The 72089-nt window shown below is 50.2% G+C and overlaps 1 long non-coding RNA gene across 3 annotated transcripts; it reads right to left on the bottom strand.

The window, feature by feature from the left end:
- Positions 1–13754: 13754 nt before the first annotated feature.
- On the bottom strand, positions 13755–32245 carry LOC147976184 (uncharacterized). Of its 3 annotated transcripts, none has more exons than XR_015601365.1 (3): positions 31733–32220; positions 22271–30290; positions 13755–22054 (listed from the first exon to the last, which is right to left on the bottom strand). It is a non-coding gene; the product is annotated as an uncharacterized LOC147976184 (long non-coding RNA). The 3 variants fall into 3 exon arrangements; XR_015601366.1 differs by lacking the exon at positions 13755–22054 and having other exon boundaries at positions 22092–22373; positions 30218–30290; positions 31733–32131; XR_015601364.1 differs by lacking the exon at positions 13755–22054 and having other exon boundaries at positions 22092–30290; positions 31733–32245.
- Between the last annotated feature and the right edge of the window lie 39844 nt (positions 32246–72089).

Here is a 72089-nt window from a genome sequence, read left to right on the forward strand (position 1 = left end):
CTCTTGGTCACTGTGGGCCTCCGTTTGCATTGATTCCAAGTCCCAAAACCACATTATTCCAAAATAATTCTCCGTAATTTTTTATCGTGTTTGGACTCCGTTTGATATGGATTTTCTGCGAAACAGAAAACATGCAAAAAACAGGAACTAGCACTGGGCACTGGATCAATAGGTTAGTCCAAATAAATCATATGAAATGTTGCGAAAAGTATGTGAAAGTTTTATAATATTAGCATGGAACAATCAAAAATTATAGATACGACGGAAACGTATCAGTCAACAAGGAGCCAACCCTTGGCATTTCCCTTGAGAGGTCCAAGGTGTACACACGCGGGGGGTGGCAGTTTCGGATCTGCTGCCTCACCTCTCCCTCGTCGGCGTAGCGCGGATGCCAGAGTTGGCCCCTCCCACACAACACGGACACTGGAGTTAGCCCTTCCCGGCTCGCCCTCCGCTCTCACGTCATCTTGTGTCCCTGCCGGTCGCTGCTCCGCAAGAGGAACGGTGGGTGCTAGTGCCCGCCACACCGGCCCGGCCGCGCATGCCGGCATCGAGGCGCGTGCCGCCTGCCGCGAGAGGCTACAAGCAAGGGAGAGGGAAGAGGCGGAGGAATTTGTGCGCCGCCTCCACGGGCTGCCAGTGGAGCCCTGTGAGGACGACCGGCTCCTCGCTTGGGTCTACCACCTATCCCTTACGAAGGCGGTGACAAACGCTCGGCGGCTCCGCCGAAAGAGTGCCAAGGCGCTCCGGAGCGCGAGGTGGCAGAGGCAGCGGCTGAGGCAGCTCGGGTGGCGAAGCTCAAGCGGCGGCAGGACAGGGTCGTCCGACGGCTCAAAGGGCTCATCGTTCTCTTTGACTCCTTGTGCGATGATTACGACGACCACGACGCCTCCTCCTCCGACTTGGACGATACACCACCAGCCGTGGGCTGCCGGTGGAGCCCTGTGAGGACGAGCGGCTCCTCTCTTGGGTCTACCGTCGGTCGCTTACGAAGGCAGTGATGAACGCTCGGAGGCTCCGTCGAAAGAGCGCCAAGGCGCTCTAGAGCGCGAGGTGGCAGAGGCAGCGGCCAAGGCAGCTCGGGTGGCGAAGCTCAAGCGGCGGCAGGACAGGGTCGTCCGATGGATCAAAGGGCTCATCGTCCTCTTTGACTCCTCGTGCGGCGATGATGACGACCACGACGCCTCCTCCGATGACTTGGACGATACACCACCAACCGTGGACGCCTACAACTGCGTCGTTGGCCGGAAGGGCAAAGGGTCGGTGAGAAAGTGGTCAAGATTCGCCGTATCCACATTTAATTTCAAGTTTTTAGTAATGTAGTTTAAACTTGTCCATCGTTTATGTGCATTGTGTGAACTTTGGCGATGTTTTGGACATCCGTAGGTGATCTTTTGGTGAACGGAATGTTTATTTCTATGTCCGTTTTATGATCTACTGAAAGGATCGAGAAGAGGTGTCTAGAGAGGGGTGAATAGTCTCTTAGCAAGAAAAGTTACAGTTTTTAATTTCTTTAAGTTGAAGTGGAGTTTTGGCACAAGTTTAAACATTCACAATACACATCAAGCAAGCATGACAAGAGTATATGAGCAGCGGAAAGTAAATCATGCAAGTTGCAAGAATGTAAAGGGATGGGATTGGTGTGTGCAAACGCAATTGGAGACACGAAGATTTTTGGCGTGGTTCTGATAGGTGGTGCTATCGTACATCCACGTTGATGGAGACTTCAACCCACGAAGGGTAAGGTTTGCGCGAGTCCACAGAGGTCTCCACCCACGAAGGGTCCACGAAGAAACAACCTTGTTTATCCCATCATGGCCATCGCCCACGAAGGACTTGCCTCACTAGGGTAGATCTTCACGAAGTAGGCGATCTCCTTGCCTGTAGAAACTCCTTGGTTCAACTCCACAATCTTTAGGGAGGCTCCCAAGTGACACCTAACCAATCTAGGAGACACCACTCTCCAAAAGGTAATAGATGGTGTGTTGATGATGAACTCCTTGCTCTTGTGCTTCAAATGATAGTCTCCCCAACACTCAACTCTCTCTCATAGGATTGGATTTGGCAGAAAGATGATTTGAGTGGAAAGCAACTTGGGGAAGGCTAGAGATCATGATTTATGTGGTTGGAATGGAATATCTTGACCTCAACACAAGTGTAGGTGGTTCTCTCTCAGAAAATGTATGTTGGAAATGTAGGCATATTCTGATGGCTCTCTCCACGAATGAAGAGCGGGTGGAGGGGTATATATAGCCTCCACACAAAATCTAACCATTACACACAAATCACCAAACTAGGTGGGACCAAATCATAAAACTCGGTCGGACCGATTTGGTTCATAATGTGACCGTTAGGCATTTCGGTGGGACTGATATGATCAACTCGGTGGGACCGATGTGCTAGGGTTAGGGTAAAGCCTTATCTCGGTTGGACCAATTACACAAACTCGGTGGGACCGATTTGGGTAATAAGCAAAACAGAGAGTTGGCCAAGAAAACTCGGTGGGACCGATTTCACATTTCGGTGAGACCGAAATTAATGCAATATGCAACAGAGAGTTTGCAAGCCCATCTCGGTGAGACCGAGATCCCATCGGTGAGACCGAATTGATTAGGGTTTCTGGCAGTGGCTATGTCAAGAGAACTCGGTGGCACCGGATAGAAAGTTTCATTGGGGCCGAGTTTGACTTTTGGTTTGGGACAAATGTGGATGTGAGAGAGTGGTTGAGGACTTTGGAGCATATCACTAAGCACTTTGAGCAAGCAAGCTGAGGGAGTCCTGGATTAGGGGGTGTCCGGATGGCCGGACTATACCTTCAGCCGGACTCCTGGACTATGAAGATACAAGATTGAAGACTTCGTCCCGTGTTCGAAAGGGACTTTCCTTGGCGTGGAAGGCAAGCTTGGCGATACGGATATGTGGATCTCCTACCATTGTAACCGACTTTGTGTAACCCTAACCCTCTCCGGTGTCTATATAAACCGGAGGGTTTTAGTCCGTAGGAAAACATACAGAACAACAATCATACCATAGGCTAGCTTCTAGGGTTTAGCCTCTCCGATCTCGTGGTAGATCTACTCTTGTACTACCCATATCATCAATATTAATCAAGCAGGACGTAGGGTTTTACCTCCATCAAGAGGGCCCGAACCTGGGTAAAACTTCGTGTCCCTTGCCTCCTGTTACCATCCGGCCTAGACGCACAGTTCGGGACCCCCTACCCGAGATCCACCGGTTTTGACACCGACATTGGTGCTTTCATGGAGAGTTCCTCTGTGTCGTCGCTGTTAGGCTTGATGGCTCCTACGATCATCAATAGCGATGTAGTCCAGGGTGAGACCTTCCTCCCCGGACAGATCTTCGTCTTCGGCGGCTTCGTACTACGGGCCAATTCACTTGGCCATCTGGAGCAGATCGAAAGCTATGCCCCTGGCCGTCAGGTTAGATTTGGAAGTTTAAACTACACGGCTGACATCCGCGGGGACTTGATCCTCGACGGATTTGAGCCACTGCCGAGCGCACTGCACTGTCACGACGAGCATGATCTAGCTCTGCCACCGAACAGTGCCCTGGAGGCCGCACCCGCATCGGCTTCGACCCTTAATTCGGAGCCAACTGCGTCGATCGAGGATGGGTGGTTGGACGCCGCCTCAGGGGCTGCGATCCCAATGGCGATCGAGCCGAACACCAGCCCCGCACTCCGCGAGACTCGTGACTCCAAGGAGCCGGACTCCTCTCCGAACTCTGAACCCTCCGCGCCTCTACCGGTCGAATCCGATTGGGCGCTGATCATGGAGTTTACTGCCGCGGACATCTTTCAGCACTCGCCTTTCGGCGATATTCTGAAGACACTAAAGTCTCTCTCTTTATCAGGAGAGTCCTAGCCGGACTACGGTCAGCAAGTTTGGGATACGGACGATGAAGAAATTCAAAGCTCACCCACCACCCACTTTGTAGCCAATGTCGACGATTTAACCGACATGCTCGACTTCGACTCCGAAGACATCGACGGTATGGATGCCGATGCAGGAGACGATGAAGAACCAGCGCCTATTGGGCCCTGGAAAGCCACCTCGTCATATGACATATACATGGTGGACACCCCAAAAGAAGGAGATGGCAATGGAACAGTGGAGGATGACCCCTCCAAGAAACAGCCTAAGCGCCGGCGTCAGCGGCGCCGCTCAAAATCCCGCCAAAGCAAATACGGTGATTCCAGCACGGGAGATAATAATACTCCGAAGAGTGCTGAAGAAAACCCCCTCCAGCAAGATTCAGCACAAGAGGATGGAGAAGCCAGCCCTCATGAGAGAGCGGCAGACAGAGAGGTCGAGGACGATAATTATATGCCTCCCTCCAAAGACGAGGCAAGCCTCGACGACGACGAATTCGTCGTGCCAGAGGATCCCGTCGAGCAAGAGCGTTTTCAACGCAGGCTTATGGCCACAGCAAGAAGCCTCAAGAAAAAACAGCAAGAGCTTAGAGCTGATCAAGATTTGCTAGTCGACAGATGGACTGAAGTCCTTGCGGCCGAAGAGCATAAACTCAAACGCCCCTCCAAGAGCTACCCAAAGCGCAAGTTGCTACCCTGATTAGAGGAGGAAGCACTTAAACCTACATCACCAGCACTTGATACGGCCGACCAGCCACCTCGTGGCCGCGACAGAGAGGCCTCTCGGCCCTCCACTCAAGCCGCACCCTGTACCAAGACATGCGAAAATGCGCCAGACCTGCGAGATATGTTGGAGGACAAGGCAAGGCAAACAAGATCGATCTACGGATCGCGTGGGCGCCCCACGACTCGAGACGATAACCGTCACGCCGGACACAAATCCGGTAGGGCCGAACACAGTAGACAAAGCTCATTGGAGCTACGTCGTGATATAGCCCAGTACAGAGGCGCCGCACACCCACTATGCTTCATAGACGAAGTAATGGATCATCAAATCCCCAAGGGTTTCAAACCCGTAAACATCGAATCATATGATGGCACAACAGATCCCACGGTATGGATCGAGGATTATCTCCTTCATATCCACATGGCCCGCGGCGATGATCTCCACGCCATCAAATACCTCCCACTCAAGCTTAAAGGACCAGCTCGGCATTGGCTTAACAGCTTGCCAGCAGGATCAATCAGTTGTTGGGAGGACCTGGAAGCCGCATTCCTTGACAATTTCCAGGCACTTATGTGCGACCACCAGACGCCGATGACCTAAGCCACGTAATTCAGCAGCCAGAGGAATCGGCCAGGCAATTCTGCACACGGTTCCTAACAAAGAAAAATCAAATAGTCGACTGTCCGGACGCAGAGGCCCTAGCAGCCTTCAAGCACAATATTCGTGACGAGTGGCTTGCCCGGCACCTTGGACAGGAAAAGCCGAAATCTATGGCAGCACTCACGACACTCATGACCCGCTTTTGCGCGGGAGAAGACAGTTGGCTTGCTCGTAGCAACAATATGACCAAGAACCCCGGTAATTCAGATACCAGGGACAGTAGTGGCAGGTCGCGTCGCAACAAGAAGAGGCGCCGCATTAACGGCGACAATGCCGAGGATACGACAGTTAATGCCGAATTCAGAGGCTATAAATCCGGTCAGCGGAAAAAGCCATTCAAAAGAAATCCTAGGGGCCCGTCCAGTTTGGACCGAATACTCGACCGCTTGTGCCAGATACATGGCACCCCCGAAAAGCCGGCCAATCACACCAACAGGGATTGTTGGGTGTTCAAGCAGGCAGGCAAGTTAAATGCCGAAAATAAAGACAAGGGGCTGCATAGCGATGACGACGAAGAGCCCCGGCCGCCGAACAACAGTGGGCAGAAGGGTTTTCCCCCACAAGTGCGGACGGTGAACATGATATACGCAACCCACATCCCCAAGAGGGAACAGAAGCGCGCGTTAAGGGACGTATACGCGGTAGAGCCAGTCGCCCCAAAGTTCAACCCATGGTCCTCCTGCCCGATCACCTTTGATCGAAGGGACCATCCCACTAGCACCCATCATGGCGGATTCGCCGCATTGGTTCTAGACCCAATTATTGACGGATTTCATCTCACTAGAGTCCTTATGGACGGCGGCAGTAGTCTGAACCTGCTTTACCAGGATACAGTGCGGAAAATGGGCATAGATCCCTTGAGGATTAAGCCCACCAAAACGACCTTTAAAGGCGTAATACCAAGTGTAGAGGCCAACTATACAGGCTCAGTCACACTTGAAGTGGTCTTCGGATCTCTGGATAATTTCCGAAGCGAGGAGTTAATCTTCGACATAGTCCCATTCCGCAGTGGCTATCACGCACTGCTCGGGCGAACCACATTCGCCAAGTTCAATGCGGTACCGCACTACGCATACCTTAAGCTCAAGATGCCAGGCCCTCGAGGAGTAATTACGGTCAATGGAAACACCGAACACTCCCTCCGAACGGAGGAGCACACGGCAGCCCTTGCAGCGGAAGTACAAAGCAGCCTCTCCAGGCAGTTCTCTAGTCCGGCCATTAAACGTTTGGACACCGTCAAGCGCACCCGGAGTAACCTACAACAAGACCGCCTGGCACGTTCCGAGCAGGCGTAGCAATGCGGCCCCAACCCCAGCCCTCGCAAAAATGCGACACCAGTGCTTCGCGTACATAACTACGCTCTAGAAATACCATGGGTACAGGGGGAGGGGCACCATCACGGCACGCCCGAAACACGGCTTAAACCACACCAGGGGCTGCCGATTTTTTAATTTTCTCTTACTTTCAGGACTCCATTCTTCGGAAGGCCTGTTCGGCAGTTCAATTGCCGCACAAACAATGCAAGAACCAGGGAATCAGACAAGCCATGCCGCATTACGGAACTCCCAGGTGGTCTCTATCACGAGCAGTATACCTGTTTCGCATACCATTCCGCAGCCTGCCCCTGGAACGAACATGTTAAATAGTCCAACCTTTTGCTTATCGCATTATTTGTATCATTTTGCTTTGATCGCAGCCCTTTTTAATAAACAATGCATAGCTTTTGTCTATTTTTGCATTACTCTTTTTTTACAAATATATGTTCCTTAATGACATGTTGCACCCGTACACTTTGGTACGGCCAAAATACGCCAGGGGCTTTAGTACCCCTCAATATGGTGTGAGAAGTCCGAACACTTTAACAAGTGTGGCACCCCGGACTTATAGCATTATATGCATCGGCTCTGAATCATGTCTTGGGTCAATAGTTGGGTTTGCTCGGCTCCTATGTTTTGGTGCCTTATGTTCCGCTATGTCGGCTAAGGTAGCACTAGGAGAACTACTGCGATTGTGCCCCAGTTGAGTTGGGTCGAGCACCTCAGTAGAGAAAGCTAAAACTGACTGTCATGATGAAGCGAGAGCTGGTCGCTGTTCGAGAGGTTTTTCGAGTCCCTAAAGACTTATGCCGCTTAGAGCGAGGAGTCGGCTCTGTCCGGCCAAGGCGTGGATAGCGCCCCGAACTCGGTCTTCCGAATACCAGGGGCTTCGCCGAAATTTAAAATTATAGAATTCTATGGCTAAGTGAGAGTGTTCACGCATTATAGTCCGATTGCCTTGTTCGTTGTGCTGAGCGCCTCCCTCGAAGGACCCAAACATGGGAAAAAGAGCGCTCAGGTTTATACCCGAACACCCCAGCACTAGTGGCACGGGGGTAGAAGCCGACGACTCGCCATCTCTCATAATTGATAAACAGCCGCACAGAAGGTAATATTTTAAATTCCAACAACATTGCTTAGCGCATATGAATAAGTTTTCAGCGCACAGGACAAAACGAGCGAGTTTTACTCAAAAATTACATCCCTGGAACATTCATCCGCCATAAGGCGGGCACCCTTCAGAACATCCTTATAATAATTCTCGGGCTTGCGATGCTCTTTCCCCGGCGGTGGCCCGTCGTTCACAAGCTTCTCAGCATCCAGCTTGCCCCAGTGCACCTTAGCACGGGCAAGGGCCCTACGGGCACCTTCAATGCAGACGGAGCGCTTGATGACTTCGAGCATTGGACATGCCCCCACCAGCCGCTGCACCAGCCCGAAATAGCTCCCAGGCAGAGCCTCTCTAGGCCACAGCCGAACTATGAGGCCCTTCATGGCCTGTTCGGCCGCCTTGTGGAGCTCGACCAGTTGCTTCAGCTGGTCGCTCAGGGGCACGGGGTGTCCGGCCTCAGCATACTGAGACCAGAACACCTTCTCTGTCGAGCTGCCCTCCTCGGCTTGATAGAATGCGGTGGCATCGGACACGCTACGGGGAAGATCTGCGAATGCTCCTGGAGAGCTCCGGATTCGGGTAAGTAACAAGTACCTCACGTTTATGTGTTTGCTTTGCATAAAGAATGCCTTACCCGCCGCTATCTTTTTCACCGCATCCAACTCCTCGAGGGTCTTCTGGGATTCGGCCTTGGCAGACTTGGCATTTTCAATAGCCACCGTGAGCTCGAACGCTCGCGTCTTTGAGTCAAGCTCCAAACTCTCATGTTTTTTCATGAGAGCCTAGAGCTCTTGCCGCACCTTGCCAACCTGGGCCTCATACTTCTCCCGCTCAGTGCGCTCCGTGGCCGCCCTCTTCTCGGCCTCGAACAGCGCTTGCTTAAGGGTCGCCACCTCAGACGTGGCCCCTACAATAGCCACGATAATCCTGTCATTGTTTGCAATTGCACTTTTTATATATATTTAAACAAGGTATTTCTTACCTTCCTTGTCCTCGAGCTGCTTCTTGGCACGCCCGAGCTCTTTCTCGGACTGCTCGAGGTTCTGCTTTAGCGTGTCCACTTCCGCAGTCAGTGCGGCGGACGCCAGCAGAGAAGCCTGCATACGCATATTGACTCCTTTTCTTTAGACTCCTGCGAATTTTATTTGATCCTCTATTCGGCTTTTCTTCCCGAACGCCAAATAGAGCATCAGGGGCTACTGTCTATGCGGTAATATTATTTACACATTCTTTACTTACCTCAAAGCCTGTTAAAAGGCTTGCACAAGCTTCAGTCAGTCCGCTCTTGGTGGACTGAACCTTTTGGACCACCGCACTCATAATGGTGCGGTGCTCCTCGTTGATGGAGGCGCCTTTGAGCACCTCCAACAAATTGTCCGGCGCCTTCGGTTGGACGGAGGTCACCGGCACGGTGGGCTTGCTCCTCTTGGAAGGAGGTCGCCCGCCGGACTCTGGAACCTTTGAACGTTCCAGAGCAGTGTCCGGCCTAGAGCCGGACTTGGAGCCCTGGGGGGTTTTATCCCCTTTACTCCTGGAGTCCGGGAGGTCGCCTTGCGGCGCCTCCAGGACCACCTCCTCCTGGCTTGGAACCTATTGGGACAACACTTGGCGTCGTCCGTAGGGCGGGGGGAGGTAGCCGTCGGAAGCAAATTCACATCCGACGAGTCCAGTGAACCGCTCGACGACGCGTCGAGCCGGTCTTTGGGTGGGCTGCATAAACATATTTGACATAAGGGAAAGCTGTGCAATGAAGGAATACTATGAATCACTCTGGTATCCGGATACTTACGATTTCGCTAGGGGCTTGGCCCTGAGCGTCCACTCCTCTCCACCGTCGTCGGCATTGGTGGAGTAGTCCGAAGGAAGGATTTCCCCCTTCTTGGACCCTTCGGCCTCCCCAGTGAGGACGGCCTTCCTTTTCTTCTCTCCCCCCGCTGGAGGGGGAGAGGTCTCTTCTTCTTCCTCCTCGTCTTCACGGGAGGAATGCGCCTTGGAGCCGTCGGATGATGAACCCGACACCTCCTGGCGCCGGGCACTTTTTCGAGTCCCAGTGGCCTTCTTCATGGCCTTCTTCTCTGGCACCACATAGGGTGCCGGAACCAGCAGCTTCACCAAGCGGGCATCGGCTGGGTCTTCGGGCAAAGGAGCCGGATAGTCGATCTGTCCAGACTTCGCCTGCCAATCCTGTCAAAGGTAAGGGAGCTTAGATCCCGCATAGAGTTAAACTATGAAAAACTAATACCCTGTAAAAGGTACAAACAACTTACCGCGCTAGCGTGACGCTGCGCGCTGAATCCGCGATTCTCGGTAGCGGATGCGGGAGCCTCGGCGCCCTTGAAAAGCACCTTCCAGGCATCTTCGTACGTCGTGTCGAAGAGCCTGCTCAGAGTTCGGTGCTACGCCGGGTTGAACTCCCATAGATTGAAGGCCCGTTGTTGACACGGGAGGATCCGGCGGATGAGCATAACCTGGACTACGTTGACAAGCTTGAGCTGCTTGTTCACCAGGGTTTGGATGCATGTTTGCAGTCCAGTTACCTCTCCTTTGCTTCCCCACGACAGGCTCGTCTCTTTGCAAGACATGAGCCGCGTTGGGGGTCCAGACCAGAACTCGGGGGCTGCGACCCACTCAGGGTCATGCGGCTCGGTGATGTAAAACCACCCCGATTGCCACCCCTTCAGGGTCTCCACAAAGAAACCCTCGAGCCATAAGACGTTGGGCATCTTGCCCACCATGGCGCCTCCGCACTCCGCCTGGTTTCCGCGCACCACCTTCGGCTTGACATTGAAAGTCTTGAGCCATAGGCCGAAATGGGGACGGATGCGGAGGAAAGCCTCGCACACGACGATAAACGCCGAGATGTTGAGGATGAAGTTCGGGGCCAGATCATGGAAATCCAGGCCGTAGTAGAACATGAGTCCCCGGACGAATGGGTGGATAGGAAAGCCCAGTCCGCGGAGGAAGTGGGGACGGAACACTACCCTCTCATGGGGCCTTGGGGTGGGGAGGAGCTGCCCCTCTTCGGGAAGCCGGTACGCGATGTCGTTAGACAAGTATCCGGCCTTCCTCAGTTTTTTGATGTGTCCCTCCATGACGGAGGAGACCATCCACTTGCCTCCCGCTTCGGACATGGCTGGAGAAGGTTGAGGTGGGGAGTGCGGACTTGGGCGCTGGAGCTCGAGTGCGCGAAAATGGATAGGCAAAGGAGGAAGAAGGCGTAGGTGAAAAGGTGGATCCTTATCCCGTTATATGGGTGGACGCAACTACGTGTCTCCACCAGCCTGGTAAAACTCGTTTATCTCCAAGCGCCGTAATCAATGGCGCAGTTGGGTTACCCACGCCCGTATTGATGAGAATCCCGGAATAAGGAGACATGATCTCTGCTTCGACGAGACGTGCCAAGGAAACCGCCTCGCATGACACGCTGAGGTGGGACAATAAAACGATTCGAATAAAGGCTTGGCCGTGGTGCGATGTCACACTATGGAATACGTCAGCAGATTAGATTTGTGTAAATATTATTCTCTCTATGGCAATATGCGGAAACTTATTTTGCAGAGCCGTACACTATCTTTGTGTTCAAAATCTTCTATGAAGTACTTGGAGGAGGAACCCGCCTTGCAATGCCGAAGACAATCTGCGCGCCGGACTCGTCGTCATTGAAACCTGGTTCAGGGGCTACTGAGCGAGTCCTGGATTAGGGGGTGTCCGGATGGCCGGACTATACCTACAGCCGGACTCCTGGACTATGAAGATACAAGATTGAAGACTTCGTCCCGTGTCCAGAAGGGACTTTCCTTGGCGTGGAAGGCAAGCTTGGCGATACGGATATGTGGATCTCCTACCATTGTAACCGACTTTGTGTAACCCTAACCCTCTCCGGTGCTTATATAAACCGGAGGGTTTTAGTCCGTAGGACAACATACAGAACAACAATCATACCATAGGCTAGCTTCTAGGGTTTAGCCTCTCCGATCTCGTGGTAGATCTACTCTTGTACTACCCATATCATCAATATTAATCAAGCAGGATGTAGGGTTTTACCTCCATCAAGAGGGCCCGAACCTGGGTAAAACTTCGTGTCCCTTGCCTCCTGTTACCATCCGGCCTAGACACACAGTTCGGGACCCACTACCCGAGATCCGCCGGTTTTGACACCGACACAAGCCATTAAGCAACACCCCATCCCCTCTTAATAGTATTGGCTTTCCTATGGACTCGATGTGATCTTGGATCACTAAAATGAAAAATGTAGAGTCCCGAGTTTTGAGCTTGAGCCAATCATTTGTCTTCATCATCTTGAAGGGGTCCCACATCCTCTAGTCCATGCCACTTCACTGTTGGACTTATCTGAAATATGCTAGATGAAAGTATTAGTCCAACAAAAGATATGTTGACATTAGTTACCAAAATCACCCAAGGAGCACTTGTGCTTTCATCTACATAGTTTTATTCACGTTGCATGCTTTAGTATGGATATTTTTTTGATGAATACACAAATGTTTATCTTTTCATTGATAGAAGGAGAGTGGCACAACATGTGATTATAACGGCTCACTAAGCCATGTACACAAAGAGGCATGGAAATGAGCTCGGAGCATTACAGACATGGAGTTGCTCAACCCCATAAAACGTCTAAGACTAGCTCTCAGGGATGATGTTTTGGATTCCGGTGGCGCCGGTCTTAACCCACAGGCACGCTTTGTCTTTGATGTTGTCGAATAGACGGGAGATAGAGGGCCGCTTGCCGTTGAAGATGCAACATTTCGGTGTTTCCAGAGGCACCAAGCTGTGAGGATGATCAGGAAGGCCAATCCTTTACGCACGGGGGACAGTGATCGGTCGCAGGATGTGGCCCACCAGGTATAGAAGTCGGCGTCTCGGGGTGAGTGTATGCGTGTATGTATTAGCGCTTGTGTCTGTACTGTGTTAAAAAAAATACTCGAAGAAAGAGAGAAAGGACGCCGAAAACTGTACGGTTCGCGTCTATGTGTTTTTTTTTTTTTTGAAACTCGTCTACCTGGGCTTTTGATGGTCTCTTAAACACACTGGACGGCCGGGAAATGTGAAGGTCCGTGGCAACATGCCGCGTTGAAGGAATAGGCGCATTGCCTCTGACATGTGGACGCCACGATACGTCAAGCAATATCTGTCCATCGCTTCTATCATTCCACTTCCCACAGTTTTCGGGAGCTATCCCGACGGATCCCCTGGCCGCGCGGCGCACGGGCAGTATGTCGATGCAACCGCCCATCGTATGGCGCGTCCAGTCTCAGGCGGTGGTTGGAATCCTTGGGCGCGCGTGTGACCGCCGACGAGGGCAAAAATGGCCGTTCACGTCACGCTGCGCCCCGAAGAGTCTGTGGGAAGCTCAAGATGCACGGCCCGTCTCGCGGCCGCGCGTGCCCCGGGCAGGGAGGGACTTTTCGTTTCGCCTCCTCCTCGTCATTATCTCTGCCGTGAATTAGCGGCCGGGCTTGGCTGGCGTGAGTGCGTGGGCGACCCGGGGGACAGACAAAACGAAAAAGAAGACGGCTCCGCTCCGGGACGCAACCATGATTGACCTATTTTATATTGGGTGATAAGGTCTCGGCTCTCGGCCGAATTTGGGAGGGCGACTTGTCTCCGAGTCCACGACGCCGGAGGCCGTATCTGAGAGAGGGCGCAAGTGATCAGTTAACGACCTCGTTAACGCTGTGTGCTTCGTCATACATGGCCAGGGTCGGAAAGGTTGGTAGTATTTAGCAAAAGTGGATGATTCAGGTTGCTCACGCGGCAGAATATACTATCGGCCGGTGCCGCTACGAACTCGCCAGGAGGCGTCGCGTCCTTACCTTTTTCTCATTCGATAAAAGAAAAATCAGATCTCACTCTTAAAAGACATAACAACAAATATGTTAAACAAGTAGACTTTTTCTTTTCTCTCTCGCAAGCCAATTAGGGAAAGGCTTCCTTCCCTCGATCTCCGCCGGCGAGCCCGTGGAAATCGCCAGCCCCCCCCCCCCCCCCTCCCCCCCTTCGCCTACCACTTCGGCGACCAGTGGCGGGAAGGGGATTTCTGGTGCCTCGTTCCGGCTAGTAGATAGGTATGGTTTTAGTTCTCGCAGGGGCGGCGTTTGGACGGATGGCTCGAGTCGGTCTTTCGGGCTCCGATCCTCCTCAAGTTCGTCCGCTGCGACTGATTAGATGTAGATCCGGCGTAGATTCCTGCTAGTTTCTCGGGGCAGCGCGGTTAGGATTTCTCGTCATGTGTACGCAAATGCGATATTTGGTGTCAAATTCTTCAGCTCGATTCAAGGATTCAACGACGACGACTGCAACTCCGGGACGCTGGTCCTTAGGGACACGTGCACGAAAACTTTCCGGTTGTTATCGACAAGGTCAGGCCGCCTACGGCATGGCAATGGCGCGTCGACGGCTCGTTCTGACGGCGGCAATGGTTGTTCGGTGGTCCATGGAACTCGATATAATTTTTATTATGTTTGAGATGTTTTGTACTTCCGATGAATCTTTATAATATATCTGATTTTTTATGAAAAAAAACTAACTAAGAAAGTACCCTAAAAAGGTAGAGAAAAGACATCTAGGTGCAATAGTAAAGAAACGAGAGGCTAAGGCGAAAATGTTTTGCCCGTCTCTGCCGCAAACACCATTGAGGACAAAACAAGAGAAAGTAAAACCCATCGCAATATATGTTTCCACACGAGCGTACGCCACCTTCATGGCCGTTGGATCTATTCTTTATGAGACGGTCAAAACCCAGCCTCCGTCTATTCGATTTTTTTCCAACCTGACCCATGTTTCAGAAGGCTTGACCGCAACTCGGCCGTTGTTGCAAACCGACGGCCACTTCGGTGACTCCAGTAAAGCTCCTTCGTTCTCGGTCCACTCCCACTGGCTCTTGAGCACAATCGTACCAGTGGTGGTGATTTACGCGCCGACGAGGCCGGCTGGCAGTCGAGGATAAGGATTGACACAGGGCACATATAACCTTGGGAGCGCCGCGTCCTCGTGTAGGAAGAGGCGGACGCGGCGCTTGCCGGTTGAGGGCAGAAAGAGGATGCCACAGACGAGGTGTGGGAGGGGCAGAAGTCCGACGCCGCCGGTGAGAGGCTTACCACTTTATTGCAAGTCGATCGTGGCGGCTCACCGGATCAGTAAAGATGGCGGAGCGAACGGAGGCGATGCAGTCGACGCGGCGGAGAGGGGTGTCGTAGTCGGAGAAGACGAACCTGGCGGCGAACGCGGTCGCGAGCGGAGATGGTTGTTTAGGCATGTTGCAATTGCAATAAGACTTGTTGCAAAATGACCCCTGTTGCGGGCTTGTTAAAACCAAAAGTGTTATTTGGTGAACTTTTGCCAGGGGACCAATCCCGGCAAACACAATGCTCGCTCATCACTTGGGCTGAAGAGGGTTTCATGAACACTTGCGCTCAAAACATCCACTATGTATTTGAGTTTGGAAAATTCATTTGTAAAAAAGAAAAATCCTAACTTCTCTATTTTGTGAAAGAATACAAATCCCTAATTTTAGTGGGGATTTTTTTAATTTGCCATGTGCATTTTTATTATAGGTAGCATGGCAATCTTTTAAATTTAAACCATGGTATTTTTTTCTTCCAATACATGGCATTTGTGGTTTCTCACATGACATTTTTATTATGAAGAGCATGTCAATCAATAATTAGTAGCATGTTATTTTTCTTAATAAGTGGATGGCAGTTTTATTATTAAGAGCATGTCATTTTAAAAATTAGTAACTTGATATTTTTATTAATAAGAGGATGTCAATTTTATTATTAAGAGCATGGAATTTTAATAATTAATAACATGACATTTTTATTCATAAGAGGGTGACATTTTAATAGCCAATGACATGGAATTCTTTTTTTAAGTTGATGGCACTTTTATTATTAATAACATGGATTTTTAATAGTCAATAACATGACATTTTAAATTTTAAGAGGATGTCATTTTTATTATTAAGAGGATGAAATTTTTATTATTAGTAGATTGGAGTTTTTACATTTTATGGCATGGCAATTTTTTATTTCTTTTTTTTACCATGAAATTTCTACGTGTGATTTTTTTATGTTTTTGGAAACAATCCCACAACAGTATAGAATCTAATTGGGGCTTATCCAAATAAAACATTTTTTATGTACGGGATGGCAATTTTAAAAGTTTGGCATGGTGACTTTGTTTTTTCTATATCACACGACCTTCTTTTTTGTTTTTGAGCATACTCATTGTTGGGAAACGTACGTACTAGAATCAACATATTGCAAGCATACAGTTTTCATGAGCCGGCAACGCTTCACTGTCCAGAGCTAATAACCATCGGAGAATTAGACAGAGAAGATTAGAACACACTGGGATTTTAATTATGAGCATTAGGTCTAGCTCTATTTTTTTGTGGAAGAGGTCTAGCTCTATTTTTTTGCGGAAGAGGTCTAACTCTAATTGGATCAACTAGATCTGGAGGCTCCAAAACTTGTGTTTCTCAAAAGCCACATCCACAAGTATATATAGGTTGGAGGAGAGGAGAGGGGGTGCCACAAAGGGGGAAGGTTTCCCCCTTGCGCCGGCCATAGGAGGGGGAGTCCCCCTCCAATTCGGTCTCCCCTTCCTTCTATAAGAAGAAAAGGGGGTGCCACCTCCTATTGGGTCCATGTGGCCACGTATCATTTTCACCACTTGGCCTTTTAAGCACCGTTGATATTTAATTAAATATACAAGTCTTCAAACTATTATTAAAGCCTTTTATTATTAATTTAACATCTCTAGAAACATTTTTCATCTATATATTATTCATCGGCACTACCCAGTAAACTCCGAAATCCTTCTGGTGACCCCGAAACGCTTCCGGTTCCTCCCAAAATTATTTTCAATATTAATGAAACTATTTCATAAATATTTCCTCATAAATATTACTCTAATAATACTTAGCAGATCGTGATTACCTTAAGGTTGTGACCCTGTAGGTTCGGTAAACATAGACATGAACAAAACCCCTTTCGCTCAATTACTGATAGCGGAATCATGGACATCCATATTGATCCCTGTGAGTACACTCGAGTGAACCTTTGGTTATCATGTGTTATTCCCTTTGCTTCCGATACTTAACAAAACGTGAGGTGAGATATATGTCGGGGAACGCAGTAATTTCAAAAAAATTCCTACGCACACGCAAGATCATGGTGATGCATAGCAACGAGAGGGGAGAATATCGTCTACGTACCCTCGTAGACCGTAAGCGGAAGCGTTATGACAACGCGGTTGATGTAGTCGTACGTCTTCACGATGGACCGATCTAGCACCGAAGGTACGACACCTCCGCGATCTGCACACGTCCAGCTCGGTGACGTCCCGCGAACTCACGATCCAGTAGAGCTTCGAGGGAGAGCTTCGTCAGCACGACGGCGTGATGACAGTGATGATGTTGCTACCAGAACAGGGCTTCGCCTAAGCACCGCTACGATATTACCGAGGTGAATTATGATGGAGGAGGGCACCGCACACGGCTAAAGATCAATGATCAACTTGTGTGTTCTAGGGTGCCCCCCTTGTCGGTGTCAAAACCGGCGGATCTCGGGTAGGGGGTCCCGAACTGTGCGTCTAAGGTCGATGGTAACAGGAGACAAGGGACACGATGTTTACCCAGGTTCGGTCCCTCTCTATGGAGGTAATACCCTACGTCCTGCTTGATTGATATTGATGAATAGGAGTACTACAAGAGCTGATCTACCTCGAGATCGTAATGGCTAAACCCTAGAGGTCTAGCTTGTATGGCTATGATAATGAGTGTCCTATCCGGACTAAGTCCTCCGGTTTATATAGACACCGGAAGGATCTAGGGTTACACAAGGTCGGTTACAAAGAAGGGAATCTACATATTCGGTCATCAAGCTTGCCTTCCACGCCAAGGACAGTCCCATCCGGACACGGGTGCAGTCTTCGGTCTTCGTATCTTCACAGCCCATCAGTCCGGCCCATGGCCAACAGGCCAGACGCCCGAGGACCCCTTAGTCCAGGACTCCCTCAGTAGCCCCTGAACCTGGCTTCAATGACAAGGTATCCGGCGCGTAGTGCTGTGTTCGGCATTGCAAGGCGGGTTCCTCCTTCTGAACTCTAGAATAGTCTTTGGACGAATTGATCGTGTCCGGACCTGTAACACACACCACACACAACCGTAGAGAGAATATAATAATACACGATTCCAATCCGCTGACAACTTTTACAACATGACATCACGTCCATCCGGTCATAATTTTGAACCGTTTTTTGCCTACCGCTCCACGTTTCGAGACGCGGTTGCCATTGGCATGTCTTGTCGAAGCAGAGATCGTGTCCCCTTATTACGGGATTCTCATCAATAAAGGCGTGGGTAACCCAATCGTGCCGTTTACACAACCCTTGGGAACAGGCGAATCTTGAGGCGAGTGGGGTGGCGTTCAATATTCACTGCCCTTATAAGGAGATAAGATTCTTCCTTCTTCCCCCACGCCTTCTTCCTGCCTTTCTACTCTTGAGCTCTAGCGCCCAAGTTCTCGTCTATTCCCCACTCGAGAAAGCACTCAACCATGTCCGGATCTGGAGCTGGTGGCAAGTGGATGGCTTCTTCTGTCAAGAAGAAAGACATCAAGGAGCTTCGAGAGGCCGGATACCTGGCCAAGGAGATCGTTCACCGTCTCCCGGCCGAAGGACAGATCGTCCCTACCCCAGAGCCCCATGAGAGGGTTGTATTTCTCGCACATTTCGTCCGTGGGCTGGGATTCCCTCTCCACCCATTTTTCCGCAGACTGATGTTTTACTACGGCCTGGATTTCCATGATCTAGCCCCCAACTTTATCCTCAACATCTCAGCATTTATAGTCATTTGCGAGGCCTTCCTCCGTATCCCTCCTCACTCCGGCCTATGGCTGAAGACTTTCAACGTAAAGCCGAAGGTGGTGAGAGGCCAACAAGTAGAGTGCAGAGCCGCCATGGTGGGAAGGATGCCCAATGTTACATGGCCCGAGGGCTCCTTCGTGGAGACGGTGAAAGGGTGGCAGTCGGGGTGGTTCTACATCACCCAGCCGCGCGACACCAACTGGGCGGCGGCCCCTGAATTTCGATCTGGAACTCCGTTGCGGCTTACCTCCTGGCAAGAGAAGGGCCTCGCCTAGGGCTCTTCGAGCGAGCTGACTGGGTCCAGACCTGCGTTCAGAACATGCTAACCAAGAGGATCAAACTCGTGAACATGATCCAGGTTATGCTCATTCACCGGATCCTTCCGTGCCAACACCAGTCTTGCTATTTGTGGGAGTTCGATCCGGCCAAGCACCAGACGCTACGAGAGCTCTTTGGCACAACGCCTGAAGATATCTGGAAAGTGCTCTTCAAGGCCGGCGAGACACCATCGCCCACGACCGAAGATCGTGGGCTCAGCTTAAAGTGCCAGGCCAATTCGGTAAGTTCTTTCATGTATTCAAGTTATAGCCTTTACTGGCATATTATGGGAAGGAGTCTAAGCCTTCCTATCAATTTTTAGGCCTGGATCGACATAGCGGAGCGGATTAATTTTCCCGCTCCACTTCCCGAAGACGAGGAAACCCCACTCCTAACGAAGATGCTATTTCTGGCGCCTTATGATGTGCCGGAGAAGAAGGCCAAGAAGACGGCCAAAGGGAGCAGGAGTGGCCTTCGCAGAAAGGGAGCTCCGGACATGCCGTCCGAAGACGAGACTGACTCCTCGGTCGCCGAAGACGACGGCGAGGAGGAATAAGAAAGCAGCTTCCCCTCGGAGGGGGGAAAGAAGAAAAGAGAGGCCTCCATGAATCTGGAGGCGAAGGCGCCCAAGAGGGGGAAGGGCTCCCTTGCGGATAACTCCGCATGGGATGTTGAAAGCAGTCCGGAGCGAATGCCCCGGACCAAGCCTCGGGCTGCCTCGTAAGCGCTAAAACCCTATGCACCTCCCAATACCTGGCCCTTCCAGTTTATAATATTAATATGTTTAAACTATGCCATTATAGTCCGGCCCGCGACAGCTCCCCACGATCCTCGACAGAGGATTCGCTAGACTCAAAGGAGATGGATAGCATGTCTCCGCCGCCCGCTCATTCCGCCTCACCCAAGGGTGATGACGAGGTGGTGTCCAAAGGATCTTCCAGACCAGGGGGAGGTTCTAGAAACCGTTAAGGTGGTGCCGCAGGATGACTCCTCGGCTGCCGGACACAGGGGGAAGAAGCCCCCATGGGGACTGGCAGTGGGTTCCAAGTTCTCTTCGGCCCTCAGCCGGATACCATTCCGGAGACCTACACGGCTCCGAAGTCCAGCGAACGGCCTTCCCCGAAAGGAGGAGGTGTGCCTGTTCCACCAACGACCTCTGTCCAACCAGAGGCATCGGACAATCTGCTAGAAGCGCTGCGAGGCGCCGCCGTTGTGTATGAGCACTGTGTCCTTATGGGTACGGTGATCGAAAATGTTCGATCCGCCAAAAGCGGACTGGCCGAGGCCTGCACTAGCCTTTTAACAGGCTTTGAGGTAACAATTGTAGAAAAAAATATCACAATGTGGACAGTAGCCCCTGATGCCCTTTTCGGTGTCCGGAAAGGAAAAACTGAACAGGGGATCAAAATAATTTTGGCAGGAGTCTAACATAATATGTCTATGTGAATAAGCAGGCGTCGCTGCTGGCTAGAGGATAGCAAAGGTATGTAGTAACCTGCGTGTGTGTTTAGGAAGGATGAATGGTTTGTGCTGAATAAAGTGCCATGAACTTTATTAGGGGCCACGACCGAGGTGGCGGCCCTCAAGAAGGCTTTAGAAAAGGCTGAGGACAAAGCGGCCAAGGAACGTATTGCGCGCGAGAAGCACGAGGCCCGGGTCGGCGAGGTTCGGCAAGAGCTCCAAGACGTCGTCAAGAAGTGTGAGTCCTTGGAGCGTGATTTGAAGATGCAAGCATCCGAACTTGCGAAGTCCCTCCAGAGCGCGCAAGAGGCTCGAGCCGAAGCCCAGAGCGCCCTTCAGGAAATCCAGGCAGCCCGGAAGATCGCAGCGGGTAAGGCTTTCATTATGCAAAGCAAGTCTGTGAAGGAAGCATTCCTTTTACTTACCCGAATTTGGAGTTCTCCAGGGGCGTTTATGGATTTGCCGCGTAGCATATCAGATGCTGCCGAGTTCCATCGAGCCGAAGAAGGGAGTTCTACGGAGAAGCTGTTCTGGTCTCAATATCTTGGACCAAAACGTCCGTTATCCTTCAGCGACCAGCTGAAACAGCTGGTCGAGCTACACAAGGCGGCCGAGCTAGCCATGAAGGAGCTTATAGTCCGACTGTGGCCTGCCGCGCCGATGCCCAGCAGCTACTTCGGACTTGTGAAGCGGCTTGTTGATGCCTGCCCCCGGCTTGAGGTTATAAAGCGGCCGGTCTGCATCAAAGGTGCACGGATGGCCTTTGCCAGCGTCAAAACACACTGGGCGAAGATGGATGCCAAGAAGCTAATGACCGAGGGCCACCTGAGGGCAAGGAGCACCTCCGACCAGAGTTGTATTTTGATGGTGTCCTGGAGGGATCCCGCATTGTTGCGGATCACTGTGCGAAGGACACTATCTTTGAATGAATGTATGCGAGCTCCCTCTGCCTTGTATGATAAAACAAAGTGTTTATGCAATATAATGCTTGCTATGTTTTTAAATTTTTACTTCCTGTGTGGCCATGTTGTATGAAATCTGAGGGTTAACCAGTCGTCGGCTTCTGCCCCCACGTAGGTAGTACGAGGGTGTTCGGGATGGAATCTAAACAATCTTGATCCAATTAGATGGTCCTTGAAGGAGTTGTTTAGCGCAATGAACCAGGCAACCAGACTATGCAGCTGTAACGCCCTCACTTAGCTATAGGAGTGCGACAATAAAAACATGGACGCAGCCCCTAGTATCCGAACTAGAGTGCCATAAGCGTCTGATTGGGAAGTACCGATCCTTCGCGTAATGCGGAAGAAATCTCCAACGATTTGCGACCTCCAAACAGCTGACCGACTCTCGCCGCATCATGACAGTCAGTTTTCAGCTTTCTCTACTGAGGTGCTCCTTTGGATAAACCAAGGCACAATCGCAGTAGTTCTCCCTTTACTACCTTAGCTGATATAGCGGAATGTAAGGTAGCAAGCATAGGAGCCGGGCAACCCAACTATTGACCAAAGACATGATTCGGAGCCAATGCATATAATGCTAAATTCGGGGTGCCGAACTATACTTATAAAAAGTGTTCGGACTTTTGTTGCCATAGTGTGGGGTGCTGTGCAGCCCCTGGCGAACATGATACGTACCAAAGTGTACGGGTGCGACCTGCTGGGTTATCCACAGGGGAGCTGAAAAAAGAGAAAGAAAACAGAGAAGTTACAAAGGTAAAAAGCTGGGGTCCTGAAGCTCCAGCTAAAAACTATTCTCATTGTAATTTAAGTAGCACGTCAAAGCGCGTTGATACAGATAGTGTGATAAGCAACAAGCTATTTAACATGCCGGAACCAAGGGAGAGCTGCATGTGGGTCCTGAAAAACAGGTAAAGTTATCGTTAACAGAATTACCTAAAAAGTCCCCCATACGTCTGCGTTTCTCGCTGTCTTGGTGTGTTTATCCTTCAAGAGGACTGATGACCAGACCATCAGATGGTGCCTGTGGGATTGAGACCTGAAAAAGGAAACAAGTAAAAGTGAAAGTATGTATGTATCCGATGTCGTTTGAGCCGTACTCCAGACCATAAGCTAGCTATGCCTCCGTCGATGCCCTTGGGATTTTGAGTGCGTAGTTATGTACGCGCGGCACGAATGACACCACTAGATCGGAACTACGACGGAGGCCGGATTGTTAGTCGAGCTCCTGACGAGCCGAGTTCTCCTGCAGCAGAGTAGTTTGGACCCTCTTAATGGTGTCCATGGGCTCGGCAACCAAATTAAGGTTCTGCTTGAGAAGGCTGCTATTTCTGCTGCTAAGGCAGCTGCGTGCTCTTCTGTACGGAGGGAGCGTTCTGTATTTCCGTTGACTGTTATGACGCCGCGTGGATCGGGCATCTTGAGCTTGAGATAAGCATAGTGTGGTACCGCGTTGAATCGAGCGAACGCGGTTTGTCTGAGCAGTGCGTGATAGCCGCTGCGAAAGGGGACGATATCGAAGATTAGCTCCTCGCTTCGGAAGTTTTCCGGAGATCCGAAGACAACCTCTAGTGTGATTGAGCCCGTACAGCGGGCCTCTACACCTGGTATGAGTCCTTTGAAGGTAGTCCTGGTGGGCTTGATCCGAGATGGGTTAATGCCCATTTTTCGCGTTGTATCCTGATAGAGCAGATTAAGGCTGCTACCTCCGTCCATGAGGACGCGAGTTAGGTGGAACCCATCAATTATTGGGTCTAAGACCAGTGCGGCTGAGCCACCATGGTGGATACTGGTCGGATGATCCCGGCGGTCAAAGGTGATTGGGCATGACGACCATGGATTAAATTTTGGGGCGACTGGCTCTATCGCGTGGACGTCCCTGAGCGCACGCTTGCGCTCCCTCTTAGGGATGTGGGTAGCGTATATCATGTTCACCGTTTTGACCTGAGGGGGAAACTTCTTCTGTCCCCCTGTGTTTGGTTGCTGGGGCTCTTCGTCATCGTCCTCTCTTTGCGATCCCTTTTCCCGATTCTCGGCGTTTAATTTGCCGGCCTGCTTAAAAACCTAGCAATCTCTATTTGTAGGATTAGGTGGCTTGTCTGGGGTGCCATGAATCTGGCACGGACGATCGAGTATGCGGTCCAGGCTGGATGGGCCTGAATTGTTCTTTTGGAATGGCTTCTTCCGCTGACCGGACTTAGGGCCCCTGAATCCGACATTGACTGATGTGTCCTCGGTGTTATCACTGTTGTTTCGACGCTTGTATCTATTGCGTCGAGACTTGTCTTTGCTAGTTTTAGCTTCAGGGGTGCCTGCGTCGCTTGCATTGTTTTTGCTATGGGCCAACCAACTGTCCTCGCTCGCACAGAAGCGGGTCATGAGTGCCGTGAGGGCTGCCATGGATTTTGGCTTTTCATGGACGAGGTGGCGAGCAAGCCATTCGTCGCAGATGCTGTGTTTGAAGGCTGCTAGGGCTTCGGCATCTGGACAATCGACGATTTGGTTCTTTTTAGTTAAGAACCTAGTCCAGAATTTCCTGGCGGACTCTCCGGGCTGTTGAACTAATGGCTTAAGTCATCAGCGTCCGGAGGTCAAACATATGTACCTTGGAAGTTATCTAGGAAGGCCTCTTCCAAGTCCTCCCACCTACCAATAGAATTTGCATGCAGACTGTTGAGCCAGTGCCGAGCTAGCCCCTTGAGTTTTAAAGGGAGGTATTTGATGGCGTGGAGGTCATCGCCACGGGCCATATGAATGTGGAGAATAAAGTCTTCGATCCACACCGCGGGGTCCGTGGTTCCATCGTATGATTCTATATTCACGGGTTTGAACCCTTCTGGGAATTCATGATCCAGGACCTCATCAGTGAAGCAATGAGGGTGTGCGGCGCCTCTATATCGGGTCGTATCGCGATGTGGCTCTGATGGAGTCCTTCTGCGGTTTTCGGCCCGCGCATGATTAAGTTTGTCACGTCCGAATAGGTGGCCGTCGTCGCGTGTTGAGGCACGCCCTCGCGATCTGTAGATTGATCTAGTATGTCCTGTTTTATTGTTCAGGTTTCACCGGAGGTCATATGTATAACCGTGGGCTAACTTACCTCTACCTGTGCGCTGAGGCGGGGCTGGCTGGTGTTCAGCGTGAGTTGCCGCTTTGTCTCGGCCACATGGTGGCCGGTCTGCCGCATTGTACGATGGAGGGATGTATTCTGGCGCCTCCTCGTCAAACTGAGGTAGCAATTTGTTCTTTGGGTAGCTTTTGGCTGGGCGCTTGAGGCCGTATTCTTCGGCTGCTAGGAGATCGGTCCATTTATCATTGAGCAGATCTTGGTCAGCTTGAAGCTACTGCTGCTTCTTTTTCAGGCTCCTTGCAGTGGCGATGAGCTGGCGCTTGAAGCGCTCCTGCTCAAGAGGTTCCTCAGGCACGATGGAATCCTCGGTGTCGAGGCTCACCTCGTCCTCGGAGAGCGGAAGGTAATTATCATCCTCTGAATCTTCATGCGTGGCCTGCTTGCCAGGGCTAGCCTGCCCATCTTCCCGTTCATCTTGTTCATTAGCTGTTTCAATGGGGTCTTTGTTGTCTTCCACACCTTCTGGAGTATTATCTTCTCCTGTGCCGGTGTTACTGTCTTTACTGCGGCGTGACTTAGAGCGGCGCCGCTGCCGCCGGCGCTTGGACTGTATTTTAGAAGGTTTATCCTCAGCTGGATCTTCCTTGTCCTCGCTGTTGTTCTCCTTTGTGCATCCACCATGTATATGTCATACGAGGAAGTGGCCTTCCAGTGTCCGGTGAACGGCGGGTTCTGGGCCTCTTCATCTCCGGCGTCGTCGTCCATACCGTCGATGTCTTCAGAGTCGTAATCAAGCTCGTCGGTCAAATCCTCGACCGTGGCTATGAAGTGGGTGGCGGGTGGGAAGCAAAATTCTCCACCGTCAGCCCCTAGTTCGAGCCGGATATAGTCCGGCTGTGAGTCCTCCGCCAAGGATAGGTTTTTTAATGAGTTCAGCACATCGCCCAAAGGCGAGTGCTGGAAGATGTCTGCGGCGCTGAGTTTGAAGATCGATAAATGATCAAGCTCGGCGTCCGCGGGCTCACGTGGTTCGGAACTTACGACCGGAGACGAGTCCGGGGTTCTGCTGACAAAAACGTCATGAGAGGTTAAGTCTATGTGCGGCTCTAACGCCGTGGAATCTATGGCCTCCGTAGTGGAGTTGATCCTCCCGTCCTTGGAAGGTGCAGCTTGCTCTGGATCTGGGGCCAGAGCGATTACAGGAGCAATCTCCTGGATGCGGCCTGATGACAGATTTAGGTCATGATCATCGGGGTGACCGGGAGCGGCTACTGCGGTCTCGAATCCGGCGAAGATCAAGTCTCCACGGATGTCCGCAACGTAGTTCAAGCTCCCAAATCTGACCTGATGGCTAGGGGCGTAGCTTTCGATCTGCTCTAGATGGCCAAACGAGTTGACCCGCTATGCGAAGCCACCGAGCACAAAGATCTGTCTGGGGTGGAAAGTTTCTCCTTGGACAGCGTCATTATTGACGATCGAAGGGGCCATCAAACCTTTTGGCGACAGCATAGTGGAACTCTTAATGAAAGCACCAATGTCGGTGTCAAAACCGGCGGATCTCGGGGAGGGGGTCCCGAACTGTGCGTCTAAGGTCGATGGTAACAGGAGACAAGGGACACGATGTTTACCCAGGTTCGGGCCCTCTCTATGGAGGTAATACCCTACGTCCTGCTTGATTGATATTGATGAATAGGAGTATTACAAGAGTTGATCTACCTCGAGATCGTAATGGCTAAACCCTAGAGGTTTAGCTTGTATGGCTATGATAATGAGTGTCCTATCCGGACTAAGTCCTCCGGTTTATATAGACACCGGAAGGATCTAGGGTTACACAAGGTCGGTTACAAAGAAGGGAATCTACATATTCGGTCACCAAGCTTTCCTTCGACGCCAAGGAGAGTACCATCCGGATACGGGTGTAGTCTTCAGTCTTCGTATCTTCACAGCCCATCAGTCCGGCCCATGGCCAACATGCCGAACGCCTGAGGACCCCTTAGTCCAGGACTCCCTCACCCCTGCCCCCGTATATAAAGGAGCAAGGGGAGGGGGCTATCGGCCTCATAGGATGCGCCCCAAGGGGGGAATCCTACTCCTACTAGGAGTAGGTTCCCCCTTTCCTAGTCCAACTAGGAGGGGAAGCAAAGAGGGGGCCGGCCCCCAAAGCCCTAAACCAATTCGGTTTGGGCCTAGGGGGCGCACCCCACACTTCCTTGCTGCCCTCTCTTTCCACTAAGGCCCATGAAGGCCCATTGACCCCTCCGGCGAATTCCCGTAACTCTCCAGTACTCCGAAAAATATCCGAATCACTCGGAACCTTTCCGATGTCCGAATAGCCTTCCAATATATCGATCTTTACATCTCGACCATTTCGAGACTCCTCGTCATGTCCGTGATCTCATTCGGGACTCCGAACAACCTTCGGTACATCAAATCACAAAAACTCATAATACCGATCGTCACCAAACGTTAAGCGTGCGGACCCTACGGGTTCGAGAACTATGTAGACATGACCGAGACTCATCTCCAGTCAATAACCAATAGCGGAACCTAGATGCTCATATTGGTTCCTACATATTATACGAAGATCTTTATCGGTCAAACTGCATAACAACATACTTTGTTCCCTTTGTCATCGGTATGTTACTTGCCCGAGATTCGATCATCAGTATCATCATACCTAGTTCAATATTGTTACCGGCAAGTCTCTTTACCCGCTCCGTAATGCATCATCCCGCAACTAACTCGTTAGTCACATTGCTTGCAAGGCTTATAGTGATGTGCATTACCGAGAGGGCCCAGAGATACCTCTCTGATACCCGAAGTGACAAATCCTAATCTCGATATATGCCAACCCAACAAACACCTTCGGAGACACTTGTAGAGCATATTTATAATCACCCAGTTACGTTGTGACGTTTGATAGCACACAAGGTGTTCTTCCGGTATTCGGGAGTTGCATAATCTCATAGTCATAGGAACATGTATAAGTTATGGAGAAAGCAATAGCAACAAACTAAACGATCATCGTGCTAAGCTAATGTATGGGTCAAGTCAATCACATCATTCTCTAATGATGTGATCCCGTTAATCAAATGACAACGCATGTCTATGGTTAGGAAACATAACCATCATTGATTCAACGAGCTAGTCAAGTAGAGGCATACTAGTGACTCTCTGTTTGTCTATGTATTCACACATGTACTAAGTTTCCGGTTAATACAATTCTAGAATGAACAATAAACATTTATCATGATATAAGGAAATATAAATAACAACTTTATTATTGCCTCTAGGGAATATTTCCTTCAGTCTCCCACTTGCACTAGAGTCAATAATCTAGTTCACATCGTCATGTGATTTAACACCAATAGTTCACAACTTTATGTGATTAGTTCACATCTCCATGTGACTAACACCCAAAGGGTTTGCTAGAGTCAATAATCTAGTTCACATCGCTATGTGACTAACACCCAAAGAGTGATCATGTTTTGCTTGTGAGAGAAATTTAGTCAACGGGTCTGCCACATTCAGAGCCGTATGTATTTTGCAAATTTTATATGTCTACAATGCTTTGCATGGAGCTACTCTAGCTAATTACTCCCACTTTCGATATGTATCTAGATCGAGACTTAGAGTCATCCAGATCGGCGTCAAAGCTTGCATCACCGCAACTCTTTACGACGAAGTCTTTGTCACCTCCATAACCGAGAAACATTTCCTTATTCCACTAAGGATATTTTTGACCACTTTCCAGTGATCCAATCCTGGATCACTATTGTACCCTCTTGCCAAACTTATGGTGAGGTACACAATAGGTCTGGTACATAGCATAGCATACTTTATAGAACCTATGACTGAGGCATAGGGAATGACTTTTCATTCTCTTTTTATTTTCTACCGTGGTCGGGTTTTGAGTCTTTACTCAACTTCATACCTTGCAACACAGGCAAGAACTCCTTCTTTGACTTTTCCATTTTGAACTACTTCAAAATCTTGTCAAGGTATGTACTCATTGAAAATATATCAAGCGTATTGATCTATCTCTATAGATCTTGATGCTCAATATGTAAGTAGCTTCATCGAGGTCTTTCTTTGAAAAACTCTTTTCAAATACTCCTTTATGCTTTCCAGAAAATTCTACATTATTTTCGATCAAGAATATGTCCTTCACATATACTTATCAAAAATGCTGTAGTGCTCCCACTCACTTTCTTGTAAATACAGGCTTCACCGCAAGTCTGTATAAAACCATATGCTTTGATCACTTTATCAAAGTATATATTCCAACTCTGAGATGCTTGCACCAGTCCATAGATGGATCGCTGGAGCTTGCACACTTTGTTAGCACCTTTAGGATTGACAAAACCTTCTTGTTGCATCATATACAACTCTTCTTTAAGAAATCCATTAAGGAATGCGGTTTTGACATCCATTTGCCAGATTTCACAAAATGTGGCTATTGCTAACATGATTCAGACAGACTTAAGTATCTCTACGAGTGAGATAATCTCATCATAGTCAACATCTTGAACTTGTCGAAAACCTTTTGTGACAATTCGAGCTTTGTAGATAGTAACACTACTATCAGTGTCCGTCTTCCTCTTGAAAATCCATTTATTCTTAATGGCTCACCGATCAACGGGCAAGTCAATCAAATTCCATACTTTGTTCTAATACATGGATCTCATCTCTGATTTCATGGCTTCAAGCCATTTCGCCGAATCTGGGCTCATCATCGCTTCCTCATAGTTCGTAGGTTCGTCATGGTCAAGTAACATGACCTCCAGAACAGGATTACCGTACCACTCTGGTGCGGAACATATTCTGGTTGACCTACGAGGTTCGGTAGTAACTTGATCTGAAGTTTCATGATCATCATCATTAACTTCCTCTCTAATTGGTGTAGGAATCACTAGAACTGATTTCTGTGATGAACTACTTTCCAATTCGGGAGAAGGTACAATTACCTCATCAAGTTTTACATTCCTCCTAATCACTTCTTTCGAGAGAAACTTCTTCTCTAGAAAGGATCCATTCTTAGCAACGAATATCTTGCCTTCGGATCTGTGATAGAAGGTGTACCCAATAGTTTCCTTTGGGTATCCTATGAAGACGCATTTCTACGATTTGGGTTCGAGCTTATCAGGTTGAATTTTTTTCACATAAGCATCATAGCCCCAAACTTTAAGTAACGACAGCTTAGGTTTCTTGCTAAACCACAGTTCATATGGTGTCGTATCAACGGATTTCGATGGTGCCCTATTTAATGTGAATGCAGCTGTCTCTAATGCATTACCCCAAAACGATAGTGATAAATTGGTAAGTGACATCATAGATTGCACCATATCTAATAAATTACGGTTATGACGTTCGGACACACCATTACGCTGTGGTGTTCCAGGTGGCGTGAGTTGCAAAACTATTCCGCATTGTTTCAAATGAAGAACAAACTCGTAACTCAAATATTCTCCTCCACGATCAGATCACAAAAACTTTATTTTCTTGTTATGATGATTTTCCACTTCACTCTGAAATGTAATAGTATAAAGTATATATCATATGCCCGTGATCACCTCCCGAAGTGATCACGGCCCAGTAGTATAGCATGGCAGACGGACAAGAGTGTAGGGCCACTGATGGAACACTAGCATCCTATACTAAGCATTTAGGATTGCAGGTAAAGGTAACAACAGTAGTAGCAAGGACAGGCTATGCATCAGGATAGGATAACGGAAAGCAGAAACATGCTACACTACTCTAATGCAAGCAGTAGAGAGAAGAATAGGCGATATCTGGTGATCAAAGGGGGGGCTTGCCTGGTTGCTCTGGCAAGGAGGGGTCGTCAACATCGTAGTCGATCGGGGGTACCGGCAGCGGTATCGGGGTCTACTGGAAAGAAGTAACGGAGGGGGAACACAATAAATAACAGAGCAAACAAAGCAACACAAAGCATAACATGGCAATGCGCGGTGCTAGGGGTGACCTAACGCAATATGAGGTGATACCGGTGAAGGGGGGAAACATCCGGAAAAATATCCCCGGTGCTTCGCGTTTTTAGACAAATGAATCGGAGGGGGAAAGTTGCGTGTTTGCTATGCTAGGGATGTGTGGTGGACGAACGGGCTGCGTATTCGGATTCGTCTCGTCGTTCTGAGCAACTTTCATGTACAAAGTTTTTCCATCCGAGCTACGGTTTATTTTACATTAACTTTAAAAGATTTAAATAATATTCTAAAATTAATCTTAATTCGAAAACAAAGATTAAAATGCTACGGGTACCCAGATCTGTGTACATAGAGGTGTACCAGAGAACGACATGTGGGTCCAGGGGTCCCTGTTGACCAGTCAACATTTGACTGGTCAACAGGGGGTGGGGCCCCCTGTCATTGACACATTTGACTATCTAACAGTTTTAATTAGGTAAACTAGGTAATTAGCCTAATTAGAGTAGATTAATCTAATTAATTATTTAATTAACTTAATTATTATTATTACTGAACATTTTTTAGCCAGGGCGTTGGGGGGAAACGGGCAGCGGGCGCCTGGGCGTGGCCGAACCCTGTGGAGCGCTGCAGGTCGCCGGGGGCCACGGCGATGCCCAGGCGGCCAGAGCGGCGGCCGCCGCGGCGAGAGGCGGCGCAGGGACGTGGGGCGGTGTTGGTCGGCGAGTGTGAGGCAGAGCAGCGGCAGCGGCAGCACGCGGGGGTGTGGGGCAGGGCGCGGTCGGCTGCAGCGAGCAGCTAACAAGGTGCACGGCAAGCACGACCCGAGGGGAAGGCAAGGTGCAGCGGCGTGTGGGCGTACACGGGGCGCGCGGGCAGCCGGACATGGCTCGCGGGCAGAGCAGGCGGACAGGTGAGGCACGACGGCCGTAGGCGCAAGCGGCGGCAGACGAGCACGGTCGGCGACGCACGGGAGTGAGGGTACGCGGGCGGCGCAGTTGAGAGTCGGGCGGGGGGGGGGCAGCGAGCAGCGGTGCGGGGTGGGGCCAGCGGCAGAGCAGGGGGACTGGGCAGCCGAAGGTGAGGCCTCCGCACGCGGCAGCTGGACGGGCGGCCAGACCGGGGCCCGAATGCAGCGGAAGCGCAGGAAGCAGACCGGGCGCGGCCAGCGCGGGGCCGGGCCAGGGCGTGCGGCACAGGCAGATGCGAGGTGTAGGCGCGCGTGCATGCGGGCAGCTTCGGCAGCAGCGCACGGTGGCAGCAGAGAAGCAGCGCGGGCGTAGCGGCAGAAGCAGGGGGCCTAGCGGGTAGCGGAGCCGAAGCTCATGGGGGCGGCGTCAGTCCACCAAAATGAGCAAATGTGGAGAGGGAAATTAGAGGGGAGCTCACATCGGAGGACAAGGAAGGCTCGGCGAGCTCGGGGAGGCGCCGGACGCGACGAAGCAACAATGGTGATCTTCAGGTCCGAGGTGGAAGACGAACTCGATTGCGAAGAGGTAGTGGTGTATCGCTCAATCCGATCCTTGCAGACGATGAAGTAGTCAACTGCGGCTCTCCTGGACATCCTCCGGTGGCGCAGGAAGCTCGATGGCCACGGGATCGACACGGCGACGACGATGGCAGCGTACGGTGCGGCTCGGGAGAGAGAGCGAGCGAGTGAGAGGGAGAGGAGGGGATTAGGGTTTCATCGGGAGAGAGAGGCAGCGGGGCTTGATCTTATCCATCGCCGCGACCGGGGTTGGCCGACACGAGGAGATCGGGGACGTGGACGGCGCGCGTGCGTGCTCGGTGCCATGGCCCCTGCTTTCCTCTCTATAGAGAGGTGGGGGGAAAAGGCCGTGGTGGGCTGGGCTCCAGTGCACGGTGGCATTTAGGCCCAGTGGCACAGTAACGCTAGGTTCTTTTCATTTCCTTTTTTGTTTCAAATTTTGCTCTATTTTGCCCTTTTAATTTTGTAGCACACGATTTTGTTACATACGAAATTTGTCACATAAATTCTAGGGAAGGTGATGAGCTAGCACTGAAGGTTCCAAAATATTTTGACTAGTTTAAATATATTTTTATAAATTGAAAAGGTTGGAATAAAAGTTGTTGGTCCAGTTTTAAATATTTTAAAGCCAATTTAACATTTACAAAAATGTTGGTTGATGATGAAAATTACCTAGTGAATATTCTCAACCCAAATTACATTTTTAATTTACTGTTTCAAGAAATAATATTTTGGCTTGTTATTCAAATTTGAATTTGACTCGTGTTTGAACCAAGGTAAGATTAGCAACAGTAATGCCAATGGCATGGCACCATTAATCGTGGAACTACTGTAGCTTAATTATCCGGGCGTCACAGCCACGCCGCCGCGTCATACGCGCGGGCCGCCTCGTGCGCGCTCCGGAACGACCCGAGGCCGAGCCGGACGTCGCCGGACCGGATCTCGGCGGTGTACCAGCCGTTGGGGCACTCGCGGACGCCGCGGTAGCCCGAAGAACCCCGATGGCGCGGCAGCATGGTGGCGCGGAAAGCGGGAAAGCGGCGAGGTGGCGAAGCGCCGAGGTTGCAAAGCGGCGAGGTTGCGAGGGGAGGGCGCGTGGCTGTGTTCTGTGCGTGTGGCGATCGCGGGATTTTATAGGCACGCGTGTAGCGGCGCGGCAAATCTACCGCGCCACGTGCCGCTTTCTCCTGCGGGTGCGCAAACGCTTCCCGCGCGCGGTAAGTTCCCGCCACCGTTGGAGCGCGCGGAACCAGCTGGCGCGCGCTAAAACCAAGATTTACCGTGCGGGCGCGCCTTTTGCCGCGCCTGTTGGAGATGCTCTAAGAGGGAACGTGCCACCTTTGAGTGTGAAATGATATACGCTGCCCCCGTTGAGTTTCTTAACAAAGGCAACATAGAACTACATTAGTGCCCTGTTAAATTTTGGAATTATTCCGGGTTCGTTTGTCGTTTTTTATACATTAATTGAGTTTCTGGTCATTTATTGTGCATAAGTCGAATTTGAACTACAAGCACATGCTCTCGTGCACCAAAGTTGGTTGAAAAATCACATTTGTGTCCTCGGGTGAATTTCTAGGTCCGATGCAAGAAATGAGAATAAAATTAAAACATTTGGGCATCGTGGCTTGGCCGAGAACATTGAGAAACTTGGTTTTAAGATTCTTGTAAATCCAAAACACATCTGAAAATCATGAAACTTGGCATGGATGTCATGTCATGGTACTACCATGTTGTGGTAAACAAATTGGCCGAATAGGAACATATTTTGGTATAAGCTTTTGCAAAACGAAGCTTCTCTCAAGAAGGATCGTGGTTCTGAGAGGGAACGTGCCACCTTTGAGTGCGAAACGATATACATTGTCCCCCTTGAGTTTATTTACAAAGGCAACATAGAACTACATGAGTGCCCTGTTAAATTTTGGAATTATTCCGGCTTCGTTTGGCCTTATTTACACATTAATTGAGTTTTTGGTCATTTAATGTGCATAATTCAAATTTGAACTACAAGCACATGCTCCCGTGCACCAAAGTTGGTTGAAAAATCGCATTTGTGTCCTCGGGCGAATTTCTACTCCCTCCTTCCATCTATATAGGTCCTAATGCATTTTTCGAGGCTAACTTTGACCAAACGTTAGAGCAATAATATATGACTTGCAACTTACACAAAGCATACCTTCAATTTTGTATGTCAAAGGAGCTTCCAATAATATAATTTTCATAGTATACATCTCATGTGCTATTAATCTTGTCAATAGTCAAAGGCTGTCTTGAAAAACACATTAGGCCCTATATAGATGGAAGGAGGGAGTAGGTCCCATGCAAAAAATGAGAATAAAATTCAAACATCTGGGCATCATGGCTCGGTCGAGAACATTGAGAAACTTGGTTTTAAAATGATGAAACTTGGCATGGTGTCATGTCATGGTAGTACCATGTCGTGGTAAAAAAAACTTGGCCGAATAGGAACAAATTTTGGTATAAGCTTCTTGCAAATCGGAGCTTCTCTCAAGAAGGCTCGTGGTTCTGGGAGGGAACGTGCCACCTTTGTGTGCATAATTCAAATTTGAAATACAAGCACATGTTCCAGTGCACCAAAGTTGGTTGAAAAATCACATGTGTGTCCTCGGGTAAATTTCTAGGTTCCATGCAAGAAATGGGAATGAAATTCAAAATTCTGGGCGTCGTGGCTGGGTTGGAAACATTGAGAAACTTAGTTTTTTAATTCCTGTAAATCCAAAACACGCATGAAAATAATGAAAATTGGCTTGGTGCCATGACATGGCACCAACATGCTGTGGTAAATTTGCAGTCCGATTTGCGAAGGCGCACACATTAACAATCAACAAAGTCATTTTGGAACAAGTGTTGTCACGTTACAATCGGAAACACAAGTATTATTGAAACCGTGGGCGTTCTACTTACTAGTACCATTTACGTGCCGCCACGCGTCCCCATTTTTTATTAGCTAGGAGGCGCCGTGCAGGGTAGCTATTTGAGTACGAGAGGCGTGCGATCAGACCCCTGTGCGTGCTTATCGGGAGGAGAGCACTTTGACCTCCATCTGCCGTCCACCTCTCTCCCAAGGTCTCCATTAATGGCGCCCGAGCCTCTGTTTAATGGCGTGGCTATGTCTCACTCGACTGAGACTTAAGAGAGCAAAAAGAAAATCTGAAAGCACGGATCTTGATGTAAGATCCGACGGACCTATATAGCATCTACTGCGACTTATAGCAAGACTGATGAATATATAAGGACGATTAAAATTTTTTGATCAAAGAAGGGCTTGCCCCTTCTGATTTTCATTACTGAAAACCACCACAATTCAGAAGAAGTTCAGCACAACTGCAGCCTAACACGAAGGACTAAAAGCTACCAGATTGAAATCGCAACATCCCAAGAGGCCAACAAAGGCCAAACATCCACGCTAGAACCCAACATTTCACAACCGACGACACAATCCACATCCTAAACCGATTATTACATCAAAAGAAACCAGGAAACTAGTCTCTGCGGCGAGCGGCGATGAGCTTTTTCGTGTCCTCAAGACACTGCTTGAGAACATCCACGGATTCCTCCACCAGCCTTTGGCGCTCGTTGCGGAGCATGTCATTCTCGTCCATAAGTTTCTTCAACAAGGCACTGGTCTCCTCCTGCAGGTCTGCACTTCAGACGATCTTCTCCCTCAGCAGGTCGCGCTTGGCCTGGAGCCTCTCATTGCCCTCCCTCAGTTGCCGGATGACGCCGGTAGCCTATTCAAACGAGGCTATCACGTCGTCCTGCAACCTCGCCGAGCCGGAGATCTGATCCATCTGGCTATGGACGATCGCATGCATGCGCCTGTAACAGTCGTCGCCTGCCCGCGAGAAATTTTCCCAGGCCGTCGCGGCGCGGCGGGACATCTCTGCTGCATTCGTGGCGCGGCGGGACATCTCTGCTGCTTCCACGGCGTGGCCGGACCAGTCTGCTGCATCGACGGCGCGGCGGGACCTCTGTGCTGCTACTTCCGCGCGGTGGGACATGTCGGCTGCTCTCGCAGCGAGGCGGGACATCTCTCGTGCTTCCGCTTCCATGCTCACCTCTCCCTGGTGGTAATATCTCGACCCAGAACTCACGCTGGCCATGGCAGACACAAGGGAAGGATGCTGAATGACTTGTTTGTTTTTGTGGATGAGGAGTTGAGGAGGAATGTGCAGTCATCTTGGCATACTAGTATTTATAACCGAGTACTAATACGCTCCTAAGTGGGAAACCGTTTAGGTTGTGATCGGTGTGAACAGGTTTGCAATTCAATATAGCGTGGAGTAATTTGGAATGTGACGAGACACAAGCTCAAAATTTATTGACGGTTCTAGTTTCGAAGTGCGGCACTATTCCCGGATGGAGTACTTCTTTTTCTACTCCCTCCTTTCCGGTTTTATAGGGCATATCTCAAAATTTTAGTTTTTCCATTTTATAAGGCTCAATTTGGTTGTTCCCCAACACATGTTCAGATTCCAAGGTGCATTAAATCATTGCATGCAAGTATTAAGAGAAAATTGACCAATGCATGTACTTTATGCATGCATGCATTGCAATTAATGCATTAAACCTATCTCTCAGGACTTCTCGCACGCACCATCGTGCCACCCACAAAAACTTGTACTCTGAGTTTAGTAGTACGTTATACAGGAAGAGAAGAGGTGCACGCACGCACTCCTCTCACACACGTGTCTATTTTTTCTCGAAAAGTAGGATGATGACCCCCGGCCTCTGCATCTGGGAGTCACACATGCAAATTATTGAAATATATCGAGTGCAGTGCTTTGATGTGTCGCGTCAACTCGTACATCAATGAGAAGTTTGATTATCCTCTCCCTCGCGGACTTAACTGCACCTGCCTTTGGTTGTATGACAGGTTGGCCACACACCTGTAGGGCCCACCTGTCATACACGCAAAGGCAGGAGCGTCCCTCCCTCGCCCATGAGCGTGGTGGCTGGCAAGACTAGTAGAAGCTTTCGCTACACGCTCTCCCTCCCGCATGCGGTGGACATGCAGCATTTCAATCGGTGTCAGATGGCCAGAAGCGTACTGTAGTACTCCTCCAATGCAGTAGTATTCCATCATTGTTCGACTTCCCGAAGAGGCGAAGAGCCAAGCGCAGCCCGGACGCTCGTGTGGCAGTTTCATGTGTATAGTAGTCTAGGATAGCATGTACCGTGCATGTAAGCTTAAAATCGTTGGGGTCGGCTCCATGCTATGTGGCCGTCTCGAAGTTTTTTTTAAACAAAATAGTCTTCTGGCCCTACCCAAAAACTGCCGCGCGTACTGCTCGGGAAAAGCCTCGCCCTCAACTTTTAAATACGCGAAAATAGTTTGAGCTTGTTCGTTCTATATAAATACAGTACTTATTGTATGTTTATTCACCTGTGGGATTGTTCAATGAATGGAGGGGCGGGGAGCACAAGTGAACAATACTGTAGTACTACTAGTCGTAAGTAGGAGTCGTACAGTAGTCACCTTGAATAGAGAGTTTCTTTTCTTTAATGCCACATACACAAATTGAAACGCTTGTTGTGGAGAGAAAAAAGATAATCACTCCACTATATATGGACGCAGGGGTCTGAGCGCTTGCTTTACTAGGGTTGCTCTCTTCATTCTCTCATCTTCTCCAGGTATAAACAAGACAGCGGTAGCGGCATTTTCTCTCTGCTCACCGCTGGTCACAGATCCGGCCGGATCCCTTCGACCGGTGTGTGTAGAGGACTAAAAGGTGCATCGTTCACGCGGTCATCATCACCGAGGGAGGAAACCCACAGCTGCCGGAGGGGCCCGATCCTCTGCCCGTGCCATTCTCTCCGACACATGGCCGGCTCGGGAGGTCCTCCGGCCCTTCTTCCTCCCTGCCGTATTGTCCATAGATCCGACCTGCCGCCGCCGACATCCTGGCGACCCTCAGGTATAAGTTCTTCGAAAGCGGCCTTGCTCTATTGCCCCAGCTCCCCACGTGTCTACATGTGCATCTTTTTCTACTCCCATCAACTCTTCCAAAGCCACCTAAATTTTAGTATTATTAGAGGTAAAGCTATTTCATGCATTCGAATCTAGGGCTTTGTTCAAACAATGAAGAAAGGGGGGAAAGTTGTAGCATGAATCTAGGACTTGATTCAAAGAGGAAATAATATGGTGGAAGTAGTAGAGACCGGATACCCAACCGGTCTCTTGGTTGAAAAGGGAAATAATGGGAAAACGCAGTACAAACTGGATAAGGAACAGATCTATTATTGGTTGAAAAAAGGATAGAAAGTGGCGGTTGGTGGACAAGTCAACAGAGTATGTCCAGGATTAGATTTGCTTCCATCACATAGTAAAAGGTCTCCATGATTAGATTTGCTGCCCTCACATAGTAAAAGGTCTCAGGATTAGATTTTCTGCCCTCACATAGTAAAAGGTCTCCAGGATTAGATTTGCTGCCCACACATAGTAAAAGGTCTCCAGGATTAGATTTGCTGCCCTCACATAGTACAATGGCACTCCTGCTGTTTTCCCCAGTATGATAAGTAAGGGCATGTACAATGCATAGCCTCAAGGTGATGCCTCGCATGCCATGTAGGATCGGATATGACGTTAAGTAGGTTCGGATAGGGAAGCGGGATCCTCTTCAGGAGGCGGGTGCTTGAAGAGAAAAAGTGTGGTCCAGTGACAAAAGCTGAAAAGGTTGGAGTGAAAGTAGAGATGCATGTGTACTAGAGTCTTTATTTTCTATTTCTTAATGAGGCCCACTAATGGTAGCTTGCATTGGGGAAAAAAAATAAATGTAAGTGCCTCAAATTACTTTTTGTCATGGGGCATATGTATCCATATGCCACCATTGTACATGCCCTAAGTTGCTCCTTTACGCTGCTGAGTGTCCTGGTGTCCCCACGGTCCCATGCCCTTAAACCAACTCTTTAGCTGTTGTTGATTTACTGTGTCTGGTAAACAAGCAATGCCACCATTAAAGTAATCCCATATTGAGGAATCTCATTGTTGATCGTAATGCTTCTGGTAACATGAAGCATTGCTGACGTTTTAAGATTTCTACTGTCCTTGCGTGATTGCCATGAACATAATTAAGATGCTTCTTTTCATTTTTTATATGTTTCGTATATTCTTATTGACCAGCAACTGTTTACTTTCTATCTTTTTGTGCAGATAGGGATATCCATTTCACCTTGTTGCTATTGTGACCTTTTTGTGAACTGCACAAAACACTTTTTTGGAATGAGTGTCTTGTCCAGTTCAACTAAAATGTCACGTGGGCAACATCTCTCAATTTTGGTGGAACTGGACAAAATGGTGATTGGAGTTTCCAAAATCTCCGTCAAGTTCTGCTGGTAATCTCATGCAACATTTTATTAGCCTTTGCAAGATGGAGCCGTCACTGTGACCACAATGGCACTTTATTTTAGTGGAACTGCACAAAAGGATAAGAAAATTATAGTTGCACCTTACATGAGCTGGACAGCCAACCTTAATGTTCCTCAATTTTAGTGCAACTACTAAAGAAGAACCTGCCAGCTCACAAGAGCAAGTACTTCGTGCTAGCTGAATGATGCAATCTTTGCTTCATTTCAGGTGAACTGCAGAAAAAGGCGCATGAATTGAATCATGGAACTCCAGGCAGACCTCATCCAAGTAGAGCTGGAGGTTGAGTTCAAGGAGGCCGCTATTAAAGCGAAATCATGCTCTCCTGTCTCCTTGTTTGTGCTGTGCAAACATGTTGTGCAAACAGGAATACTCAACTACAGATGTTGTGACGGTTAAGAGCATTCTCCAAGTTCTTCGATTGTATGACATGGCTAGCCAAGATGGATTTAATCCCGATATTCACTTTATCAAAAGGCTCTAATGGGTTGGTTCTGAATCTTGCAAGCTGGGAATCAGTGAGATGTGTAGGCATCTTTGTTGTACTTATTATTTGAATCTTATTTGTTGGTTCTGAATCTTGCAAGCTGGGAATCAATGAGATGTGTAGGCATCTTTGTTGTACTTACTATTTGGATCTTATTTGTTGGTTCTGAATCTTGGAAGCTGGGAATCAATGAGATGTGTAGGCATCTTTGTTGTACTTATTATTTGGATCTTATTTGTTGGTTCTGAATCTTGCAAACTGGAAACACGGCATGATGATGCAGAGGACAACAACCATAACAAACAGTTCAAACTTGGTAGTATTATCTTTGTGAAAGTGTGACAAATGTGCTGATCGTGTGCGTCCTGAGAATAATAATTCTAATTGTTGTGCATGTTGATCCTGTGGCACTGATAGAACGAGCGAATGCATAGCTTGTTTTAAGTACAAATTTATATTAAAGCTAATTAAATTGAAGTAAAATGACCACCAACTCCTGTTATTATAGTACCAATACAGACCCGCTCGTGAACCGACGTGTGGCCGAGGGTGCATCTTCTGTCGGGCATGCAGCGGACGAGGGAGGGGTAGTAACTGTTGTCGCATGTACATACTCAGCTTACTGTTGAATCCAGTTCCCCAAGAGCTGAAAAACAAACTGCCGCCGCCTGCACACTCGTTCACTCGAAGAGAATCCAATGGCGATCCGAGGGGTGAGCCTGCTGGATATGGACTTCAGCAAGGAGTTCCCCTTTGAGTTCGCCGTTCAGTCCTATGGCTGCACCCAGTTGAATGTGATGTACACCAACGATACGGACTCGGTGAAGCTCTGCCTCGCCTCAGTCCTATGGCTGCACCAGGTTCTGGAGCATTCGCCCGTTTCATCGGCAACGCCGACTGCACCTTCGCTACGGTGGAGAGAAGGAAGAACGCGACGATTCGGCCATCTGGTGCAACAAGCTTGTCGACATCCAGAAGCAATACAAGATCATCAGCAACGGGCAGGAGAAGGACTCCGTGGTTGACTTCGCTAAGACCATCATCGGCCCCTGATACGCCAACATGAAAGAAGATGACCTGAACACGTGGGAGGTACCTCTGAATCTATCCTACATAACCTACGCGGCCAAGGACGCATACGCATGCTACGACATGTACATGCAGATCTTGGACATGAGGGCGTGTCTGCTTCCCGTAACCGACGAGTACACAGACAGCCCAGCGTCATGATCAGGCGTGCCAGGAAGGTCTAGATGTTGTACTTTATCTGTTTATAAGCACCTTTATCATTTGAGTGTTTCATGCATTAGCCTATGTGTCGTAATTATCTGTTTTGTCCGAAATATTTCTTTTAAGAACCCATTAACCTGATTGCTTTTTTAGTGGCTATTTGCTTATGTATGTAAACTAGTTCACTTGTCCGTAAAAAAACTAGTTCACTCGGCTGTCATGCTTTGAATCTCCTTCCTCCCAACATATTCCCCTCCTCAGGTGGACCCATCAGGTCTCTGAATTTTCTCCCACTTTCTTTTTCGATGTAAACTGAGTTTTCTCCCAGTACTTTCCCCTAGAACCAACTCAACTGTCCCACGTCTAGCCTAATACCCCACGTAATATTAACTCATCAAATTAAAATGATATTTTATTTCGTAAGTTGAAAGTTCTTACAAAATAATATTTGTTTATATATAACTTGGCAAGTTAACTCCTAGTGATTGCGTACATAAGCTTGCAAAGATTTTACTGACGTGCAATCATGTGTTTATGTTTTTATAACATTTCTCTGTCTAGCCCAACATGATATTTTCACCCAGCCCAGCAAGTCCGCGGATTTCGAGAAAAATGCAAATGGGATTTAAACGGGCTGCATAGATGCTACATCATTGTTTCACCCAGCCCACCAAATGGACTAAAAAATAAATGGACTGATAGCTGGGTCCACGGCCACAACCCAGTTTTTTTGTGATTTGCCAAGTAAGTCGCTTTGTCAGGCTTGTTGGGCTGCAAATCTTTCAAGACGAGGAGAGCTTCATTTGGCTGGCCAAGAAAATGGCCTATCAGTAATGAGAAATGGGCTGTACATTTTTAAAACACATCAAACCGGCAATTAGTTTCAAGTATCTTTTTTTTCATTTCGAGATTTTAAATTACATTAATTTTTATGCGTGGAGAATTTGTTGGATTTTATATTGATATACATTTATTTTTAAAATCATTTTGAATGTGAGTCGAAATTTCGGGATTAAAAACAGTTCGGACCGCACCGAAATATGCAAAATTTCGTATATTTTTTTAATCGTGGCCATAATATGGGCTGTAATGCTAACAAAAAGAATATGGGCTCCAAAAAAAACCTTAATAATTAGCAAATGGGCTGTAAATTATTAGAAATAATGGCAGATGGGTTGTATGCTGTTTTCCACAGATTTGAGGCTTTCCTAAAAAAAAGTTGACGCACAAGTAGTTACTGTTGGATGGCCTTCCAACAGCCGTCGTGCTTCTTCAATCTCTGCTCTTCCCGCTCCAGCCGCTCAAACAAACGCACCGAAAGGAAATGCCTCCTTATTACGTGCAAAATAATGATTCCTCCACCTGACATCAGGGACCCACCGAAAGGGCATTTGTATTTTGCGAAAAAACTTTACCGCCGCTGACAGCTCGGACCCACCAGCTATAAGTTCGCACGCAAGGAAGTGCCTCCTTATTATGCACAAAAAAATGAATACTCCCCCTGTTAGCTGGGACCCAGTATAGTGGCAGGCTGACTTGTGGGCCTACTAAGTTGTCGGGGATGGAGGGCTTTGTCAACTTAGTCAATATGCACGATTCTAGCTCCAGTGACCGTACGATGTCCATCCAACGGCCGTAGTGCTTCTTCAACCTCTAGTCTTCTTGCTCCAGCCGCCCAAACCAGCGCCAGTCGTGCCTCATGCTCCTGCCTCCCGTGGCCGGCTGCGATGCGACGGAGGCCTCACCGCCCCTACTACTCCCACCGCTGGCCAGGCCATCCCTCTACTCACCCACACCCCCTGTTATTCTACGGCGACGGCAGCCTCACACCGTCGCGAACCAGTGAACCCTCGTACTCCTCTACGTGTGGGCATCCACTGCCGCGTCTTCCCCGGCTCTGCGTCCTCCCCTTCCTAGGCCTCGCCATCGTCCACCGCCCGGGTGCTCTCGGCGCGGCGTGGTCAACATGGTCAAGGAACGGCTTCCATCGGACATGGACTGTACATGGAAAGGCTGGCAGCTGGGTCCACGGCCGCTGCAAGGAAGTGCCTCCTTATTACGTGCACAATAATTATTACTCCACCTGACAGCGGGGACCCACCGGCCGGGCCACCGTATTTCGTGAAAAAAACGTTTGCCCCTGACTACTGGGATCCACCAGCTACATCTTCGCACGCAAGGAAGTGCATCCGGGCAAAAAAAAGATTCACCCCCCTGACTGCTGGGACCCACTAGCTACATCTTTGCAGGCAAGGAAGTGCCTGACAGTCGGGACCCACCTGGTCGAAGCGTACGTAGCGTTGTCATTCTGGTCGTGAATGTGTACGCACATATATACTGGTGGATGTAGAGGCGCGCACGTGTCGTAGTAGAGGTGCGTACGTGTCGTAGTAGAGGCGCGCACGTAGCATGTACACGTACGTACAACGGCCAGGTTGCAAGAAAGAAAATACGGCCACGTATGTGTACATAAGGGCGGGGTCTCGAATGCCTACTCGCGCATACGTACGGCCAGGGCTCGTGTACATGGCTAGGTCGGAACGGAGAAACAACATCGTCGTCGTGTTTGGGGAGGCAACAGAATGCGTCGTGTTCATGGGGAGGCAACGGAATGCGTCGTGTTCATCGGGAGGCAACGGAACGCGTGGGAGCCAACCGGCTGGGTCGGAACGGAATGCGTGGTCGTCTTCATCGGGAGGGCTTGGACGGAACATGTGATGGAAACGAGGCCTGAACGGGGTCCTATTGATCGGGAGGGGTCTGGCGTACTGCAAAATGGAGGAAACATACCTCCTATGGTCAAAACGGGGGTCCTGTTGATCGGGAGGGGTGTGGCGTACCACAAAACGGACGAAACGGACCTCCTACGGTCAAAACGGGGGTCCTGTTGATCGGGAGGGGTGTGCCATACCGCAAAACGGACGAAACGGACCTCCTACGGTCGAAACGGGGGTCCTCTTCATCGGGAGGGGTGTGGCATACCACAAAACGGGACTCCACAGGATACAGTTCATCTCCACCGTCGACCTCCTCCAGCCTCCACGGGCTCCTTTTCATCCAGCCTCCACTGCGCGCTACTCCACCGACTACTGTTCAACCACCCCTCCACGGGCACTCCTCCACCGTCTACTGTTCATCCAGCCCTCCACACCACGGGGTCCTGTTCAACCACCCCTCCACGGGCACCCCTCCACCGTCTACTGTTCATCCAGCCCTCCACCACACCACGGGGTCCTGTTCATCCAGAGGCAACGCCACTGCTCACTGTTCATCCAACCCCCCCCCCCCGCAACGCTCACTGTTCATCTAATCGATCGGCTTCAGTTAGCAGCAGTAGTGAAGGAATTGCTCGATCGGGTTCGGTTAACAACCATCGATCGATCGCTCGGGTTCAGTAACGCGTAGCCTGCAGTGCAATCGCTCGGGTTCAGTTAGAGCCCAATGCCTCGCTCGTTTTCAATTAGAGCCAACACCTCACACACATGCGCGTACGTGTACGAGAGAAACGCGCACCGCTCGGCCCCCGACCTCCCACGGTAACCGGGAACTCCCCGAAATTTTCCACCCCTGGCTTCTACCACGGTTTTTTCCGTCATGGACGGCCCAAAGAATGTCATGCAGCTGCATCTCCGGCCCGCCCAGGATGAAAAGCCCATTTTCTATCATGATTTTTTGTCATAGAATTAGGAGCCCACCACATCTATGATGATACCGGGTTTTGTCACAATTATCGTCATAGAAGTGTCATATGTATGACAGAAAAAAAATTCATTCGGCCCAAAATGTCACGGATGTGTCTTTTTTTGTAGTGCATGGTTCGCAAGCATCAAATGGTTCATAATAAAGTGATTCCAAAAGCCCATCAGCATGGAGTTTCTTCATGCGCTTTACACCAATATGACCTAAACAGCAGTGCCACATATAAGTTGCACTATCATTATTAACTTTGCATCTTTTGGCTTCAATATTATGAATATGTGTATTACTACGATCGAGATTCAATAAACCATTCACCTTGGGTGTATGACCTCATAAGGTTTTTATTCATGTAAACAAAATAACAATTATCCTTGACTTAAATGAATAACCGTATTGCAATAAACATGATCCAATCATATTATGCTTTACGCAAACACCAAATAACATTTATTTTAGGTTCAACAGTAATCCCGAAAGTAAAGGAAGTGTGCGATGGTGATCTTATCAACTTTGGAATCACTTCCAACTCACATCATCACCTCACCCTTAACTAGTCTCTGCTTATTTTGCAACTCCCGTTTCGAGTTACTACTCTTAGTAACTGAACCAATATCAAATACTGAGGTGTTGTTAAAAACACTAGTAAAGTACACATCAATAACATGTATATCAAATATATACTTTTGTTCACTTTGACATCCTTCTTATCTGCCAAGTATCTAGGGCAGTTCCACTTCCAGTGACCATTTCCTTTACAGTAGAAGCACTCAGTTCCAGGCTTGGGTCTAGCTTTGAGCTTCTTCATGGGAGTGGCAACTTGCTTGACTTTCTTCTTTGAAGTTCCTCTTTCTTTCCGTTTGCCCTTTTCTCGAAACTAGTGGTCTTGTTAACCATCAACACTTGATGCTATTTCTTGATTTCTACATTCACCGATTTCAGCATCGCGAAGAGCTTGGGAATTACTTTCGTCATCCCTTGCATATTATAGTTCATCACTAAGTTCTAGTAACTTGGTGATAGTGACTAGAGAACTTTATCAATTACTATCTTATCTGGAAGATTAACTCCCACTTGATTCAAGCAATTGTAGTACCCAGACAATCTGAGCACATGCTCACTGGTTGAGCTATTCTCCTCCACCTTGTGGGCAAAGTACTGTCAGAGGTCTCATACCTCTCGACACGGGCATGAGTATGAAATACCAACTTCAACTCTTAGAACATCTTATATGTTCCATAGCGTTCAAAACGTTTTTGAAGTCCTGGTTCTAAGCCGTAAATCCTGGTGCACTAAACTATTAAGTAGTCATCATACCGAGCTTTGTCAAACGTTCATAACGTGTGCATTTGCTCCTGCAATAGGTCTGTCACCTAGCGGTGCATCAAGGACATAATTCGTCTGTGCAGCAATGAGGATAATCCTCAGATCACGGACCCAGTCCGCATCATTGCTACTATCATCTTTGAACTTATTTTTCTCTAGGAACATATCAAAAAATAATCGGGGAGCTACATCGCAAGCTATTGATCTACAACATAGATATGCAAATACTATCAGGACTAAGTTCATGATAAATTAAAGTTAAATTAATCATATTACTTAAGAACTCTCACTTAGATAGACATCCCTCTAGTCATCTAAATGATCACGTGAGCCAAATCAACTAAACCATGTCCGATCATCACGTGAGATGGAGTAGTTTTCAATGGTGAACATCACTATGTTGATCATATCTACTATATGATTCACGCTCGACCATTCGGTCTCCAGTGTTCCGAGGCCATATCTGCATATGCTAGGCTCGTCAAGTTTAACCTGAGTATTCCGCGTGTGCAAAACTGGCTTGCACCCGTTGTATGTGAACGTAGAGCTTATCACACTCGATCATCACGTGGTGTCTCGGCACGACGAACTGTTGCAACGGTGCATACTCAGGGGGGACACTTATACCTTGAAATTTAGTGAGAGATCATCTTATAATGCTACCGCCGAACTAAGCAAAATAAGATACATTAAGGATAAACATCACATGCAATCAAAATATGTGACATGATATGGCCATCATCATCTTGTGCCTTTGATCTCCATCTCCAAAACACCGTCATGATCTCTATCGTCACCGGCATGACACCATGATCTTCATCATCTTGATCTTTATCAATGTGTCGTCACATGGTCGTCTCACCAACTATTGCTTTTGCAACCATTGCTACCGCATAGCGATAAAGTAAAGCAATTATATGGCACTTGCATCTTATGCAATAAAGAGACAACCATAAGGCTCCTGTCAGTTGCCGATAACTTTAACAAAACATGATCATCTCATAAAATAATTTATATGTCATCATGTCTTGACCATATCACATCACAACAGGCCCTGCAAAAACAAGTTAGACGTCCTCTACTTTGTTGTTGCAAGTTTTACGTGGCTGCTACGGGCTGAGCAAGAACCGTTCTTACCTACGCATCAAAAACCACAACGCGGAATAGTGATTGCTTTTTGATCTTCAGAAAGAACCCTGTTCATTGAATCCGATTCAACTAAAGCTGGAGAATTGGACATCCACTAGCCACCTATGTGCGAAGCATGTCGGTAGAACCAGTCTCGCGTAAGCGCACGCGTAATGTCGGTCTGGGCCGCTTCATCCAACAATGCCACTGAATCAAGAATCAACTAGTGACGACAAGCAATATGTATATACCCACACCCACAACTCCTTTGTGTTCTACTCGTGCATATAACATCTACGCATAAACCTGGCTCGGATGCCACTGTTGGGGAACGCAGTAATTTCAAAAAAATCCTACGCACAGGCAAGATCATGGTGATGCATAGCAACGAGAGGGGAGAGTATTGTCTACGTACCCTCATAGACCATAAGAGGAAGCGTTATGACAACGCAATTGATGTAGGCGTACGTCTTCATGATGGAACGATCTAGCACCGAAGGTACGGCACCTGCGCGATCTGCACACGTTCAGCTCGGTGACGTCCCGCGAACTCACGATCCAGTACAGCTTCGAGGGAGAGCTTCGTCAGCACGACGGCGTGATGACGATGATGATGTTGCTACCGGATAAAAGGGCTTTGCCTAAGCATCGCTATGATATTACTGAGGTGGATTATGGTGGAGGGAGGCACCGCACACGGCTAAAGATCAACGATCAACTTGTGTGTTCTAGGGTGCCCCCGTATATAAAGGAGTAAGGGGAGGGGGCCGGCGGCCTCATAGGATGTGCCCCAAGGGGGGAATCCTACTCCTACTAGGAGTAGGTTCCCCCTTTCCTAGTCCAACTAGGAGGGGAAGGAAATAGGAGGAGGGGAGAAGGAAAGAGGGGGCCGGCCCCCAAAGCCCTGAACCAATTCGGTTTGGGCCTAGGGGGGCGCACCCCACACTTCCTTGCTGCCCTCTCTTTCCACTAATGCCCATGAAGGCCCATTGACGCCTCCAGCGGATTCCCGTAACTCTCCGATACTCCGAAAAATACCCGAATCACTCGGAACCTTTCTGATGTCCGAATATAGCCTTCCAATATATCGATCTTTACGTCTCGGCCATTTCAAGACTCCTCGTCATGTCCGTGATCTCATCTGGGACTCCGAACAACCTTAGGTACATCAAATCACATAAACTCATAATACCGATCGTCACCAAATGTTAAGCGTGCGGACCCTACGGGTTCGAGAACTATGTAGACATGACCGAGACTCATCTCCATTCAATAACCAATAGCGGAACCTGGATGCTCATATTGGTTCCTACATATTCTACGAAGATCTTTATCGGTCAAACCGCATAACAACATACTTTGTTCCATTTGTCATCGGTATGTTAGTTGCCCGAGATTTGATCGTCGGTATCATCATACGTAGTTCAATCTCATTATCGGCAAGTCTCTTTACTTGCTCTGTAATGCATCATCCCGCAACTAACTCATTAGTCACATTGCCTATGAGTCTTATAGTGATGTGCATTACCGAGAGGGCCCAGAGATACCTCTCCGATACTCGGAGTGACAAATCCTAATCTCGATCTATGCCAACCCAACAAACACCTTCGGAGACACCTGTAGAGCATCTTTATAATCACCCAGTTACGTTGTGACGTTTGATAGCACACAAGGTGTTCCTCCGGTATTCGGGAGTTGCATAATCTCATAGTCATAGGAACATGTATAAGTTATGGAGAAAGCAATAGCAACAAACTAAACGGTCATCGTGCTAAGCTAATGGATGGGTCAAGTCAATCACATCATTCTCTAATGATGTGATCCCGTTAATCAAATGACAACTCATGTCTATGGTTAGGAAACATAGCCATCATTGATTCAACGAGCTAGTCAAGTAGAGGCATACTAGTGACTCTCTGTTTTTCTATGTATTCACACATGTACTAAGTTTCCGGTTAATACAATTCTAGAATGAATAATAAACATTTATCATGATAGAAGGAAATATAAATAAAAACTTTATTATTGCCTCTAGGGCATATTTCCTTCAATATATTGGTATCCTCATGAGTCATTCTCATGCTCACTATACCGGTCTCCTCGTTACCAATTTTGTTCTTCTTTCTCATTGACATGTTTCGACATCCCCGTGATCTAGTCACTTGTGTTTGGCCAGACGATGATGGATGCCATTGTTAGGGAAGCAAGGGATACAACTACATACAAGCTTGCACAAGTAAAGGCAAGAGGGGGGGGGGTAAATATAAGCTTGAAGGCGACAGCCAAACCTTTACAAACAAGGTTAGGGCTCTCTCCACAACTAAATTGGAGGCTCCCAACGAAACCACGGAGCTTCACCATAATGGAATGTGGCTCCGAGGTGACCTCAACCGTCTAGGGTGCTCAAACACCCAAGAGTAACAAAATCCACACAAGAAAGTATGGATGAATCAAATATCCTTTGGTGGAAGTGTAGATCTTGGTCTCCTCCTTCAATCCCTAGCAAATCAACAAGTTTGAGTGGCTACAGAGAGAGATTGGGCAAGAAAGCTTGAAGGGTATTAATGGCGGGGAGAGAGGCAAGAGGTAAAAGAGGTAGGTGGAAGAACCTCCTTTATATAGGAAACCCTAAAATTCAACCGTTGCCGTAGTTATTGCACTGCAGCGGTACAATCACTCCTTACCCCGGTACAACCGGGATTCACGGTTACACTCTAGAAAACCCGACAGGCGGTACAACCGGACACCCGAGCGATAGTACCGGTAAACAAGTTCAACCGGAACAACCGCTCCTCTACCGCTCAATAACCGCTTTGAAATAGAAGGGAGTCACCCCATGAGCGGTGGTCGAGCGGTAGTGCGCCGGAACTACCGCCTGGCCTTGGCACCGGGCGTGGCTAAGTTCTAAGCGGTAGAACCCCTTAGAGCACCGGTAGTACCGGTGTGCAAAGCACTACCAGAAAAACCGGGCCACCACCGCCCAAGTACCGGTCCAAAACAGAAGCTAGCCCGGTTGTAGAGCGGTACCTGGCCGGTACAACCACCAAGGATGCAACACCCAGATCTTCAAGCATGGTGGCGGTACAACCGCCCGGGGGCAGCGGTACAACCGCTTGGCAAGATCCTGGGAGGTCCAACCCTAGGGTATCACCCTTGGGTGGTGGTTGGGCTGGTACAACTGGGCCAACGGTACAACCGCTGAAAGGAAGGGCCACAACAACAGTATGGAAAGAAGGGAACTCTCTCTCAAACGAGTAACAGAAGGAAAGAGTGGGGGAGAGAAATGTGTACGTGCAATGATTCCCCCAAAGCCTTCCGATGAGGATTCCCTCTTAATAGTACGGGTTTCCTATGACCAAAAAGATAAACACGTAGAAAAACAACATCTTCAATCTTTTCCTTCCAGAGAGAATGACTAATCGATGCATACCTAAACACCGAGAACCTGAAGCACATATCACATGATTAGACCAACAGAGAGTTGTCATCATCATCCAAAACACAAAGATGGGAAATGACCCAACAATCTCCCCCTTTTTGGTGGATTATGACAACAATACAATTTTCTTAAGAGGTCTATAAATAATAAACGGGACTCCCCCTAGATGTGTGCACTAATTAGATTTTGCTTTTGGAATGCAAAGGTACACATCAGGAGCAAGACTCCCCCTAGATTTTATAGACCCACCACTCCTACTAGACATGAGTAAGATAAGCAGTAAATGCATAAAAAGAAAATAAAGACTTAAAGGATAACCGATACGAATGATAGTAAATGAAGGAGCGCATGTCTCATGCCATGCAAGACGAGACAACCAACAAGGTCCATGTCGGTGTCAAAACCGGCGGATCTCGGGTAGGGGGTCCCGAACTATGCGTCTAGGTCGGATGGTAACAGGAGGCAGGGGACACGAAGTTTTACCCAGGTTCGGGCCCTCTTGATGGAGGTAAAACCCTACGTCCTGCTTGATTAATATTGATGATATGGGTAGTACAAGAGTAGATCTACCACGAGATCAGAGAGGCTAAACCCTAGAAGCTAGCCTATGGTATGATTGTTGTTTGTCCTACGGACTAAAACTCTCCGGTTTATATAGACACCGGAGAGGGCTAGGGTTACACAGAGTCGGTTACAATGGTAGGAGATCTACATATCCGTATCGCCAAGCTTGCCTTCCATGCCAAGGAAAGTCCCTTCCGGACACGGGACAAAATCTTCAATCTTGTATCTTCATAGTGCAGGAGTCCGGCTGAAGGTATAGTCCGGCCATCCGGACACCCCCTAATCCAGGACTCCCTCAGTAGCCCCTGAACCAGGCTTCAACGACGACGAGTCCGGTGCACAGATTGTCTCCGACATTGCAAGGCGGGTTCTCCTCCAAATTCCGTGTACCTGTTGAATAGTGTCTGGTTTCTTGTAAATGTAGTGCTCCTTGGCTTCTACGCCCAATAATGGCTGTTCTCCATGTGACAAACAAATACAAAAAGTCAGGGTGTTTTTTATATTTACACCCCTAGCCGCGTGAATGAGCCGCCTATTTAAGGGGACGCGGATTTAGATCCAAACCACACCTTCCCCCTTCCGCGAGTATTCATCGGAGCGTATCCGACAGAGGTCCATTCTATCATGGCCAGCCGCCGCAACTCCTCCTCTCGCCCTTCCAGCACTCAGCCCGGAGATTGGAAGAGGTGCTCCATCCCGCACAGCGAGCTAGTGAAGCTCCAGACCAAGGGATTTCTCCCCCGGCCTATATGGTCCCGGTTCGAGCCGGACTTGCCACCTATAATGGCGGAGAGCAAGCGGAGAGCGCCCCCAATCCCTCCAAAGGAGAGCGGGTATGCCTTGCCCCTTACTTAATATGAGGGCTCGGATTTCCAATTCATCCTTTTCTCCAGGGGCTTCTGGAGTTCTATGGCCTCCAGCTGCATAACCTCACGCCTGCCTCCATATTGCATATCGCGGGCTTCGTAGCCCTTTGCGAGCTGTTTTTGGGCTGCGAGGCTCATTTCGCGCTGTGGAAAAGGCTATTCTGCCTTGTGCCCCGCTCTAAGGAGGGGTCAATATATCAAGTGGGTGGAGCCGAAGTGTGGCGCATCGCCGGGACCGGATATCTATCCGGAACCCCAAAGAAGGCATCCGAAGACTGGCCTTCGGAATGGTTTTATATAGAGGACGTCCCGCTGCCGGATCCTGTCCGGATCGGCCTCCCTGAGTTTGACAGTGCTCCCCTAAAGAAGCGCCTAAGCTGGCGTCCACGGAGCCCTCAGAGGGAAAGTGACAGGGACGTCATTTACCTGATGGGACGGATAAGATTGTTAGCCCATTACGGACTGACCATGATCGGGGTTATGGCCAAATGCATCATGCGGGGGGTGCAGCCGCTTCAGTATAGAGGCCACCCCATGTGGGACTTCAACGGGGAGGACGACGCCACCCTCTACGGCTGTAAGGGGCCGGATTCGGCTGCCGCTCTACTAAAGATCTTGTCCACTTTGTACAAGGGAGAAGAGGAGGAATTTCTCCGCGTCAACCCACAGGGTGGATTTTCTATGTACAATCCCCCAAGCTGGGTAAGTGGTCACTTTTATTTTCCTGTCAGTGTACAAAAAGAGGGGTACGCTTTTGTACCCCTATAACTGTGCACGGGCAGTCTGAGCCACGGGAAACACCACACTGAGCAAGGCAAGGGAGGTGAGCCAAGGTAAGACCGAAGCTCAGGAGAAGCAGAACGACGCCAAGACCAAGACCATAAAGTGCAAAGGGGACAAAGCGGACCCCCCGGCAAGATCCTTGCCGGGAGGCGGTTTTAGCAAACCCGGCAAGACCCTTGCCATGGTAGCTCGCCCCACGCCTACGGAGTGAGTCACCCTTGAGTCCACTGCCCCCATGGGGCAAGGATTTGGGAGACATCCTCGTGGTGGCATACAAATCTTTGTGAAGGCATTCAAGATTAGATACACCCTTTAGAAGATGATGATCCTTGGCAGGATCCCAGCCAAGGAGGACCACAAGGCCCCCGGCAAGAGCCTTGCTAGGGATGACAGCAGGCGCCACGACAAGACCCTTGCCGGGGCCCCGGCAAGGCCCTTTCCAAGAACACCCGTAGGGCCACCATCAGGCCCATGCCAGTCAAACCTCCACCGCCGTTCGCATGCAGCTGCCGACCGAACCAGCTAGGCAGGCACCTGCGTGGCAGCATGCAGATCTTCGTGGAGACCTACCACTGCGCCACCTCAGCTGCCTGCCTGCCTACATGGCACCACGGGCGCCGCTAGCCAGGGCGCGTGTCAACACGAAAGGGAGCGGCGACGGACGAGACAGGGCTCTCCCCCGTCCCCGATAAAGCAAGGACACCTGGGCAAGACGCATTAAATGCGCCTTGTCATGTAATGCGAGGGATAACCTCGCATCACTGTTCCCTTTCCACCTCCTGTGTGCCACTGTGGCTACCCCTTTTCCTATAAAAGGAGGCCCGAGGCGACCAGGAGAAGGATTCGGCTTTTTGGAGCTCCTCACGCCCCATAGCTAGCTCAAGAACACATATATACAATCCACCAAAGCAGGAGTAGGGGTTTTACGCATCCTCGCGGCCCGAACCTGGATAAAGGAACCGTGTGCTATCTATTTGATCCGCTCTTCTCACGACCCCGCGCCCCGTAACCGTAGTAGGGATTCTTGTGATCCCATAGGTGTCGTTCCCACCGACATCTTTGGCGCGCCAGGTAGGGGGCGCGGTTGTGAGAATCGGCTCTAGCAGTTAGCCCGGCACTCCTTCATCTTCGTGACCCTTGAAGAAGAAAGGAGGCCAGAAGATTGACACTCGAGCGATCGCAAACAGAAGCTAAGTTGCACTGAACCCTTATTTATGCTACCCTTCTTATTTGAGGTTATTCCCCCCGGAGATATTCGCTTTGTATGAGAAACCTGCATGAAAGGGGGCTCTACCACGATCGGCAACGCCCTTGCCCTGTTTCGAGTCCGCTCAACAGCTCAAGCGGCTGCATCGAGAATGGCAGAGTAGCCTTCCGCGATCAGCAATGCCCCCGATTCTGACTCGAGTCAAGCTCGACAGTTCGAGCGGCCGCGTTTTGAACGGAAAGGTGGCTCGTCCGGCAGCACGCGTACCCGGCTGGCCATGGGGATCCGTCCCCAAAATGCCGCTAGGGGCTTCCGCGCCGACAAGCCTTCCCGATCGACGTAGGGCACGCATACTTGAACGGGGAAATAACATGCATGAAAATTAAGAGTACTTCAAAGTTATATTACATCACATCATAGCTGCGGTTCTAACTAAAGATAAAATTTGTCTTGGTCGGGAACCCGCAGCGGCGAAGAAGAACGGGATGCCTAATCCCGGCACTGGCCTTCCACCCTCTTGATTTCGTCGATGCAGTCGGTGATGGGCTTGATGCGCTCCTTGAGCACCGTGAGGTCAGCACCATCCGGCAAGCTCTTCATCATGGCCGCGAAGTCAAGATCGGGATTCTAGTATGCCGTCTTGGTGAGGACCTTGGTCACGACCCTCCGGCAAAGTCGCCGGGCCTCCTCGGCCAGCGTGGCCGTCCTGTTGGAGTGAAGATAAGCCAAGGCTCCGCGGACGCCCTCGAAGAACAGGGTCAACTTGGTGTTGACGGTCCCGCTGCGCTCAGGGGCGTACCTCACGTGTGGCATCCCCATGGTGGCCAACTGCGAGGTGACCCTGCTGGCGACCTCCTCCAGACGACTGATCCATCTGTTCTCGCCCGCCACATAATCCTGGTGGGAGGCGGCCTCGTTCGCCCGCAGCTGCTTCTCCTCCTCCAGGCTCCTGGTCAAGGTCTCCTCCCGAGCCCTGCTCTCCGACAGCATCTTCTCGAGATCCTCCAGCTTCAGCTTGAGGTCTCTGACGGAGTTTTGTGCTTCGGAGAGCTCCCCAGCCCTGCTGATGACCGCTCCTTGCGCCTCCACCAAGGCGCTGTTGAGCGTGCTCTTCTTGTTGGACAGCTTGAGGGCCTGCTCCTTCAGCTCGTCCTGCGCCACCTCCAACTCCCTTACCTTGCCGGCACGGGCCAGAGCCTGGGCATCGAGTGCCTCCTTGTGCCTCTGCTCTAGCTCGCGAGTCTGCCGCGCGACAAGGGCCTCGAGCTCCTCATCCTTGCCACGGAGCGCTGCGGCAAGCTTCGCCTCACGCGCGGTGAGGTCCTCTTCCTGGGAATCCAAGGTGGCTTGATGCTGGATCCGGGCGGCCTCGGCCGCGACAGCCAAGTTTGCCGCCTTTTCCTGGGCCTTCTCGATGTCGGCCATCTTCATGGTGAGCTCCACATCGCGCTCGACCAATTTCTCCTGAAAGGCCCTCTGCTCCTCGCGAGCCTGGTGGAACCAGGTCTGCGTCTCGACAACGCGCGCCTTGAAGTCCACCTCCGCATTGTCCACCGTTGCCATCCTGGACTTGACCTTGTCTAGGCGAGCACGGTAGAGCACTTGGAGCTTCCGGAAATTGGCCCCCATGGCACGGAAAAGCTGCTCTTCTGGAGAACCGTCGCCACCAACGCCCGGCTCATCAACCACCTCGAGCCCGGTGGCGGCAAGCACCTCGCCGTCGAAAACTTCCCCTTCGGCGGGCGCCCGGCTTGACGCCCCTGGGAGGTGGACGAAGAGATCGTCGCCCACCTTCAGATATCTGCCGGGGCCCGAGGTTGAGGAGGAGGGAGGCTGGTCACCCACCACCTCTTCCTCGGCGGAGGCCTTGCCGGTCTCACCGGCAGGTCCACCGCTGGCGCCCTCGGCAGAAGCCTTGCCAGTCGCCTTGGCGGCCCCCGCCGCGGTGTCCTCGGCAGCATCCTTGTCGGCCTCCTCAGCAATGTTCCCAGCAACGGTATCCACATCCTCCATACCTATTGAAGGAGGGCCTGGGCAGCAACGGGAACAATGAAGCCAAGAAAAGAATAAGGGAAAAACAAGGACGAAGGACAGGCGACTCACCAGTGCCAGGCTGTGAAGCAGAAGTCCCGTCTCCGCCAGCATTTGGCATTGTGGCAGAGCCACCAGCGCCCAAGTTCCCCTCTTCCTCCGTGCCTGATGCCCTTGCCGGTGACGCCCCCCGCGGCGGCGTAGTCGATGGGGGTGGTGTGTTAGGAGTAGCCCTCTGTGGCTCCTCCTGCTGCCGCTCCCCTCCTGCAAACCCGACAAGGTCAGCATCATAGCATCGAGCACCTACCACATGTCGAGTAAGAAGAGGGTGACGAACTTACGCTGGGGGCTGCGCCGGGGGCTGCTGTCCGGGCTGCTCAGCACCACCAGTGGTGTCTTTGAAGCCCCAGCCGGGGGCTGGCTGCTCGCCGAGGTCCTCGCCCTCTGGGCCAACGTCTCTGTTTCCCTACGGAAGCAAAAATGGATCAAGACAAGCGACCCAATTCGAGGAAATGGAAATGACAGTAAGGAACGGAGAACTTACTCGTCATCCGTCTCCTCCTCTTCCACCAGTTTCCTTTTCCTCTCCAGGCTGAGAGGCCCGAGATCAAAAGGGAGCTCCACATCATCATCCGAGTCGAAGCCTGCCGGAGGAGGCGAAGGAGGCGGCGGGGTTTGTGCGCGCCCGGATGAGGAAGGGGTTGTTGTCTTCTTCTCAGCGGCCTTCGTCAGCCTCTTGGCTGCCATGGCCCTCGTGTGGCGCCCAGACCCCTCCAGGGTCAATTGAGGCCGCGCAGCCCTGCCGGGCCAGACTGGCTCACCGGAGCCAGCCCACCGCGGGACTCACCCTCTTCCCCTGGTTGGCGTCGAGCCCTCCTCCACGTCCTCCTCCTCCCCCGACGACTCGTCAGCCGTGTCTTCGACGAGCGGAGATCCAGTGTCGGCGCTGCTAACCTCCCCGGAGGCCGCTGCCCACCGGGTGAGCTCCTCTTCCTCCGCCGCCGTTGCGGCCTTGTCCTCCATGCCCCCGGCGCTGCCGGCCTCCATGGCAAGCTATGCCTCCCTCGCCCTAGTGGCGATGTAGTCCAGCTCTGCCTGGGTGGTGTCCATGATAAGCCACCGCTCGGCGTCGGCGTTGACGTACACCTCGATCAGGGTGTCGAAGAATTGCTGCACATCCTTGTCCTTCGGCTCCTCCCAGCTCGGGACAGGGCCATGCGCATTACAGTCTGGCATCATGGCGATGATCTCGGACCGACGCGAATTGTTGCACAACGGGACCACCCCCGCTGGCAGCTTGAAAAATGGCCCCTTGAGGGCCTTGCCAACCTTTGCGGCAGCCCTCGCGGCCTTGCCGGTCCACTAGACCTCGCCATCGCGACACACATCAAGCTGGAAAAGCCGCTGGCAGAAGTGGGCATGCGCCAGCACTGTGAAGTTGTGATCGAGGCCGGGGCGGAGTCGCATAATGTCAGTCGGGTTCGTAAAGAGCCAAGCTGGCCTCCCCTTGCTGTGCAACGGGGCGATCCGGCGGAGAATGAAGTCCGCCTCGATCATCTCAAGGGTGAGTCCGGCCAGGGTGAGCTGGAGAATCCTGGTGGTGGCGACGGTGAGCCTCTCATCGACGGCGTTGACATCGCTCCAATCGCTGCCGCGGACCGGCGGCACTCGGCGGACCTTGCAGAATTCCGGCGGGTTTTCATCTTCAATCTAGCACCACCGGCCACGCCATTCCTCCCACCTCTCCTTCACGGCACCGTCCGGGTACGCCCCCTTGGATCTTGGGATCCAGGTGACGCAACCGGAGACGGCTCCTCCCGGCTGGATTCGAGGGAAGAAGTAATGGTGGAAGAGTGTCGTGTTGGGCTGCACCCCGGCAAAGCCTTCGCAAAGATGTGCGAAGAAAGCCATGCACACCACTGCATTCGGAGTAAAATCCAAGAGGCGGAAGCCGAAGGTGCGCATAACATCGCAGAAGAAATCGGAGAAAGGAGGGCATAACCCACAAGAAAAGTAATCAACGAAGAAGGGGTACCGATTCGAGGCAGGATCAGCGCAAGCAGCAGGAATGATGCGCGTCGCCGGGTGTCCCGAATCCTCTCCCCCCGTCTTCACTCCCCATAGGGGATTAAAGGAGGCCCGGAGCTCTTGAACATCAACCGTCGAGGGGAAGAAGAAGGTGGACTTCATCCGGTCCCCCGACAGCGCGCTCTCCGGAGGCTCCACCGTCCCGGCGCCCTTAGCCACCCCCTTGCCCTTGGCGAATTTGGGAGCCATGGCGACCAAGAAGTTCAGAGGGCTGAAGAAGGGGGATGGCAAAGCAGCGGCGGCGGGCGACAGTGAAAGCTTAGGAAGGAAGAGACGGAACAACGGCTCTGAGTTTGGAAAAGGCACAAGGGAAGGGGAGAAAGTGAGCAGCGCGCCCACGGTTATTCCTTCTTATGGGGGAAAACGCGGGCCACCTCCTTTCACATTAACTGTGATGTGACGCGTGCCCGCGGGAAGCAACCCCACGCATGCCGCCCACGTCACACATGCCTCCCCACGCCGCGCCACGCGCAGGAAGCATGGGAAGAACAGCGCGCGAAGAAACTTACCACGGTAAAAACTGCCCCGCCTGCCCGCGCACCGTTTTTGGGCCTAGCCCAACGACGCGATTGCGCTTACGTGTGGCCCAGGCCCGGGGGCTCCTGTCGGTGTACAAAAAGAGGGGTACGCTTTTGTACCCCTATAACTATGCACGGGCAGTCTGAGCCACGGGCACCACCACACTGAGCAAGGCAAGGGAGGTGAGCCAAGGTAAGGCCGAAGCTCAGGAGAAGCAGAACGACGCCAAGACCAAGACCACAAAGAGCAAAGGGGACAAAGCGGACCCCCCGGTAAGATCCTTGCCGGGAGGCGGTTTTAGCAAACCCGGCAAGACCCTTGTCGTGGAAAGTGAGTCACCCTTGAGTCCACTGCCCCCATGGGGCAAGGATTCGGGAGACATCCCCGTGGTGGCATGCAGATCTTTGTGAAGGCATTCAAGATCAGATACACCCTTTAGAAGATGATGATCCTTGGTGGGATCCCAGCCAAGGAGGACCACAAGGCCCCCGATAAGAGCCTTGCCGGGGATGACAGCAGGCGCCAGGGCAAGACCCTTGCCGAGGCCCCGGCAAGGCCCTTGCCAAGAACACCCGTAGGGCCACCATCAGGCCCACGCCAGTCAAACCTCCACCGCCGTTCGCATGCAGCTGCTGACCCAACCAGCTGGGCAGGCACCTGCATGGCGGCATGCAGATCTTCGTGGAGACCTACCACTGCGCCACCTCGGCTGCCTGCCTGCCTACATGGCACCGCGGGCGCCGCTGGCCAGGGCGCATGTCAACACAAGAGGGAGCAGCGATGGACGAGACAGGGCTCTCCCCCGTCCCCGATAAAGCAAGGACACCTGGGCAAGACGCATTAAATGCACCTTGTCATGTAATGCGAGGGATAACCTTGCATCACTGTTCCCTTTCCACCTCCTGTGTGCCACTGTGGCTACCCCTTTTCCTATAAAAGGAGGCCCGAGGCGACCAGGAGAAGGATTCGGCTTTTTGGAGCTCCTCACGCCCCATAGCTAGCTCAGGAACACAGATATACAATCCACCAAAGCAGGAGTAGGGGTTTACGCATCCTCGCGGCCCGAACCTGGATAAAGGAACCGTGTGCTATCTGTTTGATCCGCTCTTCTCACGACCCCGCGCCCCGCAACCGTAGTAGGGATTCTTGTGATCCCATAGGTGTCGTTCCCACCGACATTGCCCATCCGTTTCATATTCCCATTGTTAAATATTCAGTCTAACGACTTCAACGCAGGAACTGCGCCAGGCTGTTAAAGAAATAAACAGCCCTCCTCCACAACCCAAGGACCCAGGAAGGTCCCTCGACCCATCCTCTCAAGAGGATCCGGTCTTATCTGTGGAGCTGATTGATGGGGTATTTCATCAATTGAGCAAGGACAATGCCTTGGTGACCATTAGGGCCGATTACCCAGGGTTACTCCCAGCCTCATAGGTAACTGAGACTGAAGTCCTAGCACTTTGAAAAGGGATCTGTCCTCGCGTGTTTTTGACTGCCGTATGACAACCATGTTTTGCAGGGGAGGTCCTTGAGACAGGAGGCCGAGCCTGCTGCGACTAGCCAACGAGGGGCGGCGAGGCCCCGCGGGCTGAAAATAAGTGCGGTCCGGACTGAGACGCCGGCGCAAAGGTATAGCGCGCCATCCTATTCCCGGGTGTTATTCCTTCAAGGCATATTAACGCTCGTGCTTTCTTCAGGACGAAGAGACCTCGCCGGACTATATCCGGAGAGGTTGCCAATCGCGCCTCCACCAGCCAGGCTCCAAAGCCTGGTCCGGAAGCGGAGGCGAACACAAGGTGCGCACCAGACGCTCCTCCGATAGAGGATGCGGACAGGCTATCTGCCACCAATTCCGAGGTGGAGAGTGCCATCAACCACAGGCGTCACCGGACTGTTCTTCGCGACGCTTGTTTCTCCCAAGAGGCACTGGATGCCTTCAATTCGGGAGACGCGTACCTCCGTGCCGCTCAAAATGGTCTAGCCAGAGCCACGGAGCAGTATGTGAAAGACATACGGGTAAGAAAATTTTGGTAATTATATATGTATACCAGTAGCCCTCGAGACTTGAAACAGTTAGAATAACTGATTTAAGGATCATCTGTTATGCAGGTTCTTACAGAAAAGAATACCCTGCTGTCCCAGGAGCTAGAAGAGTGCAAAGCCCAACTTGAGGCCGCACTAGCCGCGGCAGGGGAGCCCAAGGAGACCCCGTCTGGTAATATACGCTTCGAAAGATAAGTATTTTGCAAAGTGCGGCGTGGGTGCAAATCTGACAAATGAAATTGCAGATGGTGCCGGATTAAATCTGGAAGTGCAACAACTCCGACGCCAGCTAAAGGCTGGTGAGAGCATGCTGACAAAGGTGAGGCGGGAGAAGAACGATCTCCAAGATGCCAACACCAAGCTAGGCGTTGAACTGAAGGACGTTCGTGCCCAGCTGTTGGACTCCGTGAAGGAGAATAAGTGGCTTCGACGCGGCATATATAGTAAGTGCTTAAACGAACTTTGAAAAAAAAAGTTCGGCGAGGAAGTTGGCTAACAGAGTAATGTCTGTAGGTATGCTGACAGGTCGTCCTGCAGAGGAAATGCCCGGTTCTACGGGTGACCTTCTTCCCGAGCTCTCCCAACTACACGAGCGAGTTCGGCAGGTGATGCAAGGCGTCGCCCAGGCCTTGTGGCCGTCCATCTCCATGCCCGAAGGCCTTGGAGAGCTTGTAGAGAAGCTGAAGGGAGCGCGGCGGCGCTTCCGATTGTGGAAGATGTCGGCCTGCCGTCAAGGCGCCAGGGAGGCCTGGGCCATGGTGAAGACGCGGTACACGAAGGCTGACCCAAACCACATGGCCGAGGTCGGACCCGTAGGGACCGATGGGAAGGAGATCCCTGTGAGCTTAGTATACGGACAAGTAGAGTTGGCCGCAAAGTATTCCCAACAGGACTGTAAACTAGACAGCCTGTTAGATGGGATTGAAGAGGAATACAATCAGTCAGATTGACTATGTAATTTTAATTGACATGTGTAATACCTTCTGGCCGGATTGTAGGTCGTTTGTCATGGCCGACCTTTTCGCTTCAACCTCGGGACCTGATGGTCCGGAGTGTGTCCGAATACCCTCGCGGTTATGTAAGAACGGGGGTATGCATGGAGACCAGGCGTAGGGGTCATTAGTGCTTGAACAGACAAGTGCCCAACTAGTTATGTTATATTACATGGTTAGTAAGAAACATCTTCCAGGGACAATAGTTCCATTAGGGGTTCATTTCCCTGGGAGGCATGCCCTAAAGTGCATGTCCATTCTGCGAAAAGAGACGCAGGAAAAACATCTGGGGGCGTATAGATAAATAAGTGAAAGAAAAGATCATCTTTTGTTCACCGACCGAATATTCCCTTAAGAACGCTAGCTTTCGACTTCACCCAGTCTGAGGTACACATCCGGCTGACCCGGCAGTAACAATCGCAGAGGTGCTCCCTTTACCACCTAGCCGAACAATCGGGAACGTAGGGGTAAGCACAGGAGCCAGGCAACCCATCTTGGCCAAAACTTAAGTCATATCGATGCATATAATGGCGAATAAAAGGTACATGCGGAAGTGTGACACATGTGTTGGGCATGAAGCCCGTATAAATAAGCTTCTGTTTAAAGAAGCCCCCAGGTTTAATGAGCGCGGATAGCGCGTCACTTTATGAGCCTTTAAAGGCTATAAGAGAGAGAGGAGAAGGAGAGAAATGTAAGACAGAAAGTATATAAAAAATGGACAGAGAAAGGAGACGAACACAGAGTCTGGCGCTAGGCATAGAATCTTCGTAGACGGGCTGCGTTCCATGGGTTCGGCTCGAGTCGGTTATCCGATGCACCTCGTAGGCGGTACGCTCCACCAGTTAGGACTTGGTCGATTATGAAGGGACCTTCCCACTTGGGCTTGAGTTTGTCCTTTTTCTTCTCCGGCAGGCATAGAACTAATTCGCCAACGTTGTAATTTTTGGCCCGTACTTCTCTGCTTTGGTATCTTCGAGCCTGCTGTTGATAGAATGCGGAACGGGCTTTTGCCACGCCATGCTCTTCCTCCAAGACGTCCAAATTGTCCTGCCGATCGAGCTCGGCTTCTCTTTCTTTGTACATGCGCACTTGAGATGAGTCATGAATTATGTCGCAGGGCAAAACTGCCTCTGCGCCGTACACCATGAAGAATGGTGTGTATCCGGTCGTGCGATTCAGCGTGGTCCGCAGCCCCCAGAGTACGGAGTCGAGCTCCTCTACCCAGTGCGTATTAGATTCCTTAAGGGACCGCACTAATATGGGTTTGATGCCGCTCATGATAAGACCATTTGCATGTTCGACCTGGCCGTTGGTTTGTGGGTGATAGACGGAAGCATAATCGAGCTTGATGCCCATGTTTTTGCACTAGAGTTTTACCTCATCGGCCGTAAAGTTCGTGCCGTTATCAGTGATGATGCTGTGGGGGACGCCGTAACGGTGTACAACCCCAGATATAAAGTCTATCACCGGTCCGGATTCGGCCGTCTTAACAGGCTTGGCTTCTATCCATTTGGTGAACTTATCCACCATGACCAGTAAGTATTTTTTCTTGTGGGTTCCGCCTTTAAGGGGTCCAACCATGTCAAGCCCCCAGACCGCGAAGGGCCAAGTGATGGGGATAGTTTGGAGGGCGGTGGGTGGCATATGGCTTTGGTTTGCAAAAAGCTGGCAACCGACGCATCGTTGGACTAAGTCCTGGGCGTCTGCCCGGGCCGTCGGCCTATAAAAGCCTGGACGGAAGGCCTTGCTTACAAGGGACCGAGCTGCAGCGTGATGTCCGCCGAGTCCGGCATGAATTTCAGCCAGGAGGTTCCGCCCTTCCTCTTCGGAGATGCACCTTTGAAGGACTCCGGTAGTGCTTTTCTTATAAAGCTCTCCCTCATGGACTTTATAGGCTTTAGATCGCCACACTATGCAGCATGCCTCATTTTGGTCCTCAGGGAGTTCCTGCCTGGTAAGGTAGGCGAGGAATGGTTCTGTCCACGGGGCGATGACGGCCATTATTACGTGGGCTGAGGGTGTTATTTCATTGGCAGAGCCTCCAATTGTGTCAGAGTGTTTGGTGTCGGGCAGTGCGGTTGGGTCCGGGCTGCTATTGCCAAGTTCCCCTTCCCATACTACGGACGGCTTGAACAACCTTTCCAAGAAGATGTTGGGGGGGACTACATCGCGTTTTGCGCCGATGCGTGCCAGGACATCTGCCGCCTGATTATTTTCCCGGGCTATATGCTGAAATTTGAGCCCTTCAAACCGAGCTGACATTTTTAGGACGGCGTTGCGATAAGCTACCATTTTTGGATCCTTGGCATCAAAGTCTCCATTTATTTGGGATATTGCAAGGTTCGAGTCCCCGCGCACCTCTAGGCGTTGAATGCCCATGGATACTGCCATCCGGACCATGTAAAAGGGCCTCATATTTGGCTGCGTTGTTGGAGTCTGTGTACATTATCTGGAGTACATATTGAACTGTGTCTCCTGTGGGGGACGTCAAAACGACACCAGCCCCTAGACCGGCCAACATTTTGGAGCCGTCGAAGTGCATGACCCAGTTTGAATATGTGCTGTACTCTTTAGGGAGTTCGGCCTCCGTCCATTCTGCGACGAAGTCGGACAAAACTTGCGACTTGATAGCTCGCCGTGGCTTGTAAGTTATGTCAAACGGGAGGATCTTAATCGCCCATTTTGCAATCCGGCCCATCGCGTCGCGGTTATTTATAATATCGTTAAGTGGCACTTCCGAGGCTACTGTTATTGAACACTCTTGAAAGTAGTGTCGCAGCTTCCGGGATGCCATAAACACCACATACCCAATCTTTTGATAGTACGGGTACCGTGACTTGCACGGAGTAAGGACAGTGGACACATAATAGACCGGCTTTTGAAGGGGGAATTTGTGTCCGTCCGTTTCTCGTTCGACGACGAGCACTGCGCTTACGACCTGATGGGTTGCTGCAATGTATAATAGCATTGGTTCGCCAATGTTTGGCGCGGCCAGGACTGGGTTTGTTGCCAATATGGCTTTTATTTTGTCGAGTCCGGCCGTGGCTGCATCCGTCCACTCGAAGTGTTCGGTGCGCCGAAGGAGGCGGTAAAGGGGTAGGGCCTTTTATCCTAAGCGGGAGATAAAGAGGCTTAGAGCTGCCACGCACCCGGTTAATTTTTGTATTTGTTTGAGGTCCTTCGGGATATCCAATTGTGACAAAGCTCGGATCTTGGCTGGATTTGCTTCAATTCCTCTACCGGATACAATGAAGCCCAAGAGCTTTCCGGCTGGAACGCCGAAAATGCATTTTTCCGGGTTGAGCTTGATGTCGTATGTTCAGAGGTTATCGAATGTTAGCCTCAAGTCGTCTACTAGAGATTCGACATGTCTTGTTTTAACAACCACATCATCTACATATGCCTCCACTGTTTTGCCGATCTGGTTTGCCAAACATGTCTGAATCATGCGCTGATATGTTGCGCCGGCGTTTTTGAGTCCGAAGGGCATTGTGTTGAAGCAGAATGGGCCGTATGGTGTGATGAATGCCGTTGTGGCTTGGTCTGACTCTGGCATCTTTATTTGATGGTAGCCGGAGTATGCGTCGAGGAAACACAATGAATCGTGTCCTGCGATAGCGTCAATAATTTGATCGATGCGGGGGAGAGGGAAGGGATCCTTTGGGCAAGCCTTGTTAAGGTCTTTGAAATCAACGCACAGGCGCCAGGATTTGTCCTTCTTTGGTACCATCACTAGGTTTGCTAGCCAGTCCGGATGTTTGATATCTTTGATGAATCCGGCCTCTAATAGCTTGGCTAGTTCCTCTCCCATGTCATGTCTCTTAGGTTCGGAAAAACGCCGAAGAGCCTGTTTGACTAGCTTGAATCCTTTTAGGATATTTAAGCTGTGTTCGGCCAGCCTGCGTGGGATTCCTGGCATGTCTGAAGGGTGCCAGGCAAAAATGTCCCAGTTCTCTCGTAGGAACTCTCGCAGTGCAGCGTCTACATCAGGGTTTAACTGTGCCCCGATGGAAGCTATTTTATTGGGGTCCATTGGATGGACCTGGAATTTGACTATTTCGTCCGCCGGTTTAAAGGAGGTGGACTTGGATCTTTTATCGAGTATCACATCGTCCCTATTCACCGTGGAGCGCAGCGCAGTCAGTTCCTCAGGCGCTAGGGCTTCGGATAGCGCCTAGAGGGCCAGTGCGGCTGTCTTGTTTTCGGCGCGGAGTGCTATGTCCGGATCACTAACGAGAGTGATGACTCCGTTAGGCCCGAGCATCTTGAGCTTCATGTACCCGTAATGGGGTATTGCTTGGAAGACTGTAAACGCTTCCCGCCCTAGCAGAGTGTGATATCCGCTACTGAATGGGGCCACCTGGAACGTGACCTCTTCGGACCTGTAATTATCCGGCGTGCCGAACACCACATCTAGTGTGATTTTTCCTGTACAGCGCGCTTCCCGACTGGGGATTATTCCTCTAAAGGTTGTGCTGCTTCGCTCAATGGGGTTCCAGTCTATTTCCATTTTTTGAAGGGTTTCCTCATAAATGAGGTTCAATCCGCTGCCGCCATCCATGAGTACCTTGGTAAGATGAAAGTCGTCCACTATTGGATTGAGGACTAATGCGGCTGGTGCTCGGGCTGTTCGGAATTTAGGTTCGTCACTGGCGTTAAAAGTAATAGCCGTGTCACTCCATGGGTTTATTGTTGCTACTTGGTAGACTTCAGCAAGGCCGCGGAGTGTTCTTTTTCGCATATTATTTGATGCGAAAGTCTCGAAGACTGTTAATACCGTACTGGTTTCTCTGGGGTGACTTTCTGTGGCTTCTGGAATTAGAAGATCTTCGCCAATTTTTGCCACCCGCCGGATTATCCAACATGCTCTAAGGCTGTGAGTTGGTGTGGCGCCCTCTGCACTGTGAATTTTACAGGGTCCATCAAGCCATCCTTCTAGTATGGTTCCGTGCCCTGTAGAGGGCTTTTTCTTTTTGGTATTGAACCCGGGTGTCTAACGATGATGCACCCTTTTATTTCGGACCGGGTTTGTATTCAAGGCCGGATTGTCCCAAAATTTTGTTTCGGTTTTCCAGGTGCTTTCCATCGCACAGTACTTTCGTACTATGGACGCCAAGCCAGCAAAGCGTGTAATATCACGGCGACTTATGGCGTTGAGGATTCCCTTGTCCGTGCAATTATTGCAGAAGAATGAAATTGTGTCTTCCTCATGGCAGTCCTTTATCCTGTTCATAACCAGGAGGAATCTGGCCTAGTAATGATGTACTGTTTCTTCGGGCTCTTGCCTAATTTGGGATAGATCGCTTATGTACGGGTGGGTGGGTGGAATCAAATCCGAAACCTCACCCAATCTGAGACCCAGGGACCAGGGAGTTTCCGAACTCGGGCGTTGGGATTCTTGGATGCGGCCCAATGAATCTAGTCCGTCGCCTGACTTTAAGTTCAGGTCTTGAGTGATATCCTCCCCTCCGCGGGTATCCGGCTTGGAGGGATCGGGAATCCGGACATAGCTAGTCCTTAAGATAGATGAAGGGTTGCCGCACTGTCCCTCTACCACGGCAACGTGATGGGTGATCTGGGGAGAGTTAATCTCTCTCAGATCAGGTTTAGGCCCAATCTGGTCATAATCCGTAGCGACTCCCAGGGCGGAGATGCGATCCAAGAGCTCGTTTAGGGAAGAGAGCTCCATTGGATCTAGCTGCTCGGCGAATTCCGAGCTGACGTGAAGATTGCTTTCGATGACCCGAGAGGTCATCGTCGGCGCAGCAGCCGAACAGGCAGTCATAAGGAAACCGCCTAGCCGGAGAGTTTGGCCGACAGCCAAAGCTCCCTTAGCAATGGTGTCGTCTTTAAAGACGGGATGAGGCATCCTTCCTGATGGCGACGACACAGAGGAACTCTCAATGAAAGCACCAATGTCGGTGTCAAAACCAGCGGATCTCAGGTAGGGGCTCCCGAACTGTGCGTCTAGGTCGGATGGTAACAGGAGGCAGGGGACACGAAGTTTTACCCAGGTTCGGGCCCTCTTGATGGAGGTAAAACCCTACGTCCTGCTTGATTAATATTGATGATATGGGTAATACAAGAGTAGATCTACCACGAGATCAGAGAGGCTAAACCCTAGAAGCTAGCCTATGGTATGATTATTGTTCGTCCTACGGACTAAAACTCTCCGGTTTATATAGACACTGGAGAGGGCTAGGGTTACACAGAGTCGGTTACAATGGTAGGAGATCTACATATCCGTATCGCCAAGCTTGCCTTCCATGCCAAGGAAAGTCCCTTCCGGACACAGGACAAAGTCTTCAATCTTGTATCTTCATAGTCCAGGAGTCCGGCCGAAGGTATAGTCCGGCCATCCGGACACCCCCTAATCCAGGACTCCCTCAGTCCACAAACTAAAGTTCAACTCCCAGCACGAAAAAAAAGAACATAACACAACCCAAGAAAATCCCATGCAAATCCCGAGACCTAATAGAACTCTCTCCCCCTTTGGCATCAAGTCACCAAAAAGAAAAAGAGCGATGCTAGCGCCCCAGAGCTCAGTAGTCCTCCTCCGACTCCTCGGTCGCATCTAGATCCTCATCATCAGACTCCTCATCATCATCCTTAGCACCGTCCTTCATGATATCATCAACAACAGCAAAGGAGGAAGAAGGCTGGCTAGGAGCCTCATCATCCGACCATGTGCTATGTGCAGAGATCCACCAGTCCTCAGGGGTGATGCTCTTCTCAGATCCACTCTTTACAGGCATGTTGAGGTGCTTCATCATAGCAATCTGACAACACTAGGAAAGCTTCTCATTGACATGGGTCTCATACATCTTCTTCTGAATGTCAGTCTGAAGGCAGAAAGTCTTCTTCACTTTAGCAGTGAGCTTGGTCACCCATGAAGGCTTGGCCCCTGGTTCCATCTCAAAGTCCTCATCATCTGAAGTGGCATAGACATCCTTGGGGTCATTAGCAGGAAAGTGAGGCTCGACATGCTTCTTATTCTTGAGTTGCTTGACCTCATGCACGATGAGGTTATCTGGAAAAGTGAGAAGCTCTCTAGGGCGGCGAACAACCCAAACTGAGTTCAGAAAGCACATGACGAAAGGAGCATACATGGGGACCTTTTTGTAGATGAACATGTTGTACATCTCGTGCCACATCCAGTTGGACACATCAAAAGTAGCACCAGAACCCACCTTGGTCTTCATAGCAACAAGCAAGTCAACAAGGTATCCATAGACCTCATCCTGATTTCCAACCTTGGGCGAAAGCACATTGCGAAACACACGATGCATGATATCATAGACCTTCTCAAGATCCTTGGACTCTCCAATGATGCCTCGTCCATGAATGTACAGAGGAGCAAGTTTCTCTTTAGGCATGGGATGGGGGTGGTCGTGAGGACGAATACCGCCATTCCCTCAAGACCGGTATCTCATACCCAATAGCATTACAGAAAGCCCTCCAGGGCACTTGAAATAACTCATCACGGCACATGAAAGAGAGAGTGTGAGCGTCATCTTCTCCAAAGTGAACAATGGCATAAAACTGATGGATAAGCTAAACATCAAAGTCATAGTTGACAGACATGAGCTTGACAAATCAAACTCCTCACAAAGAGCCAAGGCCTCACCGAAGTAGTTGAAGGAAATATGCCCTAGAGGCAATAATAAAGTTGTTATTTATATTTCTTTATATCATTATAAATGTTTATTATTCATGCTAGAATTATATTAACCGGAAACTTGATACATGTGTGGATACATAGACAAAACACAGTGTCCCTAGTAAGCCTCTACTAGACTAGCTCGTTAATCAAAGATGGTTAAATTTCCTAACCATACACATGTGTTTTCATTTGATGAACGGGATCACATCATTAGGACAATGATGTGATGGACAAGACCCATCCGTTAGCTTAGCATAATGATCGTTAAGTTTTATTGCTATTGCTTTCTTCATGACTTATACATATTCCTTTGACTATGATATTATGCAACTCTCGAATACTGGAGGAACACCTTGTGTGCTATCAAATGTCACAACATAACTGGGTGATTATAAAGATGCTCTACAGGTGTCTCCGAAGGTGTTTGTTGGGTTGGCATAGATTGAGATTAGGATTTGTCACTCCGAGTATCGGAGAGGTATCTCTGGGCCCTCTCGGTAATGCACATCATAATAAGCATTGCAAGCAATGTGACTAATGAGTTAGTTGCGGGATGATGCATTACGGAATGAGTAAGGAGACTTGCCGGTAACGAGATTGAACTAGGTATGGAGATACCGACGATCGAATCTTGGGCAAGTAACATACCGATGACAAAGGGAATGATGTATGTTGTCATAACGGTTTGACCAATAAAGATCCTCATAGAATATGTGGGAACCAATAGGAGCATCTAGGTTCCGCTATTGCTTATTGACCGGAGAGGTGTCTCGATCATGTCTACATAGTTCTCGAACCCGTAGGGTCCGCATGCTTAACATTGGATGACAATTTGTATTTATGAGTTATGTGTTTTGGTCACCGAAGTTTGTTTGGGGTCCCGGATGAGATCATAGACATGACGAGGAGTCTCGAAATGGTCGAGAGGTAAAGATTGATATATTGGAAGGTAGTATCCGGACACCGGAAGGGTACCAGACTGTATCGGGTACATACCGGAGTACCAAAGGGGTTACCGGAACCCCTCGGGGAAAGATATTGGCCATATGGGCCATAGGAGGGAGGCTAACCAGCCCACAAGGGGCTGGTGCGCCCCCCACAAGGGAGGAGGCCGAATTGGACTTGGGAAGGGGGTGCCATCCCCTTTCCTTCTCCTACTCCCTCTCCTTCCCCTTTTACCCCTCCGGTAGAAGGAAAAAAAGGGGGGCGAATCCTACTAGGATTGGAGTACTAGTAGGACTCCCCTCTCCTTGGCGCGCCCCTTGTGGCCAGCCTCCTCCCCTCCTCCTTTATATATGGGGGCAGGGGCACCCCAAAGCACATCAATTGTTCTCTTAGCCGTGTGCGGTGCCCCCCTCCACAATTTACTCCTCCGGTCATAGCATCGTAGTGCTTAGGCGAAGCCCTGCGTGGATCACATCACCATCACCGTCACCACGCCGTCGTGCTGACGGAACTCTCCCTCGACCCTCTACTGGATCAAGAGTTCGAGGGACGCCATCAAGCTGAATGTGTGTTGAACACGGAGGTGCCGTACGTTCGGTACTTGGATCGGTTGGATCATGAAGACATTCGACTACATCAACCACGTTAACCTAACACTTCCGCTTTCGGTCTACGAGGGTACGTGGACACACTCTCCCCGTCTCGTTGCTATCCATCTCCTAGATAGATCTTGCGTGATCGTAGGAATTTTTTTGAAATTGCATGCTCCGTTCCCCAACAGTAGTCCAAATTGTTCCTCCACTGGTCAAGATCAACAGTCCACTGTTGGCGTACTGATTCTTGTTATGCTCAAACAACTCATGAACAATCCTTACTTGCATCTCATTCCGAACCTGAACAGTGGTCCAATGAGGCACAACAGGAACCAAGTATGGATTCGTGGTCCGGAAGGCTTCCCATTCCTTGGCTTTCCATTTGTGCAGAGGCATCACCACACGTTGCTTGGTAGCGGCAGACTTCTCACAGCGAGTAGGCTTGGTGGGAATCACAACTTCTTCCTCTCCATCAGTCTCAACCAGGCGCTTGCATCTCTGGATCCTCTTCTTGGTCTTGCTACGAGGAGCAGAGCGAGAACCAGAGCCACCTACACACACACACGGGAAGAACACAAGAAACCCAGCAAAGATGATAGGACTGCACACAAGAGCGGAGGAATAAATTTCTTGTGAATCAGAGAAGGTAGAATAGTGCTATGTGGTTCAGAAATCACGGCTGTACCAGTTCTACAGACGGTAGTACCGCCCAAGCGGTTGTTCCGCCCATAGGGGCGGTAGAACCGCTGGATGAGTAGCACTACCAACCTAAGAACAACTACCCATGAGATTTGAATCAGCGTAACAGTATTCTAGGATCCAGGGCAATGCAAACAAAATAAGAGGCATATAGATCTCTTCCACCCAATAGTTTGAACAATAAATGCGGAATGTCAAGCAATGCCCTAGGAGGAGGGAAAGGAAACCATAGAAAGAAGAAAAAGGGGCATTACCGGCATCCATGGGAAGAGATCGGGAAGGAGGGGGCCTCCACGGAGCGGATCCACTAAGAGCCCACGGATCCGGAGCGCCTAAGAGCACTCCAGGGCAGGGGCAATGGCGACTGGCGGCTAGGGCAGGAGAAGGGAAAGGGGATAAAGGGAAAAGAGAAAACGCCTTCGGCCCCGACCCTTAAATATGCCCGTAGACGCGAAGCGGTTGTACCGCTCTGAGAAGTGGTTGTACCCCTCCCTGGCACATACCAGTGGTTGCGGGCGGTACTTCTGTTGCCTGGAAGGCAGCGGTAGTACCGCCTATAACCAAGCGGTAGTAC

Source organism: Triticum urartu, chromosome 4A (assembly GCF_056163025.1).
Source record: "Triticum urartu cultivar PI428250 chromosome 4A, HENAU_Tu73, whole genome shotgun sequence".
Classification (NCBI taxonomy): Eukaryota; Viridiplantae; Streptophyta; class Magnoliopsida; order Poales; family Poaceae; genus Triticum; species Triticum urartu.